Source organism: Simochromis diagramma, unplaced genomic scaffold (assembly GCF_900408965.1).
Source record: "Simochromis diagramma unplaced genomic scaffold, fSimDia1.1 OVJJ01000304.1, whole genome shotgun sequence".
Lineage (NCBI taxonomy): Eukaryota > Metazoa > Chordata > Actinopteri > Cichliformes > Cichlidae > Simochromis > Simochromis diagramma.
In genome coordinates, this window is record NW_024387030.1 from 11,152,344 (window position 1) to 11,224,432 (window position 72,089).

Genomic DNA, 72,089 nt, shown 5'->3' on the forward strand with positions numbered 1-72,089 from the left:
ATAAATTGCACATAAATAATATATTCATTTTAAGGGTCTGAGCTGGTGGTTCAGCATAATATCTTCAAAGACTGTCCATTACGCTGGGCGATCCATCCAATCATTGTCAGACTGATCTAGAGACAAAGTGAAGCTACCACAAATATGTACTTGTATAGCCAGCAGTCTGTCCACCTTGTGCTGTTCGTCATGGTAGGGAGCTCAGGGATTCTCTAAAAGTTTGCAAATCAGTCATGAAAATCAGGCCTGTATTTGTGTTCATCAATAAATTACAAAATAAACAGAATATAAAACTGTAGAGTCACATAATTTCACATCTATCAACAAGGAAATCCCTCATTGTTGAATTTTTTACACTTTTTAATTTTATTCACTCAGTTAACATGAAGCAAAGATGCTGATGCTGCTTATTTGTTAAGGAAAACGTTTTTGGTATAAACTGAATGTATACCAATTTAGTAAATTTCATTTAACCAGATTCCATTAAATGTAACGTTTTACATTGTACTCGTAGCAAAGTTATAACCAAATTAGTTCAAGTCATTATTTTGGGCAGAATTTCTTTTGAGTGTGCATAAAAAGTTGTTTTTTTTTTTAGTCATCTTTTTATTTTATCTTTTTACTGTTTCGTCATGGTCAAATCACATGTCAGATCTGTTTTTCATTTGTTTGTTTCTAAAACATGAATGGGGAAATACATGCACGACTACTATAGCTATTATGCCTTGGTGGAAATGAAGCACGTGTAATCCATCACAAAAACCTGAATTAATATTAGGACTTGAAATGCAGTTTCCTTTTCAAAATCCTCACTTCTTCTTCAAACACGTCTACCTTTACTCGCATGCGCGTGCACAGAGCTCCCACCACCAGCACACACATTTAATGCACATTTGCATACATGGACAAAGCTTTTCTGAGTCTTTCTAAGTACTTTACTGTTCCACAGAAACTTTACAGTACATAGGAGAAGCAGCGTACAGTGTGACACAGAGATGAAGATAACATACATTTCATGGTTTTTCTTTTTTGGCTCGATTGAATTCAGTCGCTCAGAGTTTGCTCCTTCCAAACAGTCACTCTGGTCCTTATCTGTGTAGAAGCTTTTCTTGCTCCAAGAAATAACAATGATGTCTCTCTCATATTAAATAGATTTCCCAAAGCTTCTTTTTTAGTTCGTCTTAGGTGTGGGAATTCTGGCACATCGCAATGTCTGGAAAGGTGGGGGTGGGGGGGTCTTTTGTAGGATGCATGCACAAGTCTTTATAATTGAAATACTGTAGGTATCTAAAGGTCTATGCACAGATATTTAATGTATTTTAAAAAAATCACATTTATCAAGATGGTACATTTTTTGCACAGTAGTTCCACTCTGACTATTATCTATTTTCTTGTTTTTGTTTTGCCTTTTTCGCTCCATTTCTTTTCACTGGATATGCCAGTTTTAATCCACGCTTGTCTTTTTTTCAGGAGCACCGTCTGAATTTGATGAGCTTTTGGAAAGCCTGCTTGAATTCGTCGTTGAAGACGGTGTAGATGACAGGGTTGATGAGGGAGTTCAGGTATCCCAGCCATGTAAAGATGTCAAACAGCACTGGATCAAACCAGCACTCTTTGCATATCGCCATGACAAGCGTGCCAACAAAGAAGGGAAGCCAACAGACAATGAACGCGCCCAGGATGATGCCCAGTGTCTTGGTTGCTTTCCTCTCCCGTGCTGCACACAGACGTTTCCTCTCCAGCACGTTGTCTGCCAGCTTGACTTTCACGCTGTTCATGAACAGAGGCGACCCTCCCCCTCCTCCTCCCACACCTCCCGCATTGCCAGAGTGTAGGTGTGCTTCGTGGTGGGAGGAGGAATTAAGAGAACAGAGAGAGGACCCTGCAGAGGTCTGGATTAGCTGCGCTGTGGTGAAACGCTTCCCAGACGACGACGGTGTCTTAAAAATGCGAGAGCGGGCTGCGACGTAAATCCGACCGTAGAGGATGATGAGAAGCACTGTGGGAACGTAGAAGGCGCCGAAGGTGGAGTATAGGGTGTAAGAGATCTGATCTGTATTCACCATACACTCTGTAAGCTCCTCATGGGCTTTGGCCTGCCGCCAGAAAAGTGGAGGCATGGAAATCGATATAGATATCACCCACACCACCCCAACCATGATCCCTGCACGGCGCATGGTGCGGCGCTTTGAGTACTCCAGCGCGTGCGTGATAGCCCAATAGCGATCCAGCGCAATTACACACAGGTGCAAGATGGAGGCGGTGCAGAATGTGATATCAGATGACAGCCAGATGTCACAAACAATCTGCCCCAGCGACCAGGTCTTGCTGACAGTGTACACGATGCTAATTGGCATGACTAAAATGGAAACCAACAGGTCTGTGACGGCGAGGGAGCCAATTAGGAAGTTGGCAGGTGTGTGGAGCTTCCTGGTCAGAAAGATGGTGGCGATGACAAAGGCATTTGAAAGGACAGTAGCCAAGGTGACAATGGCTAACAGAGCAGACAGAGAGACCTGGAAACCGAGGAGTGTGGCCTCGCTCCAGGGTGGTGCTGTAGTGGTGTTAGGAATCTCTGTGAAGTTTCTAATGAAGTAGTCCAGTGAGCTGTTGTCCAGCTCCATCGCGCCTCCACTCTGTTAAACCTGCTTTGAATCCAGTCTCATATCTATAATCTACAACTGTACACGGATCAGTTCAGGCGTAACACTGAAAAAGGCCATGATGGTGTGGCACTGATGGTTTTGACCAGAAGTCCGTCTTTTAATGTTCTTTTTTTCTAACTTTTTTGAAACCGCATTTGTAAACGGATCTCTCCTTAATTCATCAACCCTTTTATTCAAAAGAATTATTTCATATTAACCGTTAGCAAACAACTCATTCCACAGTTTTGGTTTAGAACTAATGATACTGATGATTAGTTGGCATGAATCAGAGACGAATTTGACCATTTCTCCACTTCAGTATTGATTCACTTAACTGGTGTAGCTGCAGGAGGGCAAAATCCTAATTTGTATTCATCTCCCGTCAGAAAGGCACGTCTTGTCTCTCTCGTTTCCCCACGCTCTTATCTCATCTCCAACCAGCAGCCAGCCAGCAACCACACCTTCAGACCAAGCTTTTCCTATCTATCAAATGCTTTAATGGGCTCCTCCTTTTCAATAAAGCAAACCAGGGAACTGTGCGTAAGAAGATGATGACAACAGATACAAAGGTTTGCTTGCTCTCTCTCTCCCCCTTATCTTTTCTGAAGTCCACAAGGAAGCTTAGTCAGGTTCTGACTGTAACTTGGCTTTGTTCCCTATTTCTAATGATGTTGGGAAGCCAAAGCACTACAGTTACAGGATCAGCATCAAACCAAGGAAAAACTTATAAATGTAGCTCATGGGTAATTCTTCAACATCCATATCTCTCTTCTCACAGCATCGCCTGTCAGACAGATGTTCACTTGTAGAGTCCGTAAAGATTGCGAGGTTTTGTCAGATTTTCATCCAGCTTCTTCCGAGGCATTTTCTTCCTAGGTGAGACAAATGAGAGAAAAATGATTAGAAATGTTGTATTTTGCAGTGCATCATCCTGTGCACCATATTATTTATATGAACAGAGACATACACAGACAAACCACCTGGAATCACCGCATGTGAATAAACTGCAAACTCAACTGTGATTTCTGAAAGGAGTATCGTGACTTGATCCATGGATTAACACCCACACTCCTGTTGTGTAGTTGTAAGACTAAATTGTCAACAACTACATAAAAACGATATTCTATCTTCAATAATTGCAGCACAAATGAATATTTCATGGAAAAAATGAAAAAAGTTTCTTCAAAAGTCAATACTTTTTAAAGTATTTACGTTTTTATTCACATTACTCTGAAGGGAGATGGGAAATTGGAGTGTAGCGGTACAAAGGGAAATATTTCTTCCAGGCAACAGTAATAGAACATTATCACACGATGGAAGCTGACTCAATTTCAAATACAACAAAAGAGATAGGAACTGAAATGTGGAAAAGTGGCGTTATGTCCCAGAAGGAACGAAAACTTCAAATGTCTGCTAATCACAACCCTCCAGCTTTCCATCCATGTATTACGTTTGCTTTCATTTATTATTGAAGAGCAACAGCATGATTTACTTACCACTTATAGCGTATGTGGCAAATTGTCATGTAAATCTTTATTCTTGTCAGGTACTGTGAAAAAGCCACATTGTAAAATCTCAGCTGAGTTTTGTGTGGGAAGTGGGTTTTATTCATTTAAACATGAAATGATTAGGGAGAGGAGTTAGTAGCAGAACAAAGTCTGCAAAGTTGTTAATTATTTTTAGGGATTTTGTTGATTTCATTTTTCACACATCAACCAGCTTTGAAGTGATTTCGAAGCGTTAAGGAATGTGGTGGCTGGAAAACAAACAACTGCGTTTGCCACGCTAATTACAAATGTTTGCCTTTTCACATTTAACACATCCTTCAGCTTGCACATTATTGCTGTCAAGACCGATTTCCAAGTGTATGTTTGTTCCTGATACAACTCCACAAATTACCTCCATTAAGTGAAGTGTTGATTGGCAGCTGGGCTCTTGAGAGGGATTATTGTGCTTGGGCTGTGACAATAAATTGGCATATTAAGTAGCAAAGGAAACATTCTTGGTGTCTCGGTGCCAGTCTCACCAGTCTTGATGCATTCATTTGCAAACTCTCAAGCGGCCATGACCATTTTTATAATTCATCCTCAGTACAATTTATAAAGGTTTGTTTTTGCAGTGTTTGCTCCCATATGTGCTGTTTTCTTAAGAACCATCAGGTAAAACAAAAACTGTTCACTCATTAAATTAGATGAACACGAATTTCAGGACAATCAAACCAGTTGTTATTGAGACATTTACCTAAAAACAACCATCATCTGAGGACCACGAATGACCAAATTTATTGGCAGTGCATCTAATATTTATTAAGGTGTTCCAAACAAGACTAGAATGGTGTATCTAACAACCAGCGCTGACTTCCACAGAGCTCCACAGGCAGCATGACTCAAAGTGAATCATATCCAAACACTGAGACAATAAAGGTCAGCTGACTCTAATCTGAAGTTCCTGTGTTGTGTCTTTCTACCTCTGATGGGAAAATAGGAAAATACATTACTAATCAGTTTCTCTTTCCTGTAACTGATGGTGTCTCTTTAACAACATTTCAACGAATGCCGCAGCACAACAGTAAATGTGTCACAATTAGCTATGTGGAATGGCGTACTTGCGGATTTACTGCTGTAATAGCTGGTTAGACCCCTATGAAAAAATAAAAAAAAGTTCAAACAACCTAAAACATCTAAACAACACAAGGAACAACAATCAAGGTGCTGTGTATTGTATGATAAAGACAATATTAGAAAGAAAACCCCAACAATCACACAATCCCCTACAACAAACACTTGGCAACAGTGGGAAGGAAAAACTCCCATTAAACAGGAAGAAAACTCTGAAGCAAGCTCAGGGAGGGGGATCCATCTGTAGTGATTGGTTGGGGATGAGGACTACTATTTTGATGGCAAATAACCATCAGCTGGCAGCCTTGTCTCAGCATCTAATCGTAGTATAGTTCGGTAACAGTTCCAAAATGAAAGTTGAATCGACATCATGGATATTCTCTTAGCGTTGATGCGAGGCGACATTGCCGTGATGTCTTCTTAGCAAGAGTAAGTTTAATAAACGAATTGTTTTCTACTGTATATTTACTGTACAAAACCATAGATATATTAATGTATTAAAAGTTTTGTTTTAAAAAATAAAAATAATACTAGTCAGAGTACGTGGAAAAGATGTGTGAACATGTTAACAACTGTTAATAACCATGTACTAACCACATTAGTTGCCACTGTTTTTTTTTTTAATTAAGGAGGAGACAGCTTTGATATTCATTGGTCTGTGGTTCATTTTTTGTCATTATAAGTGTCCTATGGACTGCTTAGCAAGTATAAGAGTTTTAATTCATCCATTCATTGATCAAACCCTTTAGTCCGTTTCAGGGCCCGGGTAGTCATCAGTCTCCTTGCCTGTAGTTACTTCATTCATCTCCTCCTGTGGGATCCTCCTTTCACTCCAAGGCAGCTAGTGTAAACTGAGATAATTTATTTAAGGTTCCCTCACATCATACAATACAAATTCTTCGTGCTTGCTTTGTTTTGCTCCAAGCCTGGACCATGACATTCGAATAGCTGAGAGGTCAGTCGACTACTGGCTTTCCTCCATCAAAGATGTGTACGCTTAAACAGCCAAGAAAAGGGCACAGAGTACTCACTGTACATACAAGCTTATTACTAAAACTGAGTCAGACACACAAGGAATGGTAACCGAGCCCTGCTAATCTTCACTGCAGCTTCATTTAAAATAATCCTTATTAAAAGGTACTGTGAAGGTAAGTAGGTCTGTGAAGGTTCTCAGTCATCCACGTCATCGTAGTCAAAGGAGCTTGCAAAGAAAAGCGTGAAAGTGAAGGTAAGTACTTACTGGTTTTGAACATTTTTGCCTTTCGTTTTTTAACCCCAGGGTGAGCATTGCTACAAGCATAAGCCAGCTGCTTAATAATTAGAAAACTAAAATAATAATTTTTACAAAAGCCTTGGCTATAAATCCAAGTGGGTTACATCAAATTTTTGTTTTGTTTTTTAGGTCTGATTCATGCATAATCCACAACTAAGCAGCCACTGTTAAAACCGTCATACTGAGTCGTTAGGATGGCTACTTCTGGCTTTACTGCATATGCATTCTGCCTATCATCATCACTCAGTGTGCACACAGCAGCGTAAACAGTAACACGGTGAAGAAGAAGAACAACAGTGACCATGGTTGACACAGAGACAGGAGTTAAGATTCATTCCCAGATGTGCATACAAACACAGCGCTGTCATCCTCGTGTATGAGAGTAGCTCAAGATATTGTTATTCATAGTACACATAAAATATCACCAAAAAACACGATGTGCACATGTGTCAGAGGTGCTGAGTGAAACATCACACAGCTCACACAGCATGACTACTTTGCAGTCATCCCAGTGCTTCATTGCATCAGCACAGAAGTGACTGATTCGTGCGGAGAGTGTCTGGTAATGACGCTTACTCCTAGTGTTGTAATACTGAATGCACCACAGAGTGAGGCTGCAATAAGACTGTTGTGGACAACGCTGAATTATTCATTCACTTATCCCTGATGCAAACTGCTATACTCTAATATGTTTCTAGTGAATGTCACCCCCACACCTACACACTCACAAACACATGTGCTAGTAGCATGTATGATAGATGATTAAACAGCTTATCTGTTTACACATCAGACAAGTGAAGGACAAAGCTTATCTCCTAAGGGCCTGGTTTACAGCACAATGACTTAATGAGATTCATAATGAATGGATAAGAGGGGAAGATTTTCAATCAAGACCAGACCTTGCCTAAAATTGGCTCTATACTGTTTGTGTGAAAGCGATTATGTCTACATCTGGCTTTGAAATTGAAGGTCTAATGCAGTAAGGCCTGATGCTGAGCCGGATTGTGCATTTATCATCCTTTAAAAAACTTAGTGGGAACAACATCTCAAGATTGCAATAATAAAAAGCAAAAAAAAAAAAAAGAAGTTAAAATTACTCATGTGGGTGTGACAAAAAGCAGAACTGAAGCACCCACAATACTGCATCTCTGCCCAGTTGGAGCCATTGCTCCACATGCCATTCACAAATCAGAAATTAATTTATTTCAGGCTTGGGTTAAGTCTAAGCAGATGCTGCAGCATGTGAGGCAGGCTGGTTGTTGCTCTGGGTGAAAGGGTAATACCCTCCAAATGCAGCCTGCATATGACGTATGGCCCAGTGTAGATAGGCAAATTGATTTAACCAAGAGGCAGAGCCATTGCTACCTTTGCTGTCAGCTAATGTCTAGTGTTTACTCAAGCATGCACTAAATGGTAGGTGAGCATGGATGTGCTATGTGCCTGAATGTGTGGTGGGCTTATGAGGGTTATGTCTTTCTCAATTTATGCCAACTGAGAAAGACATCTGGGAACCCAGTGATGGTGTAAAATGATACTTTCTGAGACAGTGTCTGCAGTATCTGTAGAGGTGCATCGCACATGAACTCTAGACAATGACCAAATTTGTACTTGTGTCTCTTTCGTCCTGCCTCCCTCTCTTAGCCCAGCAGATGATTGTCCCTCCTTTACCCTGAGGTTTCTTCCAGTCAAAAGGAAGTTTTTCCTGCCTACTGATACCAAGTGATTGCTCATAGAGGGTAGTCAGATTGTTCGGGTTTCTTTCTACTACTTGTCTTTACCTTACAATATAAAACACCTTGAGGTGAGTGTTGTGATTTGTTGCTATATAAATAAAACTGAATTGAATTGAACTGCACTTGTCCGAGCACATAGCTGGAAATAGTCGACCCAATGTCACCGCAAAGCATGTAACAGACCAGGTCCACCATTTCAATTTCAAGCTTTGCCTCTCCAAGTCGTGAAAAGGACAGGCATGCAGACGTATATGTACCAGCAGGGGCAGATGATATATTTAAGGCCAAGAAGTCGCTAGTGACAAAGAAGGGTATGAAGTCCATTCTAGGGTCCATCAATGCCAGAATCTATTAAGATAGGTGGCTAATACGTATTTACGCGCAAATGTGTTAGTAATGTCTGTTTAAATGCTTTCCCATGATTACTTTCATTTGGCTTGTCTGTTACATGTCTGCTGTGATACTGGGTTGAAAGAGACCTTTATTTGGGTTTAAGGAACAGGTTGGATCGTGCAGTGGGTGGAAGATTTGCTGTCCACTCTATTGTTGTGAATCCTCTGGACTTGCTCGTACTACATTAGACCAGAGACCAGAGCTTAAAGACCATTTACTATCAGTTCTGGCGTAGGTGGACATTTGGTTTCACAGATGCAGCGGTAAAGTTTATTGCTGCAGGACATGCATGGAAACTGTCCAGCAACCACAGTTATTCCCAGACCATTCAGATGAGAGATTGCCTAATTTGATTACAAATGTTGATATAATCACACCAGCTACTATGACCTGAAAACAGTAAGCATAGCTAAGCTACTGCTGCTGGCATGAGTAAAAACAAAAGTAACTTTGATTTTTGCATCACAAAAACACATTAAATCAGTATAACATTTCTTAAATAAGAAACCTTCTCAAGGGTAGAAATCATCTTACAGTGGGATTGCACCAGCCACAAATCCTGTCACAATGTTGACGATCTGACCCATGAGTAGTCGCTGAGTGTTACTACATTACTGTATCAGTACTCAGTACTAATGGATCAGACAACGCCATTCTGATCTCAGTTAAATTTTTTAAAGCTTTGTTATTCCTTAAAGTTCCTGGCACAATGACACGAACACAAAAACACACAGACCTAGAAGGTGTACACATAACAGCTATGCACTTGTTGTTAAAGATTTCATAACTTAGCATCAGTCAGTGTTTTCTTGTGCACAATAATGAAAGTCAAAAGTGAATAAATGCATGAATTAAGAACTTTCTTGATTCATTTAAATGCAAGAAATATACATTTTATGCTCCTCGATTTCACTCCTCAAACCTACGTGCCTGGCTTCAAACAATAATCATTGTTCATTTGATCTGAGTAGGTGAACTGCCTTTTAACTGTGTTCTAGCCAAGCGTGTGCTGCCAATGCATTTGGATGCTGTTTCCTATCATTATAGTCAGCACACAGGCAAAAATTATTTATGCATATCCAGTGATCTCCTATATGAGCAACCTCTTTGCAACAGGTGTAAGGAAAAACTGTCTTTTAGCAGCTTAGTGCAGAACGTAACAGAGTTATAGATCAATGGGACACGATATATATATATATATATATATATATATATATATATATATATATATGTAGAACCTGACCTGCATACATAAAAAAATACATATATATATATAAATATATATAATGTTTTATGTTTGCAGGTTCTTGGGTGTATAAAGAGTAGGTGTTTTTCTCAACCTGTGTGGGCTGCACATGTGGAGAAGCATACATATGTAGAGGCACAGACTCATGCAACATCTGCATCACCGAGCAACACACAGAAAAATGAAACATATATATATATATATATATATATATATATATATATATATATATATATATAGAGAGAGAGAGAGAGAGAGAGAGAGAGAGAGAGAGAGAGAGAGAGAGAGAGATAAAAACATAACCCACACAGTTCACTCCAAGGACCACACAGTCCTTGGAGTAACTGGCACTAGAGGAAACTGAAGGAGCTTCATGTTGATTTGTGGTGCCGGAAAATGACTAGAAAGTGTGGAAAGAAGAGGAGGTTAACCCGCGGTATGTTGATAGTTTTCTGTGTCTACTTCAGGACATATTACAGTAGCTGAGAAGGAAAGTGACAGATGGTAGAAAATTCATTCCTATAAATTAAAGGCATCCAAACGCTTAGTTTTAACAGGCTGCATAGCAGCTTCATAAAACTGGTTTAAAAAAGCAAATTCTGACTTTTGTACTCTCCTCATTTCTGCACAAAATAAACTTTATCAACACGCAGACAGTCTTCGCACCAGTAATATAATGTACGTGACCCTTTGAAAGTGGAACAGGACGAGTGTAAATCTGGGACACCTTAGATGCCCTTCATTGAAAGCTGGCCCAAAAAAAATAACACGGTGCAGAGATTATCAGAATGTAAATGTTATAGGATGCTGTAGGAGGAACACTGAGACTGAGAAAACTTTTGGTATATTCGAATTTTGTGAAGTGCACTGGTAGTACCTGTGCCTGGCTATAAAGACAAGCTAATGTCCTGTGAATATAAATAATTTACTATACTTTAATATATACTCCAGCCTTGCTAGTACCAGGGTGGATCCCCATTTGCTTTCAGAACTAACTGAATTTGTGGCACTGATTCAGTAGGGTGTCAGAAACATTCCTCAGAGAGTGTGGTATATATTTCCATGGTAGTGTCACACACTTGGTTTGTCGATTGCACATCAATGACATAACACTGATATAAAGCAGGATCACCAGCCTTAATAATGTGTTGGTCCCCCTTTTGCTGCCAAAACAGGCCTGACCCATGGGCTCCACTCAACCCCCGAAGGTATGCTGTCGTATTCGGCAGAAAGATGTTAGGAACAGATCCTTTAAGTCTTGTAAGTTGGGGAGTGGAGCCCCCATAGTCCACAGACTTGCTTGTTCAGCACATCCCATAGACGCTCAATTGGAATGAGATCTGGGGAATTTTGAGGTCAAGTCAACACCTCAAGTACATTATTGTCCTCTTCAAACCATTCTTGAACCATTTTTGCTTTGTGGCAGGGCTCATTATCCTGCTAAAAGAGGCTATCAGAGAATAATGTTTCCATGAAAGGGTGCACTTGGTCTGCAACAATGCTTAGAAAGGTTGCACGTGTCACAGTAACATCCACGTGGATGGCAGGATCCAAGGCTTCCCAGCAGAATATTGCCCAAAGTTTCACAATGCCTCTGCACGCTTGTCTTTTTCCCACAGTGCATCCTGGTGCCAAGACTTCCCCAGGTAAGCTACACACACACACATCCACATGTTGTAAAACATGCTTCATGAGATCAGGCCACCTTCTTCCATTGCTCCATGGTCCAGTTCTGGTGCTCACATGTCAATTGTTGGTGGTTTTGGTAGTGGACAGATGGGACTCTGACTGGTCTGCAGCAATGCAGCCTTATACACAACAAACTGCAATACTCTGTGCATTCTGACATCGTTCTATCAGAACCAGCAGTAACTTTTTGGGGAATTTGAACTACAAAAGCTTGTATCTTGGATCAGTAAGCCTTGGCCACCCATGACCCTGTCACTGGTTCCTCACCATTCCTCTTTTGGACCACTTTTGATAAGTACTGACTAATGCAGACCAAGAGCTATAGTTTTGGAGAAGCTCTGACCCAGTCATCCAACCATCACAATTTGGCCCTTGTCAAAAGGATAAAATGTTCACTTGCTCCCTAATGTATCCCACCCACTAACAGGTGCCAGGATGAAGAGATAATCAGTGTTATTCACTTTGCCTGTTACCTTGGGCATTTAAAAAAAATGAAATAAATAAAATTGTCTAGATAATCGTAACAACAGTATAATTTGCTGTGCGTGTGTGTGTGTGTGTGTGTGTGTGTGTGTGTGTGTGTGTGTGTGTGTGTGCGTTACAGACACACAGAGAGAGTGCAAGAGGAAGTACTAAAGCTGGATTTCATATCACCTGACGGTGACAAACAGGAGTGCTTTTATCTTTATCTTTTGTGTTAGACTGTGTATATGAGTCATAAAAGTAAAGAGGTAGTGATTCACCAGAGGTTAGGATCAACGATCCATCCAGGAGACAACAGCGGATGTTTGATACTGAAGAGGACAACATGAAAGCCTATAGTAGGTTTAGTCTTCCTATAGTGACAAAAAATGGATGAGGCAAAAAAAGCAAAGAGAGCCAAAGATAGACCATAACTCCAAATACTAAAGTATAACCTAATACTATGGGAAACATGACAGAGAATACAAATAGTAATGTACAGTACTTAGCAAGGGAAACAATGTTTACATTACACCTAATGTAAAAAAAAAGATTTATTTTCGTGTTACTTTATGTGACTCCTGATTTACTGAATTCAGACTTTGTGATGCTGCTTTGTTACAGACGTATTCATCCAAAAGCTGCAATCCCTTTCTTTCTTATTACACTATAGCTTGTCATTTTGTTTACTCTTCATTGTTTTTTAAGCCTCTCAACACATGCCTATAATGTACATAAAGTTTTTTTTAATGGTCAAGTTGTGGTGTGTTTAAAAATAGCAGAAAAATAAACTTTTTGACAGCAAAACAATGGTTTCGGAGTGCGCCTAAAAAGGAGCGGTAACGGTTAGTTGGTGAGTAAACCCAGACAGCTGTAGCTCTCACAGAGATGGCATATCGATTTTATTGTCAATTAAACTGGATGGATCCATAGAGCATTGCAGAACCCCAGAAAATATGTGTGTAAGCCTATTTGTAAATAAAAGGATCAGTATAGTCTGACATCTTGACTATCTAATTTAGAAGAAGTTTTGAGCAAAACTTGAGTAACATTTCCAACAGAAAGATGGTGTCAATTAACACATTTTCAGCTAAATCATTAAACTTAAAAAAAATCTGCAAAAACATTTCTTTAAATATCAAAATGACATTAACGCAATTAAATCTTCAGTCTTATTCCAGGTTTATTCTCCAAATGAAAAACTGTCTCAAACATGCAATCTTATGGAGTTGATTTTAGCCTCAGGAGTGCCACCTGTTCATGAGAAGGTGTGTTTGTGTGTTTTCATCATTATATTAATGCCGTATAAGATTATCCATTCTGCTGTGTTTGTGGTGAAATTTCAGTCACGTGTTAGCAAAAAATTAAAAAATGTGTCTGTGAAGGTTCTCAGACATCCAGGTCATCGTTGTCTAAGGAGCTTGAAAAGAAAAACGTCTGGACTTCTTTAAGTATTCTTGAAGACGTTTCACCTCTCATCCAAGAAGCTTCTTCAGCTCTAAGCACAATTGGTGGAGACTCCTAGATTTGAAGCCCTATGGAGTGTCTCTATCTACCTAATCACATGAGCCACGGTGTGAAAACGGGTGTGGGTCACAATCAGCCAAGGTTTTGGGTGAACCCACTGTGAAACCTAGCCCCACCCTATCATGTGATTTATTGAGGTCGAATGGCCCAGGAGTGGGCGTTAAGGCGTTTGTTTATATTATTTGTTTATATTTGGCTTTACCTCCCTGAACTTCTGCATTTCGCATATGCACACAAAAGGAAGAGCACTCCTCTTTGCCATTTCATCTGCACACAGAATATGATACCTAATGATTAAGTCTGCAGCTGCATGAAAGGAAGAGCTTGAATGGAAGGGGGTTGCAAAGCAGCTTGCAGATAACGAGCAACTGTGGGAAGGCTAAAGCATCTTTAAAAGGATACATTTGGATACGTTGAAGGCTATCAGCTGAGCTGGACTTTGTGGAATACGTGAATTAACATAAATGCTAATGTGACCCATTTTTTGTGTTACTTGGGAATTAAGACAGGAGTGGGAAATTAATTTGCCATTCCCAAGGTGCAACATTACAACTTGGATTGGGCCACATCAGTTGAACTCAGTTCTGCTTAATATGATTTTTTCTCTTCATAAGCTTAGTGGTGCAAGTGTCTCCAGAAGCACAATTCCCCTTTGGGGTTGCATCAGGAGGAGCATCTCTGTGTACAAGCTACCCACTGGGGTGATCACTTGTGGCAAGTGAGCAGCTGAAAGAAGTCAAAGGTAAGCTTCTTCCAGCTGATTTTGGACCGCTATGACATTTTGTTTGTATCTAAGTAAAAATTCAAAGTACAAGAAAGCTTGGAAATTCTCTTAAATTATGCATGTCACCTATATCTGTTTGGATCTATTCTATTAGATTGGTTTGGACCTATAAATAAATTTAAAGCATTCAGTCTGCCCTTGTTGTTGTATTTCTGCATTATTAACATGCAAAAATGAACTTTCCCTGTAGAAGCCAAAACACATAGAATTTCATTATTTGAGCTATTATAGTCATATTATGGCTTGAATATCATTAAAATATTTTTATTATAGCAAGTAACATGTAAAACTACTAATATTTAAACTTTTCTGGTCCTCCTCCTACCCTAAATTGTCTTTTTAAATTTCAAGCAAAAGGAAAATTTTAAGTGAACCTAAAAACTGTTTTTCCACAGTGTATTATGTTACGCTTGTTTGACATTTTTAACTTAGAAGCTTTCAGTCAGCAAATTACAGGCTCTGAGATAATGTGAGCTAACTATTTCCCTGAGCTGCCTTGAAGTAACGGAAATAGACATCTTTCAAGAAGTAGTCCATCTTGAAACACTGACCACTAATGGCCTGATAGGTTGCTGCTGTGAGAGCAGGGAGTGCAGCTTTCTGTGAAATCAAACATGACCCCTGCAGTCATTTTCATAGCAAGTGACAAATTCTCATGGTTTAAAATTACAGCTTTCATCTGGAGGGCCCTACCCTAGGAATCAGCTCTAATTATACCGACAGCCTGACTGCAGATTAGTTGAAGGAGGAGGGATACAGCAATGAAAAAAAATACAAGGCCGGGAAATAAGGAGAAGAAAGGGACTAAAAAGAAAGTGAGGAAAGCAAAAGAGTCAAGACCAGAAAATATTTGAAATCAAGGGCCTGGAAAGAGAGCCAGGAAAACAGACTGAAAACAGACATAAACTTTGGGTGACTGAGGTTAGAAATCATCATGAAAAAAAACAAAACTTGAACAACATTGCAAGGCCTGAAACAACGTGGTGGGTTGTCTCCGCTGCTGGAGAAATGATGTGGAAAACGATAAACAGAAAAAGAGGACAGACTGACAGAGGCGTGTCATTTCCTGAGTGAAAAAAATCTCACACTGATTGCGTTCCCTTTCAAATAATCTCGCCTGTAAATCCAGCAGGATTATCAGTGATACAGCATTAATGTTCTGGGTTGCTTTAATTCCAGTGTAAAGCGAAAACCCAGCAGCATGAAAACTAACAAGAGGATTTAATGAAAGAAGCGACCCGTACCATGAAATGAAGACTGACTTAGAATAACTTCTATCTGTAGAAGTGAAAATAGATTTTTTCAGCATAGTTTAACAAACTGCACTGTTACTTCTAACTTCCATTTGGCTGTTTTCATGTTTTGACACTTGAGGAACTGAAATAGAAAGCTAACACGGCATGTAAACTCAAAACAAGACTCATATTGGATCCTGGAGTTGATAAATCAAAGTAGTAAGGAAGAATATCTGAATAAATGTGGACACGTGTCTGTTAGGTCAGCCAATATGTGAAAAAGAAAGTTTTCACAGCTCTTTGTGCAGTAATTGGAAACACTAAGTGCACCACTCGTGCTTCGGAATTAGGAATTAAGAGGTTAAGTAGTAGCATTGTGCTGCTAGTAACATGCACTGTATTTTTTAATCATCAGCAAGTGTGACCACCTCTCTAAAGGCACAAGTTTTTTGCAGCTTGGTAGTTTGGACCATTCAGGTTTATGCCACAATCTTCACAGGAGTGGATATCAAAGCAAATTTATCCAAAGGTCAGACTGTGTAATACTCAGAGAAACTAAAAAAAAACAAAACAAGTGTTACGTTTGAGACTCTACAGGCCCCAGTTAGTATGTTAAATGTTAAAGGTCATGACACAGGCACAAATGGAAAAACACTAAAAAATGGCATGGCTTGTTTCCAAACGAAAGCCTCGCCTCTCTAAAAAGAACATGGCAGTATGGACAGGTTAGACTAAAGTGGAGATGTTTAGTCATAATATACTGCACCATGTTTAGCAAAAAATAAACACACCTTATACCGTATAACGATTCTCAAGCACGGCGGCAGAGGGGTGATGATTTGGGCTTGTTTTGCAGCCACAGGACCCAGATTCTTTGCAGTGCCTAAATCAAACAAGAACTCATCTGTACAGCAAAATATTCTAGAGTCAAATATGAGGAAATCTGTCCAACAGCTAAAGCTTAGCCAAAACTGGGTCACACAACAGGACAATGCCATGCACAAACAAAACAATTAAGGTGCTGCAATGTTCGAGTTAAAGTTCAGAGTTCAGGATAATTACGATGCTGTGATGGGATCTCAAGAGAGCTGTGCATAACTGAATGACTGCAAACCTCAATGAACTGAAGCAATTTCAAAAGACTGAGAAAGTCATACAGAAAAAGTTATTGGTGCTAAAGGTGGTTCTGCAAGCTACTGATTAATGAGATGTACTTAGCTTATGACAGGACTGTATAGAGTCCTATGAAAACTTTTTTTTTCTCACAAAATATTTGGGTGAGCGGTCCTGATATATTCGAATATCGAAAACTGCATATTTTCATAAATGACATCCTCAACGGACCACTGTCTTCTGGACTGCTGACAGCGTGTTCACAACTGTTTTCATTATAGGCCATCAGCAGTCCATTTCAGCCTGAAACTGTCTGAGTGCAGTTCATTCAACCTTTTGCTGCACGCTGCGATCAGTGACTTGTTCACTTCTTCTGGACTTAATGAGCGGAAGCACGAACAGAAGTGTAATGTATGTAACCTTCATTGTGTGACCGCCATTTTTGTTTAACTAAACTCAGTATAAGAATGTGAAGCTGTTTCGGTGCTCATGCAATAACATGCAACACTAGCTCTGCACTTCAGCCTCACTTTTTTTTAAACTATTACTGCAGTAGTATTAATAAAGGTATTATAAGAGTAAGGGTCTTTTAATGATGGCATAAGAGTCCTAGGACCTTGTTTTTTTCCAAGAGTTCTTACAATTCAAGGTTTCTAATAAGGTCTTAAATAATCAGGCCCCATCTTAATGACCTTGTAGTACCATATCACCCTATTAGAGCACTTCGCTCTCGCACTGCAGACCTACTTGTTGTTCCTAGAGTATTTAAAAGTAGAATGGGAGGCAGAGCCTTCAGCTTTCAGGCCCCTCTTCTGTGGAACCAGCTTCCAGTTTGGATTCGGGAGACAGACACTATCTCTACTTTCAAGATTAGGCTTAAAACTTTCCTCTTTGGTAAAGCATACAGTTAGGGCTGGACCAGGTGACCCTGAATCCTCCCTTAGTTATGCTGCAATAGACGTAGGCTGCCGGGGATTCCCATGATGCATTGAGTTTTTCCTTTCCAGTCACCTTTCTCACTCACTATGTGTTAATAGACCTCTCTGCATTGAGTCATATCTGTTATTAATCTCTGTCTCTCTTCCACAGCATGTCTTTATCCTGTCTTCCTTCTCTCACCCCAACCGGTGGCAGCAGATGGCCCCGCCCCTCCCTGAGCCTGGTTCTGCCGGAGGTTTCTTCCTGTTAAAAGGGAGTTTTTCCTTCCCACTGTCGCCAAAGTGCTTGCTCATGAGGGGTCATATGATTGTTGGGTTTTTCTCTGTATCTATGAAGCGCCTTGAGGCGACTTTTGTTGTGATTTGGCGCTATATAAATAAAATTGAATTTAATTGAATTGAATTAATACTATATACCTTCCAGGCAAATCACAGAACTCAAATATGAAATGATTCAATTCTACTCTTTAGCTTGAATGGCGACTGTGAGCTGGCACGTTTTATCTAACAAAGTCTGCTCATTTTTCTTCTTAGAGATCAACACCTGATTTTGACTTGTGGGTCTGTTTCTTTAAACTTTTCACAGCTTTTAAAAACATAGTTTGTAGTTAAAATACTGCAGCAGCTCACTCACCACCTTACATTGTTGTCTTGTTTACTGCAAAACAATCAGACAATGTGATCTCTCAAACCAATCAGCTGCTTTGCTAAATCAGGCAGTTTGTCTGAGTAATTTTTTCCATCAGATAAAAATGTTTCCTATAACACCTCTATGACACTTAGATTACTGTGCTTACAACATGCTGACTCACTTTGCATATTTATGTATCTGATGACAGTTCCTACAGCTTTCCCACCTGATCTGTTCTCTGTTTTGTGTTACTAATAAAATATAATTAAACTAGTAGTTTAATTATATGTAATATTTCACTTTTGAGCGGTTCGCTGGTAATTCAGCAATAATATATAGCTGATATTAAATATCTGCTAAATATAGCCTATATTTGTGCATGTGCGTGTGCATGCGTGTGTTTTTTAATAACATTTCCACCCTAATGTAATGGAGCCCTCTTTGACAAGCAGCACTCCCTGTTTCTGTCATCAAGACTGCTCTGATGGCCTTTCCACCAATCACAGCTGAAATTTAATTTTATTATTACGAGATTTAATGCCTCACTAAAATCTTTCCCCATAAGTTTTGTTTGTCTCAAGTCTTATACCTGTCATATTACTCACATATTTTATCTAGCCTTGTGTTATTTATTTTTCTTGTTGTTTTCTTTTTTTAACAGGCACCATGATGGTGTGGTGGTTAGTAGTGTCACCCAGTACCAAACTGCGTACCAGTTTGAATCCAGTCCGGGGCCTTCTGTGTAGTGCTTACATGTTCTCCCACTGTCTGAGTGGGCTCTCTCTGGGTAATCTAACCCCAATGCATGTGGGGTTAGATTGGGTGTAGGTGTAAATGTGATTATGAAAGGTTGTCTGTCTCTGTGTTAACCATGTAACAAATTGGTGACACGTGTAGTACGTATCCAGTCTCTCACGCTATGACAGGTGTCATAGTGTCACCCCACAGCCCTGAGTCAGTTAATGTGTTCTGTAAAACACCTTTGTAACTATTTTTTGAAAAGTGCTATACAATTAAAGCTTTATCATTGTGTCACTATAGTTTTTATTTCTGCTATTGTCGGCTTTTGATAATCAAAGACAATAAAGCACTGTGCAGCCTTGTGATTGACAAGTTGCTACATTCGCAGTAAGGTACACCGCTCTCCTTTTATATACAGTCGATGGACTCACACAGTGACAAATTCATTATGCTTAGAGCATTAATGCATTGGTCTGTAAGTTATGCTCCACTGAGACCTGCTATCAGACTGACTGATAGTGTCTCACAGAGCTTGGGAAATACACTCTATCTGCCAGTAGTTAGCTCTCCTTTATGTCAGAAGTTGAGCTACTTAATGACTAAGGCATGAGGGCTCATCCTGAGATGAGATGGATGAGTGATAGCACAGACAGTCAGTAGCAGTCATTACATTGGCACTGACAGTTCTTTGGTAGAGAAGCAATAATCAAATGAACATAGCTTCCCCTGACATTTGCAGGAGTTTTAGCAAAAATATGTTCTCAGGATGGAGTGCTTTAGAGCCAAATGGTGAACTCTTCTTCACAGACACTGCTTGCTGCACCATCTGCTTAGCTGTAATGCTGCTAGTCAGCCAGCACTTGTGCTGCACAGTACAGTGGACTGCAGAACAAACTATGTAAGGATGACACTATGCTTCCAGTGTTTTTGTGTCTTGGAAAAGTACATGTTGGGACAATAAAGTTTGCATTATATTACATACTAAAAGTGTGAACCATAGCTCTATAGTTCTCAAATGTTCAGCTCTGGGAAGCAGCTGAAGTAGTTACCTTCAGGTGTTTACTCACATGCACTGGAAGACTCAGTCATTTACTTCATTACTGTGCTTTGCTGTCCATAACTTTTGGTAATCCCTGTGCCAGAAAGAAGAAGCTGAGAGAAATAAGCTGTTGGCGTCTCACTGGGTTCCTCTCTACTGACTTTCATTTCATTATATAATCCTAGATTTTACAGTTAAACATTTAATAAGGCTTGTCTCTCTTAGTTACCATTACTACACCTTTACATTCTTTCACAGCAAATATAAAGTTAACACTGAAAGTGGTGGACCATTCACCTCGTGATCTCAGAGGTAGACAAAGACAGAGTTCTCATTTGTATCCAGTGGCCATATCAAATGACATGTACTGGTTTCATCAGCTCTAGCTTTAGCTATAGTGATGCTCCAAGAGCTTGATAAAAATGTGCATGGATGATTTTTAAGCTAACACATAATTATACAGTAACACGGATGGCTGCATATGAGATGTTTTGCTAAAGTTTAAAGCTGCATGTTAAATGCCAAAGCAGATGCCCATCCCGCTCTTCTATCCTGTGTTATACATGAAAAGACAATATTCATCAAAATGCCACTATAAGCTAAAAAAAGGGGCATATTTACTTCCCACAATAAATATTCAACCTGAAACTGACACACAAAACAAACAACGTTCACTTAAGTCCTCATACCTCACAATATATTATAGCTCAATATTTTATAGGTGAAAAATTAATGTGACTCCAACAAGTGAGGCATAAAGCAGCCAGTGATTCTTGAATTTCTATATTCTCTAAATGTAAGAGGAGACTAAACATCTGCACTCGTGCAACATGAACTGATAAACCAGAATTTTATGTAATGCCTAAAAAACTGCAAATGAGTTGTCTGTGCCCGTCTGTGCTCGTCTCCTGCCTGAAATAATAGGAGAAAAATCTTTTATCACAATACGGTAAAGCTACTCATTTAAAAATATAATAATCTTCAATTTTTTCTGTTTTTCTATTCAGTGTTATTAAGCAATGCCTGGTTATAAATAGATGGTGGATTCAGTTCTTCATCTTCAGTCACACCCTGATAGTTAAGGTGTATGTGCATCGATGAGTCTGTGTGTGTCTCCTGGTGTGTGTGTGTGTGTGTGTGTGTGTGTGTGTGTGTGTGTGTGTGTGTGTGTGTGTGTGTGTGTGTGTGTCACATTTCTGCTGGACTGTGAAGGGTTGGGGGAGAAAATGGTGTGAGGGTGAACGTGAGAGTGGAAACTCCACATGTGTGAGAGTGTCTCTCTGTGGTGAAATGGGGCTACATTCTGTGCTGAAAGACACATTTCATCAGAACGCTGTGGTGGTGAATCTCTTTCATTTTTCTTATCATCTCTCACATCAGTGTTCTAATAAGGGGGGGGGGGGGGGGGGACTGCAACAGAGCACACAGGTCTATTTTTCCAACTTGAAATTGACTAGTTGACTTTGCTGCTCACTAATCCACCTTAACAGTTGTTAAGGCGGAAATTCATTTAAATGTCTTGCTCAAACCTTCTACAGATACCAAAGTACAACATGTTTTCAAATGTGTCCCCCCACTGCAGCTTATGCTCTGTAATACATGAGATCTGTAGGTTTGAGCCTCGTACTTAAGAAGCTTTAAAGAGCGTTCTAAATAAATAAATAACTGAAGTCAGATCCAGCAAATAAATGCTACCATTGTTTAAAAAGAATAACTTTGCAACATCAATGATATTTATTAGGGAGCTAAAAGGTCTTTGGGGTTTTCTTGATTTCCCTGAACAAAACTATGTTTTTTGCCTTTAAACGCTGCAACAACCTTCAGCTGAGACCGACAAGATCGGGCTTACTCACCCTGTGAATTCGTTTTTGGCACACTGGAGCTTCATGCAGGTTCATGCAGGTTTTCTACATGTGCGTTTTGTTTTTTGTTCTTTTCTCATCTCACATCTCTTACGTCTTATCGCTCATGTTAAGATCGCATTGGTTTCTCAAAGGGACTTCTATATTTAGTCTATAGCATATTGTTGCCTTATTGTAGCCTACTTTAAATTTCTTCATTTCCTACCGTGTCGCTTACAATAATCCTAAAGGGACGTAAACTGCGCCAGTGACCTTATCACACTTCATCGTATCTTTTGTATATATTATTTTAGAATTCTCCGCTGAGCTGTTTAATTTTTATTGCGTACCCCCTTTTACTTGTGTCTTTGTGTTAGTTCTTTTTGTACTTAGAAACATAAACTTTACTAGATGTCTTTGAATCATCGGCTCTGCGCACTCAGATCCATGCGTATTGGTAACAAACAGTCACCGGTCTACCAGAGGTTATTAAAGAAAGAAAGAAAGAAAGAAAGAAAGAAAGAAAGAAAGAAAGAAAGAAAGAAAGAAAGAAAGAAAGAAAGAAAGAAAGAAAGACAATAAAACGTACCGTGGATGTTCTTCGTCTGTTGATATTCAGTCTTTCTTTTTTGAAGCAAAGAATAAAAGCTATCCCGGAATGTCTTTGGAGGCGTCCTTTATTTACGCACATCCAGTACAAACAGTCGGAACTCAGACTGGTTATACTAAAAGTGCATCTGCTTCTGTAGATGTTGCTGCTGTGCGCGCTGAGCTTCCTTCAACTCTTATCTGAAAGGCAGATCCTTCGTGTGGGTATAAACACAGTTAAGGCGGTCGTGTGGTCAGCGTTCAAATCTGATATTTGACACTTTCTCACACTTTCAACGACTTCTTCACAGTCACTGGCAAAGCTGCTCTCTTTTTTTTATTACCAGAGTTAAATCCCCACTATGTCTGAAAAGTGTGAAAACTGCTGTACCGGCGAACCTTCGTTGTATGCGCAAGGATGCAGATCGTTGTGGGGTGTCTCCAGTAATTATTAATCCCCCGGTGGAAGACACGGGGACTTCCTGGAGCTGATGCGAACGATTCTCCACCGGGAAGATTAGAGAAACGTCAACAAGTTGCATTCAAACCTGCGTTTTAAGAAGGTTTAGTTGAGACTGGCTGCATGGCTGCACTGAGAGCGAATTTACCCGCTGCAAGCACAGGCGCGTTTCCAACTAATTCATTAGACAGTCCGCCCCGTTAGTGTTACAGCATTGGCTAGAGGTGCTCCAGACCGGGTGTAGGGTCCAAGACGGCATCACAGAGTAAACAATATTACCTTGGAGAAAATAAAGAGAAAATTAAGGAAATAACGCGGTTTTCTCCACATATGGGCTAAATTAAAGACTCACATTTCCACCAAGCTCTTTAAGGACTAAAATTGTAAGAGCATTCTTATATGCTGGCATTCCAGTTGCATGTATTGCCTTATTAATCAAAATTGGATGCTTTTTAAAGCTCTGTGCAAGACTGATGCAGCATGCGTTGGCCTCCCGATTTACAATGAAAATGTAACCCTCGCTGTAAGTTTGAATTCACTTTTTGCGTGCATTGTCATATAACATCATATAAAATAATTTTGTTGTACTGTACTGTACCTGAACAAAACTATTTTGCTATTAAACTTTGCTATTTACAAAAAACCCACCAAGTATATTTGAGGTTCATTTAAAATTGAAGAAAAGCACATTCTTAAGAGCCTTGGGTGTTCTTGAAAGAGTGATACACTTTGTTTAAATCATCTTGTGAAAATGCATATGCTTTCAGTTTGTTTCTTTCTAGATTAACTCAGAGGTGTCAAATCAAAGCTATTGCAATTTGTTGCTTCTTACTCTTTACATTCTTGTACCATACACACAAACTGGAAGATGGTCCAGCTTTACGAGCCACTAAGATTTTTATCAGAACCAATAGTTGTCAGGCTCGAAGTATGCATAGCCTTGCTGCCTCTAGGTGAGTGCATGGTGTAGATTACGCTACAATCTAGTTGGGGGGGACTGTGGCTTAAGTGGTAGAGCCTTGGGAAAGATATTGAACCCTGAGGTGACCTTAAGGCATCCATCGGAGTGTGAGTGTGTTTGCAAAAGTTAGAAAAGTAAATAAAAGCACTGCATGAATATGTGTGACTGGGGAGAGCACTTTGAGTGCTCAGCTGAGTAGAAAAGCATTATTTAGGTACCAGTCTATTTACTACTTACCTTCAAATGGAACTCAAAGTTCATGATTGTTACATGGAAAACGATTCTCATTTTGGAAACACACCAGAATCAGAAGACTTTTTTTTTCTCTTTGACAACTTTTGCACAAAGTTGATCGCATTTAGAGGCACCACACCTGAGCACATAAAAGCTTATATTCTTGACAGTTTTTGTTTTTCTCAGCTCGTAGCTTTCTTTGTTTCTATCTTCTATGTTTGCATATAACATACAGTACCTTATTTCAGTAGAGCTAAATTCCCAATAAAACTCATCTCATTGGCATATTTTCCTGTCTTGGTTGTCAGAAAATACGGGCATCCAACATCACCATTAACTACAAGATAACCTGTTCTGACTTACATGACAGTTTTTCGCGTCGCTCCTTTGCACTGCTAAAACCCCAGTTTTATTATTGCAACCTCTTCTGACAAAATCACGATAAAACAAAGGCTGTGATGTCAACGGCTGTATTTATATTGAAAATGATCAGTCGCTGAGGAAGATGGAAATGACAGGATGATTTATTTGTGCCTGATCAGCTGCGATGCAGTCAACTAAATGTGTTGTGCCTTTCCAATTGGTTACTTCTCTCTGTCATTCACCAAGCTCTTCCAGAAAGGAGTGTGGGCTGGAGCATCTCACTGGGAATGAAAACAGACACTGAGACAGTCTATTTGGAAGCATGCTAAAAGCAAGAGGTATATAAAAGAGACAGAATTGGCTTCTGCGTCTGAAAAGTGAAGCCAATACCTTAAACCTGTATTCTTTCTCATACGCAGCCGGAGGTCCAATCCCCTGGTTTGAATTCAATGTGATTGCATAGAAGTCTGTTAGAAGAACACTGATCTATTTTTAACTGGCTTTATTAGCACAGGAAGCAGTTTACCAATCATGCTATCATTAAAAGTGCTCATTTCATGTGTCACTGAGTTTAACATGATCTTTTTTTGTAAATTATTTCTTGTAGAGTAAAACAGGACATAAAGGGAGTATAGTTGAGGGCATGAGTAATTCTAAATCACTCTCACATCATCACTCGCTTACACTTTACACCACAAACAAATACTATATTACTGTCATTTTAAAGGATGTTAAAAATCTGATGGTGAAAACTGGTACAAGCATGAGGTCTTATATATTTACATATGGTACTGTTTTTGCTTTGTTTTCCACATGGGGCATGAACAGATTACCTGAGCAGCGTGTGATTTCTATCAAAATAAAACTTTAAACTGGTGTGGACAGCTGCAGCATGCAGTTCAGATACCCTCTTGAGCGTGGCTGTGCAGTGATGAGTTTGCAGAAACTTGGTCCGCTGTTTACCAGTTTGCAGTGAACTTCCAAAAGTGGAGATATGCTGAAAGCGTTATTCATCATATAGCCACATCTCATCCATTTTTATATTGGCGTTGCCAACTCCTGGGAACTTTAGTGGAATTCAGCACAGATGTCAGTAATGAGAAATAAGCAACTGCCGTAAGGAAATTATTTGGACCTCGAGGGAAACTTCTGCTTGGATTGATTCAGAGACTGTAGAGAAAACGAGCAGCCATAGAGGCCACATACATTAAGAGTAGGTTGCGTGACTTGGACTTTGACAGCTTAGCTGAAATTGAAGAGTGCCCCCAAGGAGCAATGCTAGGTGGTCACATTATTTTTAAACAAAGGTGTGATACAGGCTGCTATTGAGAATATAGTAAAAGTATCTGCCTGTTAGCAACTGGTTTCTCTTTAAATTTGCATCTTGCTTAAACACGTCATGTTAGAGTTGTGGTTTCTTCTGACATCAAGGATTTAGCCTCAAAGGAATTACATGACAAATTGTAGGAACGACATAATTTTACATGAGCCAAACTAATTCACCCAAAGAACAGCCTTGTTAGTTCATTAAGTACTTTGAGTGCGCTGCTGTTTCTCTCCCATCTTCTGTATGTTTTATCGTTAATTGAATCAATACCAGCTCTTTGAAAGCAAATTAGCAGACTCTTCATCTACATTAAATGTTAAGGAAGAAATGAAGCATATCACTTGAGCTTGTAGGCTCACATTTGTACATAAAGGATTTATGTGATGTTTTACACAGAACAAAAAGCTGCTCAGCTTTAAAAATGAATTTTAATTTTTACTTTGATTTTATCATCTCTCTGAAACACAGAGCAATGAAAACTGATGGTGTGTTTTGGTGTGAGTGGAATACTTCTCCATAACTGGAGAGTATTAGTGGTCTTAAACTGTTGTTATAGCAAAGATGAGGTACATAGTTGTTGGTGCAAAATCCTTGAGGCGCGACTTGGTTTTTTTATATTTTTCTAGGCAAATGGGTAATAGATGCAGTTACATATTGGACCATGTGCAACTAAACATGGAAAAACACTATATAAGGCAAATAAGAGAGCTTGAAAATCAATATTTGGTACCACCTGTATTCTTTAGAAAGGCCTGAACTCTCTTAGTCAAGCTTATTTTTAATTTATTTAAGTAGCCTTCAGTAATACATCTTCAGACTTCCTGAAGGACAAAGCTCCTCTTTGGATGCTGGCTGCCTTTTATTCTGTTCTCTGTCTGGATAATCCCATACTGCAGTAATAATGTTGTGGAGCCGAAACCATGACCGATAGAGTCCCATTGTGTGTTTTTTTTCTATCGAGGTTTACGTTTAATTCAGTGACAGTGTGTTTGAGATCATTGCCATGCTGATATGTGAAGATGGGGCCAATCACATACTTTACAGGTGGCATTGCACAGTCACTTAAATCTGGCTCTACTTTTCTGTTTATAAAATTCAATTTTGAGAAGATCCCCAACACCTCAAGCTCAAATGCAGCCCCAAGGTATGACAGAGCCTTCAGAGATGGCTTTTTCACCTTTCTCAAGACCTCCTCTGTACAGTGTAAATGATTTGAAGCAAACATTTGTCACTTCATAAGATCTGTTGGTCCTTTTTTTAGTACAGTTCTTAGGTAATTTGGCATACCCCAGTCTTTTCTCCCTGTTCCTGCATGAAGAATGGCTTCTTAACACTGAGACCATCCTACCACCTGTCCACCATGATATGAACAGTAGATCGAGCAACTGAAGGTCCAAATTCATCTCTCTGAGCTTTGCTAGATTTTTTTCCCCCTTTCCAAATGACTCGACTTTCAGGTACTGCTCATCTGCTGTAGAGAGTTTTTGTAGGCCTAACCCTTCATTTTTCCTCCATGAATCCAGTTTCCTCATTTTTTTCAACATTGAACACCATGCTCAGATGGGCTAAGTTTTCAGCTAACAACACTTTGTTAATCACTTTGCTGGTGCAAAAATCCTATTTGCAGGTCAGTGTTAAGTGGCTTAATAAACAAAAAAACATTCCTCTGAAAATGGTCCGGTACAAGGAAAGGACTGAAAATGAGGTCATACTAACAATGTATTTTTTTGTCGGTTGTTTGTTTTTTGAATATGTTAAATACACTTTTAATATCATATGCACTAAGTATAAAAAGACATCCAAATTACAAATATAGGTACTACATACAAGTAGGCTACATTTTAATTATAATTTCTGTGTCTCTTTAATATTCAAGTAGCACCATGTGGTAACAGTAAGCGTGTAATAAATCCTGTCATATCTTTATGGAGTGATATATTAGCGCACATTAGCCCTCTGGAGATCCACCAAGAAGGAACCAGAAATCTTTATTGCATCTCCAATTTAAACACATAAAAGATTAAAAGTGCCGCCCCTCCCTTTTGGCAAAGTGCAGAACAAAAATATCATTGTATTATTATCGCACTCACAAAGCAAAAACACATCCCTCGTGGTAAAAGACTATTGCAAACAGGAACTGGTGTTTAAACAAAATGCTTGTTTTATATGCAGGCAGGATTTCCAGAGATAAATTCAATATTTTGAAGTGAGTCACTTTTGTTTCACGATAGGCGTTTAAAATATGAGAGAAAGATTTCAGCATTCATTATCCAGCTGTGTCCCCAGAGGATCTCTCCTGTTCATTTTAGGAACTCAATTAGTTTTCCACTTGCACTTTCTTAAGGCCAAAAGGCCAACTTCTCACTTTGACAGGTTGATTGCCATGACATTCCCGAGCACATTAATGCTACAAAGATTGATTTTAGTGACCTCAAGGTCATTTACCACAGTAACCCTCTCAGACAAACTTTCAGTCCCAATAGAGTGATGTTGTTTTTAATGCATATTCCCTTTGCATTACACTGTAGGCTCCGGGAGCTTGTAGCTATACACTCTTAAAAATTGGTGCTTTAAATCTATTTTTGTAACTGGAAGAAAAGGACATGATCTGAACACAATATTGACATGCGGTCAATTTAAGTACAGTATAATTATATCTTTATCCATCCATCCATCCATGCAGCCATCTTCTTCCGCTTATCTGGGGCTGGGTCGCAGGGGCAGCAGCCTAAGCAGAAAAGCCCAGACCTCCCTCTCCCCAGCTACCTCCTCCAGCTATTCCCGGGGAACATCAAGGCGTTCCCAGGCCAGTCGACAGATATAAGCTCTCCAGCGTGTCCTGGGGCCTCCTTCTGGTGGGACATACCCAGACCACCTCACCCAGGAGGCGCCCAGGAGGCATCCTTTTCAGATGCCCGAACCACCTCAACTGGCTCCTTTCGATGTGGAGGAGCAGCGGCTCTACTCTGAGCCCCTCCCGGATGGCCGAACTTCTCACCCTATTCTCTAAGGGAGAGGCCAGCCACCCTTCGGAGGAAGCCCATTTCTGCTGCTTGTATACGTGATCTCGTTCTTTTGGTCACTTCCCACAGCTCGTGACCATAGGTAAGGGTAGGGATGTAGATCAACCGGTAAATAGAGAGCTTTGCTTTTACACTCAGCTCTCTCTTCACCATGAAGGACCAGTACAGCATCTGCATCACTGCAGCCACAGCACCAATCTCCCACTCCTTTCTCCCATCACTCGTGAACAAGAGTGAAATAAAATACACTGAAATTCGAATCAGGGAAAGTAAATCATTAAGGATCAGGCAGCAAGTTATTGCAAACAGGGATATAAAATTCCAAAGTGTTCAGATGTGAACTTAAAAAATCAGAACAGGGTTCGGATTTTGCAAAAAAAAAAAACATCATCAGAAATGCACCAGAACAAAAAAAGGAGCTGACATAAAGCAAGGATGAGGTGGTCCTGATGTTTCTAAACAAGAAAAGGAAGAAACTGAGATTCCTGGTTCCTCAAATCTCAAGAGAAAGAATCAGCTGGGAGAATTTCATGCTTTGATCCAGGAGTTGGAGCTGGATCACGGCAGCTTTTGTACATATTTCAGGATGTCAGAGGGGCATTTGAGCTGTGGTTGGCAGAGTTGGGACCACATCTGAGGAGGCAGAGGAAGTAATTTAGAAAGCCAATTGATCCAGAGCAGCATAGTGTCTAAAGTAAAATAGTGTTGCTTTACTCGAGCTTAAATGGAGCTTGATCCAAAAAATGACAAATCGACCTGTGTGAAAGGCAGCAATAAGAATAGGTGAGTCACAGAAATATTTTTAATACACAAAAGGTGTATAAAGGACTTTAGTCGAGATTGTCACCAATCTCTGTAACACCACCAGTCTCGATATACATTGGAGGTGTTATGGTCACCTGAATTACCTCTCTTTCAGCACTGATTTTGGTCTTTTTAATCTTCCCAGGAAAATATCTAGTTATTTAGCTGCACAATTCCCCTCTGCCAGCCAGTATCAATAAGTTGTTGATACTGGCTGTTAGCCAAAAACAACACAAAAGGAGCATTAAGAGTGAACCGTAATGATAGTGGGCCAGACAGACAATCAATTGGATGAAATTTACTAAGTTCTGTAATGCCAAGGGGAGCTGCAGAGTCAGGTTACGCTTCGCTGTAGATTTATCAGTATCGACAACTAAAGCCATATTTATTTGGAAAATTGGAAACTTTTTAAGAAAAAATTCTCACTTAGAAAACAACAAAAAACACTATACTGTATATCTGTGACGTCTATAAAGATTTATGCTTTTGGATGAGGTGCCAGAGGCAAGGCAGGGAAGTCAGAGAGTATGAGAGACAGTCTAACATATTTCTCGTGTGTTTCTCATGAGATTTACTGACAATAAATAAGTATAAATAAAACATTTGAAATACTCCTACCAACAAAAGACAAAATTCTTACTGAGTCCACAAATTCTGCAAACTCAAGACAACAGCGTGTTCTTTGAAGCAGCTACAACAGCAGATATCAGACTGACAGAAGAGTGTCAGCTGCAGGGTTTGGTATTATTCACTGAGAGCGTCAACAGGCTCATTCATTTTCAGAAAGATGTTTGCACTATCTTCTTCACAGAATACTAATGTCGCCATCTTTTTTTGATAACTTTGAGGCCTGCATTTCTTCACAGTGCAAGAACTTTTCAAAACTGATCAGTCATGGACTTCACAGAAAGGCCTTTGTTGCTTGCAATTGTGCTGCTGCTGATAACAAGCTCATTGTTGGATTATAGAACAAGAACATATCAAATATATAAAAATGTAGCACGTAAAATGTTCAATTCCCTTAAATTTTATTTGTACAGCCCTATATTCCATAAAGAGGTTCAAAGGGCTTCACGGGCATAAAAACATAATAGGAAACAAAGACACTTACAAGTTAAAGCAGAAAAACAAGCAGCCCATCAGAAATAATTAAATACATACACACCCACACAGTCAAAAAAGCAGTATTACTAAGTAACAGAAGTAACTGAAGTAGAAGACCAGTGTAGTAATGATGTACATGGTCTGTATCTTCCAAAATACTAAATGTGCCTGAACTCAGCAGGTAGGACTGAAATTCTTGAAACTATCTGTAGAGTTTGCCTCCCTAGTATTTTGACGAGAGCTATTACAGAATTTGGCGGTATAAACTGGGAAGGCTGCTTCCTCCATTTTCCTCCGTGAGGAGATGATTAGCATATTTTCTAATCACCTCGCTTTTCCATGATGTAGCCCCCTGAAACCTGGCGACCACGCACCAGGGCAATGCCAGCAGATACAGCCATGCCAGAATGTGCAGCAAGCCTAACCAAATACCCTTATTTGCTTTTATCAGTTGTATGAGCTCCATTGGTCCAGGTAGGCTTCACCAGAGCAGACTGCTTTGTGTGTGTGCATGGAAGGTAAAACAGACTGTAACAGCATCTACCCAGCCAAGCCAAATTGGGTTTGTGATGAGGTAAACCAAAGGGACCTCCATGATAAAACAATACTCTACCCATAACACTGGAGGATAATACTATGGTTACAATATAGTTCTTAACTTGTCCAAACATTCATCTGCAGAAGTATGTGTGAAAATGCAACTGTCCAAGGCATTCAAATCACGGCTTAAATTATTTTAAATTTTAATTTGCCTGCTCGCGTTTACAAATTCAGTGTGATGTTCTGACGGCCGGCGTGTGACAACACAGCTGGTAATTGTCCAGTAAATTCACAGCCACCGAATTAATGTCCGGGTGTCTGCATGATCTTCACAGGCGCACCTTCCCCTAAACCAAAACGTGCATTTTCTGTGGTAAGACTGCATTTTAAGAAGACTGTTACCTGTTATGTGTTACATGTGAGAAAATGTAAATTCACAGAGTGTTGATTTAAAGTAATTTGAAGACATTTTTAACCCTTTAAAGCCAAGTTTATCAGTTTATCATATTTGATATGGGTTTTTGAGAGTTTTTGAGACTTCTACATAATCAGTGTGATGAAATAAACTGAATAATACATTTTTTTTAAGAAATAAATTAATAAAGAATGCGTGATTTAGCAAATATGATATAAATTTAAAATCATATATGCAAATTATTTGTCAGTAGGCTCACTAAGTTAGACATTTCTGGCAGTTCAGTTTCATGGTTAATTTTTATATGTTGTGGGCTTATATTAACTATTCCTTGAAACGTTTAGTCATCAAACCGGTAAAGTTAAATGACTGAAAACATATATGAGATCACCAACAATTATTCGTGTTCCAAAGTATTGACATCAACAGTGACACCTTGAGGCAACTGTTGTGATTTGGTGTATATAACTTAAACAAAATTGAATTGATTTGCACTGAACAGTCAGACTTTGTTCGACTATTCAAGATCTCATTTAGAGAAGATGTAATGTAAGCATGTATGCACAAAGTTAATCCTCTGAGTTGTATCATTCAGAAACAATAAAGAGCCCATATGGCTAATATTGGGCTGCCTTTATGGATTCCACAAGACCTCTGATGTTGTCTTAAGATTTTTCAATTTGGAGCTTAAGTCAACACCTTGAACTCTTTGCCGTGTTGTCAAACCAATCCTAAACCATATTTGCAGTGTTGCAGGGTGCAACAGCCACATAAAATAGGGCATTAGGGGTATCGGGGGACACCATCACCATGGGGGTGTTAAGGTCTGAGCAACGTCAGGTAGTTGATATAAGTCAAAGTAATATACACATGAGTTTTAGGAACTGTGGTTTGCCAGCACTCAGAGCATCTTACTATTTCTGCCACTTTGCTTTCTTCCATTTTATTATTTAACCTCAAGACCGTGCTCCACAGAGCAGTTTGGGCCAGTTTTTGCTCTCCATGTCCTTTAGTAAGTTTTGGGCACACATGAATACGTCAGTGGTTCACTGGTTACCCCTCTTTAGATTCCTACATACAGTCAGAGTCAGACATTTACATATATTCATCATGGGCTTGAATCTCATGGTCATTTGAAGCTTTTAATGGTTTGTCTGAATTGTTATTTTTGTTTCCAGAGTGGATCGATTGTATGTCATATATCGTTAATGCCTTTAAAAACCAAGAATTGTGTACATACGTTTGAAATAATTTTCGATTTTCTCTATCTTTATATGCTCTAATATAAACATACACCTCTAACAGATGTGTCTTGCATAATTATTGCTGGATATTTGACCACTCTTCTTGGAGGATGTGTTAAGATTCATTTATATTGGTTGTTTCCTGGCACAGACCTGGCTGTCAAGCATAGTCCACAAAATGTCAGTAGGGTTGAGGTCGCTTCTTTGGAAAGGCAAATCCAGAAGATTAATGTCTGCTTTACCTGTTCCAAAACCAGTCTTGATATAAATTTGGGATCATTGTCTTGTTTGAACAGACAATAGTTGTCACCTTGTCAACTGACAAGCTGTTGAGTTGAGTTCAAGTTGAAGAACTCGGAGGTAGTACTCCTTCTTCATTATTCCATCCACTTTCCACAGTGTACCAGTACCACTGACAGCAAAACAGCCCCACAACACGATACTGCCACCACCATGCTTGACAGCTGGTACTGTGTTGTTAGGTTTGAAAATCTCACCTTAACTCCTCCGAACATACATCGTGTCACTGTGGCCAAATAGTTCAGTCTTTCTCTTGTATGACCACAACACTTTTCTCCAGAAAGCATTCAGCTTGTCCATGAGAGCAGCAGCAAATTTCAGAAAATTTTTCAAACTCCAAAATCAAGTTTAATGGACTAGCCAGCAGTATGGCAAGGTTGAGCCTTAGTGGCTCCTGGGTGGTAATGAACTCAAAGAATGCCAAGAAGAGTGGTCAAATATCCATCCAAAAGCTCGTTGATGGACATTTAACCAAATATTAGTGGGGATGTATTTATATAGACAGCCTGTATGTATATGTTTTGGCCCTTTTGACCATAAAAAAATCTAAATAAATTCAAATTTGTGCACCCAATTATTGTTTTTGAAAGTCATTCTATCCTGAAAAAAGAAAAGAGAAATCAAAAGCTCCAAGTTACCATAACATTCACGCTCATCATGACTTTATGTAAACTTTTGACCACAACTGTAAGACCTGTTTTTGAAATGCTGTGCCCCAGTCTTGTAGCCATTAAAGTTTGGCCCCTTGTCAAAGTCATTTAGATCCTAAGCCGTGCCCATTTCTCTGCCCCCAGTGATATACAAGACCTGACTGTTTGCTCGCTACCCAATATATCCCATCTCTTGACAGGTGCCATTGTAATGAGATAATTAAGGTTATTCACTGCAGCTGTCAGTGGTTTTAATGTTGTAGCTGATCAATGTAGAAGGCACTTTTCCCCTCACTTGTAACATATGAAGTAATATAATCAGTAATCAGTAATATTTTAAACAGACGGTCTTTTTTAAGCCCTTCAACCATGCTGCAACATGAAAAGACTGGCATATGATAAATGAAGAAGCAATTCATTTGTATATAAAGTATTGTTTTCCTTTCTTGTTCTTGTTCCTTCCTTTATTTTCAGCAGCCTGTCTTCTCGCTGTGCGAGCCGAATTCATTTGTCAGCAAGCAGCTCACTCTGTTAAGAATGCGTATGGTTAGCTGGGGATGACAGGACCTTGTTTCACAGTTGAATAAGCCTCTCAGCATGGGATCCAACCCTTTGATTAAAAAGTAAAAGGAAAGTGAAAATATTACATATGACAAATAGCTGTGCTCAGAGGGAGTTAATAGCATCTGAGGTGAAGCAGTGCCAAGAAGCCTGTGAGGGACAACGTAAACATGTTGGATGGCCAGCAGGAAAACAATAAACAGAAATAACTGAACTCAAGCATTCACATGCTTACACGCATGAACACATGCACAGACACTCTTATTACAGTGTGCATGAGATTAATGTAAATCTTACAGCCTTTGTTTCTCCTCTTGTTATGTATGATAAGATGATCTATTTTAGGCTTGTACAAATATTTTCTTCCTCCTACAATTTGATTTGCACTCCAATGCTTCTTGAAAACATTCCCAGTTACAAAAGATTTCTTCGTGTAGCGATCAGCTTAAATCTCCACTGTGTCATTAACTTGGTATTTTCCTTCACGGAGATGCTCCTTCTCTTCCTACATCTTTCATGAGGAGGTCTGGTATTGTTTGAGTATATAAAGTTGTCTGAAAAGAACATCAACTTTAAACATACTCAGTGATTTGAATAAAAGACCCGAGTTTTGGAGTAAAGGGAAATGTAAGTTTAAGGAATTTAGTTGCACATAAAGACAAAATAAATACCTTGCCTTATGTTCACTGAGCACAACATGACTCCTGACCCTAACTGATATGAAACGTCTGATCACTGAGATCAGACTCCATGAGTTCAGCATGAAAAAGACCCTAGCTGACAAAGAAGGGGTGGAAATTCAGATTTAGAAGCATAGTTTCCGATTTAACAGACAACTGACACAAAATCTGGGACATCTCACGACGAAAGAGCATGTCAGTGTTTCTTTGCTCTCGCTTAACTTGTTTGACAACTTCTATGATGTGTTCTGTGACAGAGACCATTACAGCAGGAGGACAGACTGCTTTTCCATGGACAACTGTAAACAGTCCTGTGTAAGAGGAATGAAAATGTATCATTTCATTGAGTCTGTGACCATAAGTTTGATTTTAGAAGCAGTAAGTGCAGCTGCAGATACAATGTCTGCTATTTATCTACATGCTGACCTTGTTTCTATAGCTATAGATACCTGCTAACATTAAAGTCAATCACTGAAGTCCTCTTAATCATATTTAATCATTGTTCAGGTTTTAAAAGGTAGCTATAGATCAGGGTCTAACACATACATTCATTCCATTTCCAATGATGAGAATTTGACAGTATACATGCTTGAGCTGATGCAGTAATCCTCTCAAAGTCTGAAGTATTATGCAATTTGTTCTCCCTGCAGCCTACTATGTTTATGACTCTACTCATGTATATAATTTGTTTCAAAAGTCTGAGATCACATTTCAGAACTTCATCCAAACTACTTCATCACAGATACAGACTTCAGAATTTTTGTCCAGGGTGTCTTTAAGGAGTTTCAGCAGATGAGTAGTTGACTCTAAATCACTTTTTCGGGGGGGAAAGTACTAGTTTAACCTTTCTGAAGATGACTTGCCTACACCTTCGCTCACTGGCTCCACTGTGGCCAACAAAGAATGACAAAGACATTCTTCATTCACTGGTTTGTTGGGGGATTATTGCTACAGCAGGATAATGATCCGAAACACACCTCAAAGCTTTACAAGAACTATTTAAGACCAAAGAATTTTTTACTCTCATGGTTTTGTTTCACAACTGCTGCAATGAAAATTTAATGAAGGACACAAGAAAGACAAAGTCAGTCTTTCCTAAGATCCCAAGAATCTTTTTGAACATTGTACGATTATGCTAGAATAACACAGATTTTGCACAAATTTCTTGGTATTTTACAATTCGTATGCAATACCTGCACATTTTTTGCTAGGATAGATGGAAATCAGTCCAGTAATTTATTATGCAAATATAAATGATGTAAATACAGTATACATGACAACTCTAACTTGCTTAAAAGTAAGAATTTGATATGACCAACTTTATTCTTCAATACTGATGTCGGCTGCCTTTTGGTCCATTTTCAGTCAAGATGATGCCACACTCTTTCAGTAATGTGTGGTGTTGAATATTGGAGCTGACTCTACTTTTCTGTATTCATATTTCCATTTTTTAAAGATTCCCAACACCACTGGCTGAAATGCAGCAGCAAACCATGACAGAGCCTCCACCGTGTTTTACAGATGGCTGTAGACACTCACTGCTGTACCCGTGTCCTGACCTCCACTGTACATACTGACAGTGGTTTGAACCAAAAATGTCAAGTTTTGAGACCATTTCTTGTGTAATTTGGCATACTTCAGCATTTTCACCCAGTTTTTCTCCTTTAAGAATGGCTTCTTGGCCACCCTTACATTTCTGATGAGTCTTCAGTGAATAGTAAAACTGAACTGGCCTTGATCAGTCTTTCAGGTCCTGTGTCAGGTCTTAAGGGCACAACTTTCAGACACTGTTGTTTTGCTCTAGATTAGATAGTGTTTTTTAGGCCTGACACTTCTTTTATTTTCCACTTGTCCAGTATCCTCTACATTTTTTAGGGACTGCACATCATGCTGAGAAAAACCAAGAGTTTGGCTAATAGTTGTTCATACTGTCAAAATTTAGACCTCACTGTATGTTCTAATACCACTAATTGTTTTGATTCTTATTTAATTTCAAATTATTCATGTGTAATTTTTTTTGCCAGCTTATTAATAATGTCATATTACTAGAACTAAATGAGGCATGATATTGCTTTATAAAGTATTAATTTTTTAATTCGTTTTTAAATTCATTTCTTAAAAAAACTTTTTTATTGAAATATAGTCTCCCAATGTAGAAGGTCCAAAGTTATTATTAATGCTACCTACCCTGGTCAAGAATAAAATTAATAGTGGTTAGCAGCCACCGCTGTGACTAATAGCTCCTAAATCTTAAAAGCAGCTGTTTTAATGCTCAATAAAAATGAGGTAAATTAGGTTTTTATCAAAGGTTGAGATGCCTCATAGAAAATGTAAATATGCATCCATTCATCAGTTTTCTGAGCAGCTTATCACATTCAAGGTCACAAAGACGTAAGCTTATCTTATCAAGAAGGTGACTTAATTTAAGCTATTAATGATGCAATTATAGCTTTAAAAATGTAATTAAAGCTGTAAATAGGGAAAGAAAATCTTGCACAAGATTAATGATTAAACCACTTAAGTAGTAGTCATCATTTAAATGCTGAATATTTGCCTTTAATGCAGGCGGCAAATTAGAGTTTCTAAGTACACTGAAGTACTGAAAGCTGATGCATTTTATTGGAAGAGAACACATTTCACCTTTCGCAGAAAGAAAAAATTGACTCTGCACCTTCTGGACTCTGCCTGAGAAAACATATTTGCATTCCATATCTCTACACATGGCACCTCTATTTCTGTTTTTGGTGGCGGGGCTTTTCCTCTGAGCACTTCTGTTGTGCTGACACAGCCCTGCGACTTGCTCCACTTGTCTGTATAATAGGGGTGTCAGCCCCCGGCAGCATGCAGCTAAAGTCTATTATAGACTATTGTTCCGATGCAATTTTCTTAATCTGCAAGTGCCTCTTAGCATTTAGCCAGAATACGATGACGCACGTGCACGAGCCCACAAGCACGCTGGCTATGACGGATGGAAAGACAGACCAGCCGGGGAAACGGAGAATGACATATAGACAAGATGGAAAGAAAGAAGAAAGGCATGTCGCTTTGGGAATGAGTCTAAAAAGAAAGCAAATTATTACATTTATTTATCAATAACAAAACATATTGCTGTGAGATCAAGCATCAGTTACCTAACATGACCTGATACTGTAAGAGAAAAACAAGAAACGACTGTAGAAAAATATCAAGCAGATTTATTTCACTAAATCTGCTTCTGCATCCATTCCTTTTCATTATGTGGCCGATGCTGCTTTTCAGTCTTCCCAACCTTCCCTTCCCTAAATCAGGAAATCACAACTCCACAACTACCTCTCTTGTTTTGGATCCCTCTCCTTTGTGTGATGTTTAGGTGTTTAGGGGGAATACAAGTAAGAGCCGGGCTCTGAGCCCTGTCCCAGAAGTAGCAATTTACTATTGGTACAAACCCAGCAAGAGACATTAAAATTCTGACTGCTGAAAACTTACCAGGAATGTGGAAATCAAGAAAGTCAGATGGAAAAATCCTTCCAGCTACACCTGTCAAACCTGTTTTTCTTGCCATAAAGTTGCCAATGATAGAGTGAAAACGTTTAAGGAACCCTTTAAAAGGTCTACAAACAAGCGACATGTTCAGGTGGTTTTGACTGTTTTCTTCAGCCTGTCTGTTCTGCTCTGCGGTGCGGACATCTACATTTTTCATTCTTTTGACATAAAGAAACATGAAAGAAAAAACTGAACTTTACCACCCAGTCAGGCTCTACATTTCAAGGACAAGCTAACATGGGCAAAGGGACAGCTTAGTAATAACACATTATATTGCCCGTCAGTCATTGGTTTGCTTTTCACTGCTTTTGAAGGGAAGGGACAAACAAGTTGTTTCTGACATCTCTTCATCATATTTTATAGAATAGGTTATGAGGAAAAAAGCACAGTATGTCAATGAATCTGTTTAATAAATCTATTTCAAAGCTGATGATATCAAACAAATTCACATCAGATTTGAGAACTGACTATAAATTACGGAAACCATCAATTCATAATGAAGAAAACTGACATGGAAACCCAAACTGTACACATTACACATGATGCAGAAATAAAATATAAAAGGAGTGCACTGGTTTTACTCACATCATCGTGTGATTTTACTTATGAATGACTGTGTACAATAGGATAGGATGTGTAAACATCCTGAAGTACTCATCTGGACACCGGTGCGGTAATTTATTTTATAGCAAGAGTGAGTTAATTAATAAAATATTGCTAAATGACTTCAGATTAGTTCTAAATCCAACAGAGAGATCTAAGTGTGCAAGTTTCTTTGCTTTAAAAAAAGGACAATGAGTGAAATGTCAAAACCCAAAAGAAATCATGAACCTACAAAAGTCAAAACTCTGATTTCAAGAACACGACAGGTTTAATTTTCACGGTGTGGGTTTTATTTTACCCCCAAAATATAACGATGGATCCATCCATCCTCTTCCACTTATCCAGTTCAGGGTCACAGAAGAAGGGCTCCACTATCATATCGTCATAAGTTGAGTAAGCTTACCCAGCTGTGATAGACAGGCTACACTTGGAGAAGCCACCAGAATGTCGCAGGGCCAAAGATAAAAATGATATCAAAAATCCATTGTGAAAATTAGCATTTATAAGACGTGAAAGTCCATGAAAGGGGTTATGTTGTTGTTGTTCCCCATGTGGTCGTAGCTGATGGTTCAATACTATGGTTGACTTTAACCTCATCCTCCAGTTTGAGGACAGATTATAAATATCAGAACATACAGTAACTTATTTAAATCAAAGGAGCAGCCAAACATAGATTCTGTAAACAATGTAAGCTAGTGAATGCTAAGCTCAAAAATTAACCACAGGTGAGGGTTAGCTTGGAGAGATGGGGTTTCCATGGTCATGTCCCAATTATGTAATCCTTCTTCGTGAAGCAGCTTTTTCTGACTACTTTTTTATTTGGTAATCTTGGTTTATTAAACAGCCCTCCATCACTGAGTGCATTTACATGAGTCACATGTTCTTTTTGATCATCTGTCATATGGTGTTAACAACAACCTGCCCTGTATCCTTGACAGTCTGTGTCACTTTTATATTACATTTATTCCAGATGGAACTACTTTTAGATTTACAGCAGTCTGGAAAATGTTGTTTTTCAGTCAGCTGTGATAAAGTGTAATGACTTCATCCTCTTTCTGATCTGTGCTAGACTTTCATGTTATATAAGTATTTGTTAAGTTTGGTCCACAGGTATTTGGACAATGTCTCTCAACACCACTGCAGCGCACCTTAAAAGGCACAGTTAAGATGTGACTGAAGTGTAGACTTTTATCTTTAATTCAAAGCATTTACTTAATTTCTCATCAACAAAAGTAACTCTTACTCTACTCGATACATTACTTTCATGTTCTGTAAAATGACCTGAAATGCATTGTCTCATAATTACCACATAACAACATAAACCATACAGTCCCCCACACCAATACAAACTTAAAAAACTCAGAGTCAGAGCATAAATTAAGCCAATGTTCTTGAAAATCCCAAACCTTAGCAGTCATTGTCAATCATTGTAATTTGGAAGAAGTTTGTTTTGCTACATTTGCTGAAAATAGCAGTGTTTGGAACATACTGAGCATATGGACAGTGAAGAAATGCGTTGTGCTCAACGAAAGGTTTAAGAAGTTTCTTTGGACATTCTGCAGTCATTCTGGAGCTGACATTAATTGAAGCTGACGTCAGCTGCTGCTACCTGAAAAAGAGGATTCTCCCAACTTTTAAACAATAAATCATTAATCACTCTGCTGAGACGAGTCAGCAAAGTCAAAAACTGTTAAATCAACTGTTTTAGACAGAAACCTTCAGGGAAATCTATGAAAAAATCCTTCCCTTTGGCTTATACTGACTGTTCTGATTGCAACTGTCTTTATGCAAGACACTATGTGTGTCTTGCTACAGTAATCGCCCACTTCCTTCATTCCTATTACTGTGTGATGTTTACACTGTGTGATAATCCGGACAAGCTGATTACTTGAAGCAGTACAACCAAGATGCACCTCAAGAGTTAAGTCATTCAAGAATTTTACCCTCAACACCAGACTCAGGGTAAAGAACCCCTATTCATGAATGCACACTGCTGTAAACACTCCAACACTAGATTAATACACAGTTTTCTGCCTGGATTCACTGTTAAACCAACAACTGAGGCTTTGACTTCAGTCAACTGTAACTGTTTCTGGGTCTTGATAATGCTGTGTCACAGATCTGGGTTCTTTGATGTGCTGTGGACTCTACATGCTATGCTCGGGTGAAATACAAATCAAAATCTGTAGGTGCCTGTGTAAGTTTAGCTTATAATAATAGGTTCAATTAATATGCAACGGCAATGTTCTGATTATTGGTTAACAATGGCCAAGTACTGGATATAAAACAATGAAACAATTTAAAATCATAATTTGGCTGAGAGATGAACCACATTTTTAAGAGATAGATAAAAACCAGAACAAAGGCAAATAACAAATATACAATAATAAGTCTCTGTCTTTTCCACTCATTCTGAACTCTCTTCCAGCCTCTCTGTTCTTTATTTTCTCATCTTCCTTCTTTCATACTGCAGTCCCCAGATTTACAGTCCTCCTTATTTCTCAAAATCATGGGAAGCCAAAGATTTGAGTGAGGTTCCCCACAGGAGTGACTCCTCCTGATCAGCTGCTCCATATATTACCTTATGCCAGCCTGCTGGCAGCACAGTGCCATCCTCCCTCTGGCCTACACACTGATCTTTAATTACTCCAGCCATTTGTTATCTGAACTTAAAAAAAGAATTACCAGACCACAGACTTCATAAAACCTTTGATCTCCCACTTCTCCCAGTATTAATGCAGTGTATAGAAGTGGATTTGAACACTAATCCCGCTGTATTTACTAGCTGAATGGTACTTTAGGTAACAGAACGGTCATGTTTACCCTATTAGACCCATTTCACTTCATCAGCCTCCACCTACATGAATTCAGGAGGCAGATTGCCAATATTAGCCTTGTAAACTCTATTAACCATCAGCAGGTGAACTTTATGACCAACGCAGCCGCATTAACAAAGGCAACGAGTTTATAATATTGAATCTGCATAATCAAGATTCCTGTTGAAGCAAGCTTAATGACAGCACACATGTGTGTGAAATGTGTATGTGACTAAAGGTCAGCATCTGTTCCACATTGCAAAAGCAATCAAATGAAGCAATATGAGATGGGGAATTAGTGGAACGTACATTTTGCTCCTCACCACCTAATTTGCTCATCTCTGAGACAGACATCCTGGAGAAGACGTGCTGAGTAGGTGGTTGATATGTACAACCCTAATTTCCCACTGCATTAAAATTTGATGAGTACGTGAATAATTTTCTCTTGAAAGGTATACAAGAGTTCCTCACCATGCTACTGTCATAATGATAATAAAAACTAATAAAACTTAGCAAAACAAAAACTAAATCTAGCATCTTAGCATCCATCAGATACTGGCCTCACTTACTGACTTCTAATGTTCATCTAATGTTTATCTTATGTAACTTTACTTCCTCTGGCTCATTATCTAGTTTTCAGTTTTAACCCCTTTCCTCCACCCCTCTCACTTATATTATCTCAGTCTTCCTCTGTTGTGTGGTGATTTCGGATATTTTGGATTTCCATGCTTTGGTCTTTGTTTGCTCCCTGGACTTATTAACAGTAAATGCTGACTTTATCTCTTTGGTCTCCTTCGCCTTTCTTTTGGGTCTCTAAACAAAAAGTCCACCCAGCAGAATCACAATAGATAATTAACAGGTTTTTACACCTGACTGGGTAAACACGTTTTGCGGGATGTCTTTTCCCAAATTTAAAGGAGTATTAACATGGTAGCTAGTTTGAGAACCTAATCTTATATTAAATGGCCTGTATTTGGGTAGTGCTTTACTAGTCCCTAATGACCCCATTACACAAACAATTCACAAAAATGTGTTCATAAAACTATTTTCATTTCATTTTTCACCACCTTAGCAGATGCCGACATGCCATAATTTACATGTGCTGCATTAGCCTAATGCATGCAGATTACACTGCAACCTGATTACATTGTGGCAAACCAAAGGCTTTATTCCCCTCTTTTGTCCTATCTGGCATTTTTTCAGATTACTGCAAACAGTATAGGTTGTTTACATGTGCCAACAGTTAAACAGAAGGTTTGAATGTCTTCAATCTGCATATAAATATGCCACTGAATAACTGCCTTGAAATTAGCTGCAGCAAAATGGGACAGCCATTTACACTGTGTTACATTTTTGTGGGGTTTGTCTGCATTGATCATAGGATGGCTATACCTCGCTTTGTGAGTGTAAACCACTGTAACACTGGGTAACTGGGAATGGAAAACATTTTTAAGTTATAAACATGGCCAGTTTTTTCCCTGCAGGAAGACGAGGTTATAAAGCTTTGAGCATATTCACTCAGCTTCGGTAGTAACTTATAAATAAAACACCAATTGCTTCTGGTGGGCATTTTATGTGTTTTTTGTTTTTAAGTGACAGTGCTCTAACTAGAGAGCAAACAAGTGAGTGCAATTTCTAAACAATTTAGCAAAGTGAAATTGCTTTCAGGACCATTTAGTTGGTAATCCTCAGAGAATCACAGCAACAAAGCTGTTTTCCACTGCCTGATTCGTTTGCTTCCTTTTAACTATGCTAGTTTAATCAGGCACAAGTAAGTTGGGCGAACCAGCATACTGTCACCAAACTAATGGCTCATGTTCCCAGTGATGATAATGACATTTTGCTTAATCTGTATTCAGTATCACCATGCTGCTTTAGTGTTACATATCTATTTAGTCCTGCATGAAATTAACTGATTATCTGATCCACAGCGGTAATGGGAACTGCTTTATACTTGCTGATGAAAGCCAAGATTCAGAATTGTTTGGTTTCCCTTTAACAAAGTAAGGCTAAAATTCAAACTCGTTTATGTTCGTGAGCCTTTTCTTTTTACAAAGCCACTGTGATCTGTGTGAGTCAAGGTGATAAAAATAAGGTTACCATACAATACAAAAGACATAAGCGATCAAAGAGGGGTTTTTTTTAAAGTTCCATTCAAATGAAGTACCGACACAAGTTCTGAGAAGAAAGCGTCAGCTTTAAAAAGACATTTCTATTACACAAAGTTTGATGGTGCTTTCTTTCAGCCTTTCAAGGAAAAGTTTGAGCTTCAACTTTAATCTAAGATCACACACAAGAGAAGAGACGCAGACATAGACTCCTGCTAAAGTACTGAAGACTGTCTTTGTAATAGTTTGTGCTATAGTAGGTCAACACGACCTTATTTTCCTGGTTGGTAAATACTGTATATCTGCAATTTTTCTACTGACAAAGAGTTTATTTCTGAAATGCATCTAATGGGCAGATATAACAATGTGCTGTGACTTTAAGGCTGCTTGTAGGTTCCTGCATTAAACATCAACATAAGTTGCTTAAGGATAATTTCATATGCAGTCCTGTTAAAACCTAAGCAGCAAGAATGTACGGTTGCTAATTCCATAGGAACTAACAGGATAAGTACTGGGTGCTAAAATCAAAAGTGCTAGATTAACTGATCAAGTGTGACTTCAAGTCTGGTTCAGTTGTGTGTTAACATAATATCACAGTCTTTACAGGAGTTGACATCCCAGCAAATTCATGCAATGCTCAGAGAAACTGCAAAAAGGCCAAGAGCTGCATTTCAGACTCTTGACAGTAAAATTTAAAAAAAGATTGAACAAGTATGGCTCATTTTGATGGGTCGCCAGGAGAAAGCAAAACTTCTCTTTAAAATGAAAATGGTTCGCAAAGTTCTGAACAAATCACAGGACTTCTGGAACAATCTGCTTTGGACAGAAAAGTTCAATGTGGAGATGTTTGGCAATAATACATAACACCAGCTGGTGGAGTGGTGATGACTTGTGCTTGTTTTTACAGCCACAGGACCCGGGCACCTTGCAGTCTCTGAGTCAACCATGAACTCATCGGTGCAGAAAACTATCAGAGCTATAATGTGAGGGGGTCTCCCTGACAGCTATAGGTTTGTACAGGAGCCAATCTGAATGGCTGAAAAGAGGAAAAAATCGAGGGACTAGTCAAAGTCCAGATCTTAACCTGACTGAAATGCTGTAGCAGAAACTTGATTGTGCTGTGCATAAATAAATGTCCGTAAATCTCAATGAACTGAAGCAATGTTGAAAAAAACAGTGGGCCAGAATACCTCCACAACAAAGTGAGACACTGAGAAAATCATGCATGCATTCCAGTGGTGTAGTAATTAACAGGTACAGGTTGGCTGGAATCAAATTGCTGGTTTAGTTCCAGCTAGAGCACCCTGCAGGTTTTAGATGTGTCCTCGAACCAACACAGCTGATTTAAATGGCTAAATTAGCTCCTCAACATGTCCTGAAGTTCTCCAGAGGCCTGGTAACGAACTAATCATGTGATTCAGGTGTGTTGACCCAAGGTGAGATCTAAAACCTGCAGGGACACCGGCCCTCGTGGACTGAGATTGGCCACCCCTGAGCTAGAGTCACAAATCCCCTGTGACAATGGAGTAACTGTATATAAAAACTCCCATAAATATTTAACAGTGACAATAACAGAGTCTCGCATGCACATAGTTACCTAAACACAGAGGAAAATTAGTGTTAAGGCGAGATAGTGAATTGTTGATTTTAGAAAGCTATAGAAAGCTATAGAAAGTAAAAACATATATAATGGTTTGTTGGGCAATTTGTGTCTCAGAGCATTAAACCTGATACATTTCAGGCTCTTGAAACACTTAAATCTATCTGAAACACAGCTGAATTAAAGAAGTGGATCAGAAGTGGAAAGTGTAAGGCACAGTAGGTCTTACAAGGTCAACAGCTCATCTATTTGAGGCATTGTTAATAGGTCAAGATCAATGACTGTCTTTTACAGTCACTGGTCAAGATATACAACAAATTGCCTGTGGGATTCAGTGGTAACTCAGAGGTATATCCGGCTTGCAGTATTGCTTTATGTGTAACAGAGAATGTAAAATGAGAGCTTGGAGCAATTAATCATTTTTTATGGCATTGCATGGATAGGAGTCTGGCCTCAAAGTACAACAAAGTAAGAGCATCCAGAGTAAATGAGCAGAACTGGAGTGAGTATGCACATGAAAGGAAAACAGAGAGTCTCACCATTATGCCCCAGGCATTAGAAGGGAAAGGGATGACATTTTGCTATGTGGTCCTCATGCACATAAGGGTGGTGATAAGCAGACTCTGTAAGCCCTAAAATCACATACACAGGGTTCCCATGACTTCAAAGAAAACATACTAACTTATTTTATTTTATTTACTTTTTTTGAAACAATGTGTGAATGGATTGAAATGTAACTAATGTTTACTCTTGGTTCCAAATGTCTTACCTTAGTGCCTGTTTCACTCCATTACAGTGTCAGCAGAGAACAACACTAATATCCTAGGAGAGCATTAATCATTAATGACAAGAAATAACCAGGCAGCCAGCACAACATAAACTCCACACAAGAAACTCAAGAAAGAAAAATGAGGTGCCTTCAGATCGTTCTTTGCTAGTGACAGCATTAGCAAGCTATGGCTAGCAACCTAGCTATAAATTGGCAGGGTTTTGGATGTCCGTATAAAGCCTCACGTTTACTGTCTGATTACAAAACTTATGTCTCATGTACTAGAGCAAATGCCCCTGTGCATTCATGGATATAGAAGATATAACACACTATTTAGCCAAAAAGCAGTGCAAAACAGGGGCAGTTAGCCTCCTAGCTTCTAACTTGGCCAAAAAGTTGGTTGAAATTTGTTTATGACATTCAAAACAGGTTTTTGTCTTCAAATGGATAGATACAGTATAGCGTCTGCATTTAACAATGCATGACAGTCTTATGTCTCATTTGATGCTACTTAGCACAAAGTATGAGAACATTTGTCGGAACAACACAGAAGACTTTTGGTAACCAATCAGCATCATAAAATGTTATAATTTAGCCTAATGATCACTTTATTTCGTAAAAATTGAAGTGACTGGACTGTGTGAACAGTTTTATATCCTTTCACTTAACATGCACTGTTGCTTTCCATATTCTTAAATAGCTTTGCTATAAGCTGTCTCCAAATAGCTCATGTTCACTGTTTTATCACATTTCATCAGTTTTAGCTGGTTAGCAGACAATCCAATCCAACTTTATTTATATAGCACTTTAAAAACAACAAAGTTGACCAAAGTGCTTTCCAATAATAAAACAGAGATAGCAGTTAAAAACCATACATTAAGCATACAATGAAATTAATATAAATAAAATAAATACATAAATGAAAAAGAAGATAAATAAATCAGTGTATATATTAAATATTAAAACATGAGTAAAATAAACAATAAGATATACAATGAATAAGATTAACAAAATAAAAGGATTAAGAGTGACCATCAGATAAAAATATAAACACCTGATAAAGTAGTGGATTTGTGGTTGTTCCTGCTTGTATTCAGGTTTGCTGTCATGACACACACACACACACACACACACACACACACACGTCACAGCTGGTAAAATTTGCACAACACCTTTTCATTATGTGTTGTAAGAACAGCAGATAACAGAAGGCAATTAATTTGGCATATAATTAATTAATATGTGACAAACAGAGACCTCATATTCCTAATACTTGTATTTATACCATTTAGTGACGAGTACAGAGGGGAATTATTGGAAGCATTCGTCTGTTTGAATACATCCATTATTTACCCAGAAATAAAAAGCAAAAACAACAAAAATGAAACATGGTTTCAGTTTTCACACTCTAAATTTAAGTTAGAGGTTTATCCAGAGAGACTCATGGTGAAAGCCTTTTGGCACATACTCTACTAAAACTCTTTACATGTGCACTCTGACCTTAGCAACCCTGAAGACACACACACACACACACTTTTTTTTCACTCAAGTATATTGTTGCTCTACAAAGACAAAGAGCTGTCAGGACCACATGACACGAGGTTAAGCCAGTTCATTCATTTCACTGAGTTACATTGATTTCCAAATAAACACAGTAGGTACATATCATGACCTGTGTTGTAAATCATGTTGTGTTATTGATCAGAGTATGATTACTTTTACAGTAGTACAGTAGTACTTTTACACATTTATGAACACAAAAGTTTTGCTTTGACTTAAAAATGTTTAACAGAGTTTAGAGGAGCGGGGCAGCAACAATCACAGACTGAAGTAAAACAATACTCAGCAATGTAGCTGTATTTTTGAGCATTGATTTAATGTGGGGCGATCGTGGCTCAAGAGTTGGGTGTTCGTCTTGTAATCGGAAGGTTGCCGGTTCGAGCCCCGGCTCGGATAGTCTTGGTCGTTGTGTCCTTGGGCAAGACACTTCACCTACCACCTACTGGTGTTGGCCAGAGGGGCCGATGGCGCAATATGGCAGCCTCGCTTCTGTCAGTCTGCCCCAGGGCAGCTGTGGCTACAACTGTAGCTTGCCTTCACCAGTGTATGAATGTGAGAGTGAATGAATTGTAAAGTGCTTTGAGGGGTCCTGAAAAGCGCTATATAAATGCAATCCATTATTATGTGGTTTAATCTGGATTTTCTTTACTTTTTTAAAGGATTACAGAGCACTTCTTATGGTAAAGGCTAAAACCCAGGAGGCATTAATAACATATATCCACCATTTCAAAGGGGTAAAAAATATACAATCAAATAAATACACACCCATCACTCAGTAATAAGGTAATACTGTGCAAATATGCATGTCACCTCCACACCAGAAGGATGTCTGGTAGCATATTCACTTGCGTTATTAGCTAAGGACTTAGAGAGTTATGGGATCATTGTCACCATTCAATGTGGATTTAAAAAAATAAGAATATGGAAATGATTACAGATTAAAGAGATTTGCATTTCCTGTGTGACTGACTCCATACCTGAATTTCTAGTTCACCGTGAGGTCAATACCTTTATTATATTATTATAACATGTCACTAAAGGTTGGCACTAGAATCCAAAAGTAGCACAAACTTGGGGAAGAGCATACTTTATGATCGACGATTTACTGTAAGTGTGCAACATCCCCAGTTTTTCAGTGAGTTCCAAGAAACCATCTGTGTTCTTTTCACTGATGGAGGATAAGGTTATTGACGATTTAGTCCAATCTAGGTTTGTTTGTTTTTTCAAACACTTCTACACGTGCGTTGTTTAGTCCGTTTGAATCGAACTCTGGTTTGTTTTCCCCTTTGATGCTGTTGGTTTGTGAAGATGTGAAAACACCAAGATCACAGACACTTTTTAGACAAGTTAGTCTCACTGTGGTTTCAATCCATTTCAGTTCTGTTTGTTTATGTTGTGAATGTGATCCGAGCTTCTATCAACTTCAGAATTTGATTAAAATTTGTCTAAAAGAGCTTTTTAACTTAGAGTTTTTTCTGGGATTTTATTAACACCTCTCCTCCATTTCACATCTCTGCCTGCAGAGCTGTGTAATGATCTTCGCCAGTCCAAACCCTGGTTCGGTCTGTCAACCACAGTTAATAGTGGCTGTAACCTCATGTAGTAATTCTTATCTCCGGTACCCCGCTGATGCTGCAGGGAGCAAAGCATCGTCATAGGCCGTGAAACCCACGGAGCTGTGAAAAGAGAGCCCGCTGTCGGTGGCCTCATACACTTGAACGGTGAAAGATGTAGTGAGTATGAACATGCACGTGATGAAAAAATGTGTTCAGACATGCATGTTGGAGGGGAGTGAGTTGACAGATTCCCTCCAGAGTGTTAGACAGTGAAAATAATATCTCATCCCTGGGAGATTAAAGAAAAACTGGCGAAACACAATCAGAAGCTTTCTGACAGGATAAAGGAGGGGAAAGAGAGTAAAGACAGAACCACTGATCCCTTTCATATATGAAATTCAAAACAGCTTTTTTCAGGAGGAAAAAGGTATGATGCAACGAGAGTGCACATCATTGCTGGTGAGGTGCTGACTACAACAGGTTGTTGCCTGGTAAAAATAATGAAGGTGAGGCTTTGAGATTATGTGATGTGACAGAATGCCAGTTTCTTCAAATTTATTCAAATGTACTTTATGAGATTAGTGTATGTCAGAGCTCAGTGTGTTTTATCTACTTGTTTTTTTATCTTAACAGAAAAATGTAACCAATACTGATGCACAAGCAAATGTAGGTTGAAATGCAGGCTTTCAGCAGTCAGGGAGCACAGAACGGGCAAGACTGAGGCAGGAGGTGAGCCATGGACAGATGTGAGTTCAAACAGGAAGAATGCGGTGTAATGTGATATAATGGCATGGAATGGCTGTGAAAAATAGGGGATAGTTATATTGGCAGGTGTGTTGTAAGTGTGTTTTTGTGTTCAGGGTTCACACTTTAAAAGTGTCAAAATAAAAGCAAAGAATGTAAAAAGCACACTTTACTGTGAATGTCTGAATGTGCCATGTATACTATTCTCCCACAATCCTAATTGCATGTTACAGATGCTGCATGCATGTTTGGTAGAACGCTACATGCAATAAGAGCCTTTTAAAGAAGTGATCAATCTATCAATCAATATAGATAGATAGATGAAAGCTATCTAAGATAAGGGCATTGTGAGCTGTCATTGTAATATCAGGTACACTGATGGATTGAAACAGCTTCTGCTTGAACATAAAGTCCCTGTGGTTGAGCATCTGAAGAGGTCTTCAAAGGAAATTTGCACACTATGAACTTTACTGCAACAACAGCTGGACATGTGGTTTTATGCCATTCAGGGTTAGATGCTAGGTCTTCACAGTCCACTCTATCTTGTGGGGGAGTGGAAAGGCAAAGCTAAGCAAGGTGTTAAGAAGCACTGCCAGAAGGGCATTTAACCACCTGGATATAAGCTGAAACCTGATAAAACCTCAGCTGGGAAACCTGGGGGAGAATTTTCTGAAGAGGAAAAACCAACAGGAACACAAATGATGATGTGTTCAAGGCAGTCTCTTCTCTTCTCTTCTCTTCTCTTCTCTTCCGATATATAAATGCACCAAAGATTTCGTCATTAACATATTAATGCGCTGCCCTGACATAAGATGAAACAATCAGATGAGCTTCTTTTTGTTTTGTTCTGTCTGTTCAGTATGCAGATCACTTTTACATATGCAAGTACATGGATGAGTGTACATACATACTGCATATCTGCAGTTTCTGATTCATCAGTGTCCATGTACGTAGTGGAAGTATGTGGGCAAGGCTGCCCTCTGCTTCGCACTCATCAGTTTGCCCTACTTTCTGTCGAATCTATATAAGCCGGAATGAAACTACATTATACAATGATGTGGAAATCCGTGGAACTGTATAGGGTCCTTTCTTTTCTTTTTTCCCCACAACTCTCGAGGTATTGTGTTATGATATAGAGCAAAAGTGGAAATGAGACAGCGCCTTCTCTTTACCCTAGATCCCAAAGTCCCAGGCTTGTCAGGAGAATGAGACGGGGACAAACACCAAGTTCACCTCTACATCCTTCTCACTGCAGCCTTTCCTACTACACACTCAGCCTTAGCAATAAAACATGATTATAGATGCTACATTACATCTTCAAGTGTCACATTGAACCCATTGAACCCCACATTGAACCCCAAACTAAAACTCACTCAAGAGTGGAAATTATGTTATAAATTATTCCGGCCGTTTGTTTGTTTATTTTTTTGTTTATATTTTATATTAGATATGGTTGTATTTGTATGTCTACTTTTAAAGAGATAGTTCCTACATGAATTCTGACCATTCAAAACTGAGTAATGGCTACAGCCAGGCTTCCCTACTGGGCACTCTATACAATCAACATAGTCCTAAAATTGGTTTTATATCCAGTAACTATTTTTAACAAGCTGTTTCTCTACAACATACTTTTAGTGTACTTCTATGTAAATGGCCCGCATTTGTATAGCGCTTTACTCAGTCCCTAAGGACCCCAAAGCGCTTCACACTACATTCAGTCATTCACACACACATTCACAAGCTACGTTGTAGCCACAGCTGCCCTGGGGCGCACTGACAGAGGCGAGGCTGCCAGACACTGATGCCACCGGGCCCTCTGACCACCACCAGTAGGCAAACATGGGGTTAGTTTCTTGCCCAAGGATATTTGGCATGCAGTCAGGAGGCAACCTGGGATCGAACCATCGATCTTCTGATTAGTGGCTGACCTGCTCTGCCACCTGTAGCTACAGGTGGCAGAGCAGTCATCACTGCACTGTGGCAGTCATCACTGCATAAACAAATGAGAGGACTGAGTGACCACTGACTGGCCTTGGGGTGGGTGTAGCAGGTCTTTTACTAATCAAAAGGTTGGTGATTTGACCCCCGGTTGCTCCAGTCTTCATGCCAAATTTTCTTGGGTGAGATATGAACCCCAAGTTGCTCTCCACTGCATCCATGCATTATGAATGTGTGTTAATGTAGGCTAGAAAGCACTTACAAAAAGCATAGAAAAAAGGGTTTTATGAATGGGAGAAGGAGGCAAGTTGTAGAAAGTACTTTGAGTGCTCAGGTAGAGTAAAAAAGCGCTATATAAGAATCCGTCGGTTTAACACTGCTACAGCGATTTGCCTTGAAAAAAACCTCCCGCTATAAAAATCACCTGCCTCTGCCACTGCCATTAAAATACCACTTTTTTTCTTTCTATTACAAATAACTGTTACAGTGAGTGGCCATCAAATCACTTAATTTTGTAAAGTTCACAAGCTTTCAACCTAATCACACCTCTCCCTAAAAATCTTCTTAAGACACTGAAGTGTTACCTGATTCAGCCTGTTGAAAAAGCAGCGATTTCTGCTACCACACATCATGTCAACATTTCAAACAATCAAACATAAACAGGTTTAATATTTAACTGATTTCATTCAGTTTTCAAAAAAGTGTGATAATACTGGATAACTTGCAATGATAACTCGTTTTTTAATGAAAAAGACATTAAGACATCTATCTAACAGCTATGAATAGTATTGTGAAATAAACAAGACTGGATGTTGTGTCCTTCAGCATTGTTTTGACTCCACATTAAACATAGGCGATATCTGCCCAAAGCTCCTGCATGTAGGTAGAAGCAGAAAAGAGTGAAAGAAGACTGAAGCTCAAATAATATAGTACATAATTCATGTAGTGTCTGTACCCTCTAACACTGTACGGTTTAATAATGCATATGCTTTATCCACGCTTGTACTCTATGCCTCCACCATAAAAAAAAAAAAGAATACTTACAGTATGAGCCCCTCAGAGCTACCCAGTCATACAAGATTTAGATGTGGGCCCATTGTACATTGAGAATAAGAACGCGGATTTTTTTTTGTTTTTGCAGTTTCATAACCTTTCCACCACATGAGCACGCACAAAATTTATCAGAATCTGAGTAAATACCCACAAAATATCCACAGTTTTGGTCAAGACTGAAATTGAAAATGCAATAATCTGGGTAATTTCATTTAATTTTTATTTGGTGAAAATTTTAGTCTTTTATTTTCATTTTTTGATGACTTAATTTTAAAATTAAATTAAATAAAAAATTCTAGCAAGCTGGCAGATTTTCTAGTGTAGCTGAAAACTCTTAGTGTTGTTTAAATTTAATTTGCTCTTTCGTTCACAATGCTGCCACTAAGAATCAGGTGACCCGGAGCTGAGGGGTTAGAGTGCCAGTGACTATCAGGAGTGAGTGGTTCAATTCCCTTTCCCATTTCCCAACTTCCTCAACTGATGAGGTCCATTCTTTTTCTTAACTGCTTATCAAAGTTAGGGTTGCAGGAAGGCTGGGGAATATGCCAGCTGAATTTGGTCGAAGAGCAGCATGCCACCCTGGACAAGTCACCGGCACTTCACAGAGCCTGACAGCCAATAAAAGGAAAACAATAATCTTTAAGGGCTCTAAAACGAGGAGGACATTTACTGCTGACTTTCAAGAGAGCAGTAGAAAAAAAGAGCAGACAATCAGTCAAAGACTTTTCTCTCAGCTCACAGAGATTTCCTTTTATTTAGAAGAAATGCAGAGTTTGTGGGGTTGAATAGCAGAATGTGAAGCCACAGAGCTTATCTTCACGGTTATCCAGAGGAGTCTCAACTCAGGCATGGATTATGTAATATGAAAGCTGAAAAATGTCCTTGGTCTATCGCATACTGTCATCATTATGGAGTTCATACCACCAGGTCACACATGCATGAACCTGGAGGGTCTGTTACTCACATCTGCCTTTCATTTAATTAGGCATCAAGACAAGAATCACTTTGATGTACTGCAGCACAAAATAACTGATGTGATGTGGCTTTAGTCAGCTAAGGGCTTGATTTTCAGGCTGTCTGATATTCAGCTGTTGGTGGTGGCAATTAAAATGGGATATTATTCATTGTATAAAGTAATATCACCTCTGGAGTTCATTTAGCTCAGGGCAATCCAGTCGTCATTGGTAATGGACGAATATCATTTAGTAAGAGTGGAGGAGCTGTGTTTTCTCTCTGCCTGACAGCTGCTTCTCTGGAGGAGAGCAGAGCTTTTGTGAGCTTGCTGTATTAAAAGTACTGCAGCGTTGTGCATTTTATTTATCATTATTATTATTAAGAAGAGGAAGAAGAATCATTTAATAACTTTTAAGGCGGCAGATTCCTGTAATGTCACAACACAGGGGACATTTCATATACACAAGTCTGTACTTGCATTTTTTGCTAGTTCATTCTTCGCAAGTTTACATTAGAGTTCATGTGTGTATTGTTTTTATTCTTTTCAAACCATATAAATGTGCTTAAGACTGAGACCTACAAGAAAAATGACACACTTATAATCTTAAAAAAACTTGTATATATTCAAAATTCTTTGAAATAGTGTCTCTATAAACTTAGTTAGAGTCTCCAGAGATGATCTTGCACTGAGTGATATATTGCTATTATAGGGCGACCTGCTCAGTTTGAAGTGTAAGTTTAAGTTGTATCTGAACACCGCTGCACAGTCTCTGAACTCTCTAATCCAACAATGTGATGACAGATAGACTTTTCTGCTGGATTCATGTCCTCTTGACTGTGGAAGGCAGATAACTTGGTACCAGCATGACTGAACATTTAAACATAGATGGTGGATTAAACTGTAGCGAGCCACAGCATCTTTCAGCTCAGTTTTTGATTTTATAGCTTATCTTTTTCTATTCACTTCTACAACATTCAGCTTATGTGTTGTAGGACTGGTGCTTACAAATTTCTCCCCACCAAAAAATGTGAACACTTTTGATTATTAAGCCTGTTCTTCTGCATTATTTCACCCTTGGTTCATCAGACATTCTCAGCTAGATCTTTCTGCCTGCTGCAGTGGTGGAGATACTAAGGCCCTTCTTAAAGTTTGCTAGTTGGGTTTTTGCTCTGAATTAATTTAACTCTCTTAGCTTGACCACCTCATCGCCTAGTTTTCGGTCTGCCTCTCTGCAGGCTCTGCTTGGCTCACTCTTATTGGCTGTCCTTATCAGCCTGCTTGCTCCATCCCTGAAGACCTATCTCATTCTCATACATGAGTATTTTCCAATAAAATGTCTTCTAATCATTGTTAGTCCATGTGTTCAGCCTTTTTAGGTCCAAAACACACTGGCTCTCCCAGTAGTTTACGGTAAAGTGTCTACTAGCCACAAGTGCTTGTTAAGCACAAAATATATATCTTAAATATAGTCTTGCTTGTTTGCTCTATTGGTCAAATTGTGTTTTTGTTGGCAATTGTGAAGGCTTGCGAAGACCAGCTGGTGGTACAGCCAGATATAAGTATAAATGTTCCATTTATACTTATATCTATTCCTGTGTCTATCGTACAGCTTTAGGCTCCTCTTTAAGCAACTGAAGGTACTGCACTAAAATTAGTCCTTTTAAAGGTCATAAGGAAGATTAACTTTTACATCAATGCTAGTGAAAAGTCTTAAAACCACCAATAATGCTAGTGCCTATGAGCTGAGATGAAAAGGGGCTAAAAAGCTAAATCACACTAGACACGTGTAAAGAATCATAATCGGAATATTTTATTAATCCCAGGGGAAATTGTGTGGTCACAGTTGCTCCAAGATAATTTTGTTTAACTAAACTAAAGAAAATAATACAGTTTATTACAAAGTTATAAAATCTAACAAAATAGCTCTAATTATAAATGTGCAAGTATACAAAATTAAATATATATAGTTAAATATTTATAGACATTGATGTGTCTTTTATTATATTCACTTTGTAATTTTGTCTCTAGAGGATGCAGTACTGAGGGTGTGCAGCTACTGCAGTGTGTACTTGTGCTTTAGATGGAGGAGTTGTACAGTGCAGTGGTGTTTTTAATCCAGTCCAGTGTATTGTCAATGTGTGCTCCCAGGTATTTATAGTCCTCCACATGGTTCACATTGACCCACTGGAGTGAAGCACTTGTTTCCTGGTCCTCCTAAAGTCAACAATGATTTCCTTGGTCTTTGTCATGCTGAGCTGCAGATGATTCTGTGCACACCATATGAAAAAGGAGTCCACCACAGCCCGGTACTCTGTCTCATCACCCTCACTGATTCATCCACTGCAGAATCATCAGAAAACTTCTGAACATGGCGGGTCTCTGTGCAGTGGCTGAAGTCTGTGGTGTAGAGTGTGAATAGCAAAGGGGAGAGAACGGTTCCAAGTTGCTGATCGCCTTGTTAGACACAAGTATCAGCGTTGAAGACGGACATATTGTGTTCACTCTGTAAGGTAATTGTAAGTAATTTACATTCCAGGTTACGAGAGGTATCCACCTGCATCGCTGTCAGCTTTTCACCCAAGACAGTCGGGCTGATGGTATTGAATGCACTAGAAAAGTCAAAAAAGCATGACCTTCACAGTGTTCACCGGCTGATAAAGGGATTATATAGTAAGGGTTAGCATGTTTTTTTAAACCACATACTGTCAGACATTGTGTTACAAAGGGAAGACAAGCCCATCAAGAAAATATCTAATTGCCCCAAATTACCGTGGTGACTTTTAAACTGTGCTGTCAGTGCTGTAATGGAGGTATTGTTGCCTGAGAGTCAGGTGCGGAAATGGTTGTTCGATCCTGGAATCTTAAATCACATCAGAGGACACTTAAATTAAGAAGAATACTTGAGTATTCAGGGCAGGAGGTGACAGCCGAGGTGGATTAGCTTCAAACATGACACCTGAAGTAATTTGCACTTGAAAATTGGTAAAAGGAACTGACTTATACCAAGATTTTCTTATTTTCAGGGATTAGTAACTTTTATCTTGCATAGATGTCATTGTGTTTATCACAGTGACATTTCTCTTATAAATAAGTAAAAATATAATAATAATAAAAATTAAATAGATTTAAAAAATTAACTACTGAATAAATAAGTAAGCAATAGTCACAGTCACGGTGTTCAAATTTACATGGGTTCAGTGTTTTGAAAATATGTGATTAATAAAATTAAATAAAAGGAGATTAAATATTTTCGAATGTAGTGATTAGTTGGTTAAATCAGAACATGAGACAATTTTACCAGCAATTTAATACTTGGAGGTGAGCGGGCTATATTATGGAGTTTCTTAACCTCCTAATCTTCTGAGGTTGTTTACTATTTACCACTATTTACAGCCTTAAGCTGAAACCTTCTTACCTCCTCATTCTAGTGTAGGAGAATCAGGTGTCATGGGCAGTATTACACACTGTTCTCTGAACACACAACCCTGTACTTTCATCTAACTACAACAGACACACCCAATCAAATGAATGGATCCTGTTGAGGAATGATGCTTACATTGATCAGTGTGCAATAAAGTCATAAACTATCTGTATTTGTATCACACAGCTCAATTCGCCAAGAGCTGATGACAGGCTCTTACATGAGTTCAGGGTTAGCCTTGTGATCTTGAAAGGAGTCTCCAATACTGCTTAGTATTGACATTTCTCAGTGGCATCCAGCAGGGACTTGTACCTTGTACAATAGAAACAATATCGACCCCTTCATAAAGAAGATAAGGCCGAGACCAAGGTCACAAGGCTTACTTTGTACATGTGAATTCTACCAAAAGCTGAGATTTTCAAAAAGAGTCGAAAAGGACATTTAAGATGTCAGCTTTGCATCCTTGCTCTGATTCTAGCTGGGAATAATATCAAACTACATTTTTTGATGTCACTAGTAAGGGAAATGATACAACTTGGGTTAAAAGAAATGACAGTGGATATAGATGACATGCTTGATGTGTACTTTCCCTTCCTGACAACACTAATGATGAGACTCTTGCCTCTTTTCCACTAGTATTTATTCAATTTAATCTTGGCTCGACTATACTCTCAACAGTTTGGGTCATTTTCCATTACAACTGAGTATCACCTCAATGTGTGTGGGGTCTTCATAGCAACACGGCTGAAAGTCCTGTGAAGTAATTTGTATGCGACACAAACACAACACAACAATGGAGGCTGTGGAGGCGATTGAATACCTGCAGGTCAGTCTATGGCTTTTTGTCAGTTTAAAGGACCACAGTGTTTGTTTTTGTGCAGCCATTTCCCTCTTTGCAGGGTATCAAAAATGCCGCTTTTAATGTTTGTGATGGAGTTGATCTCGTGACTTATCAAGCGACTGGTTAACTGGTGGATTATAACCAGTATGCTGAGTGGTTAATGAACTGACCATCACAAGCATCTGTTTTTACAGATCCATTCCAGTTTGTCACAACTGGTTTGAAAATACAAAGGTGATCAAAGCAGAAAACGCTCAGCTTGAGGCTACATAACAGGACACTACGGGTGGGTGAAGTTACAGTGACTATGTACATATTTTTTTTACTATAGTCTGAAGCTAAACTTTGAGTAATAGCCAATAAGGTCTATGACCAGTTAAATGAGAAAGTGATATGCACCATAATGGCAAGTTTCCATTTAGGGTTCTTTTAATACAAAAATCAAATATGCAAGTGTGACCGGTAATAAATCTGGGGACACAAAAAACTGAGCTCTATTTCTGTATAAATTATCCTTGTACTACAGTCTGCAATATATATTAAAACAACATGCAAGTTGTAAATTGAACCCACTACTAAGTCTTTACAATGGCAAAAATTACAGAACCCATTTTGTTCTATAGGACTAGCAGACTTCCAACAATTTGTTTCAAATGCTTGTATTAAAGAGGGCAACACAAAATATCATTAGTGAATGTAATATAAATCCCAAAGTAATAGCAGTGACATTTCAAAGTTTAGCTCTAAGACCACTGGACTTAACAGAATCTCCTGAGAGGTGTGATTTGAGTTGAATATTAACTAATGACTCCGGGACTTTCATCACCACCCTTCTGCGGAGAGACTAAAATTGCAGATTTCCAGACCTGAGGGAAAACTACAGAAGATTAAAGAGATATGTAATTTGTTCAGAAAGGTCCATAACTTTAAAAAAAATATGCAATTGGTCTAGATTATCCTCACCAGTTGCAGTGTATAGCTTTAAGTGCTTCCCTGAGAAATGTGAATTGAGAGATGTCATGTCACCAATGTTTATTCTGAAGAACTCATTAGACTGGGTCACTAGGCTAGATTAGCCTGTTGGAGTTATTTAGGTTAGAAAAGCCATCTTATAGGTGCTCCTTTTGGGGTTGTCACAGCAGATCATCTGCCTTTATCTCACCCTCACATCCTCCTCTGTCACACGAGCTCTGTGCAACATTTATAAATCTTATCCGTGGTCTTCCATTTTTCCCTCCTCCCTGGCCGCTTCATCTTCGACATCCTTTGTCCAGTGTATCCACTATCTTTCATCTCCACATGACTAAACCATCTCAGCCTTGTCTCTCCAACTTTGTCTCCAAACTGCTCAACCTTAGCCGTCCCACTGATGTTCTCGTTTCTAATTCTCTCCATCCTGGTGCCAAAGTGATCTTCAGATCTCCCACCGCTAATTCACCCTACTGTCTTTTTGTCACTGCCATTTTCACCAAATCATTCATCATAGTAGGTCTCATTACCGACTTGTAAACCTTTTATTTCACTCATGCTGCTGTCCTTCACTCACAAATCACCCAACACTCATCTCCACTCACTCCACCTGCCTGCACACTTTTCTTAGCCTCTGTTGTACACTGTCTGTGCACCATAGTGCTCTTTCTCAGCATGAAGCCATACTGCTGCTCGCTGATTGTCATCTCTTTTATTAACCTAGCTTTAGCAACTCTTTCTTCTGCTCATCAGCTTCATCCCTGTGTAGTTAGTACAACTCTGCACTTCAACCTTGTTGTTGAAAATCAGAACTCTTTCTCTATTCCTAAGGCATCCTCTCTTCTGGTTAAAAACTCTACTGTCCTCTTTCCTAGAGATCTCCATGCCTCCACGGGTATGTCATCTGGACCAGTCAATTTCCACTTTTTATATTCTTTATAGGTGCCCTCACTTCCTCCTTACTAATACTACACTTTATTATTCACTAACTTTCCTCCATCCATCCCTTTCTCTCTTGCTCTCTGTCTCTCTCTCATTTTATTCATTAACTAACTTCTCAAAGTGCTCCTTCTATCATCTTTTGTACTTTTCCAGCTCTATCCTTAATCACCCTAACCTGCTGCACATGCTTTCCAGCTCAGTTGAAAAAGGCATCTCTGAGTGAGTTTTGCTAATTGAACAACGTTATAGAAACTGGTAGGGCTTGTGTTGTTGGTGGTATTTATAACAGGAAGCACAAAATGTACACCACTTCAACTTCACACCAGTAACAACAGCATCACAACGTAAAACCCCCTTTACCCTTGACCCATTGCCAAACCAGTAGTTAAATGTTAATGGATATCAGAGAAACAACAGAATAAGACAGTGATTGCTTGCTGCAGCATAAAAATGGACAAATCATTCTATTGGAAACAGGAAATGTGAACAACAGCAAAAAGTTTATTCATTATTAAATCCTTTTTTTCTCCAATCCTGCACTTTCTGAGTAAATAAACTTGAACAATAAGAAAGCAGTCTTGTGCAGACAGCTAGATGAATAAAAAAGAGATGGGCAACTAAAAAAGTAGCACTTAAAGTACCTTTGAGTAGACTTAACTTCATTGTATGAGGATTCTTGTCACAGGTTTCACTTCCCATTTAAAGAATTCAATAGTTACTCCTTTGCAGTCTTGGTTTTCTATTTGCTGCAAACGTTTCTCTGCCCTCGTGCAGTTTATTATGGTTGTAGTTTTTCTTAAAGTTAAAGATGTCTTTAACAGTGTGCTGCAAAACAGTATCCAGGTAAGAGCCGCTGGGATGAAGCACATCTTAAAGACAGAGATACTGTAACAATGAAGCTCCAACTTTCAAAGGAACAACTAAAAAGGGTTCAGGCTGTAGTGCAAATGATAAAATTGATGTTGAGACAGCGATAACCCTGGAGACTAAGAAGTTATTGAATTTGGAGCAGCAAGATGTCAGACCTTGTGAGCAAGAGCACTCTGTTTGAAGGTAAAATCCTCCGTTCACTATCGCATTCAGGTTTGTTGTTGGCTTTTCTTCTAGTATGAGGGAACAGAGACCGATCACCAATTTTTATGCAGGTTATAGTTCTGTTTATTACAACATGCAGCATGTCCATACACAGAGCAGCGGTACTTACCATATACCATATCAGCTGCATAGTCAGCAGTTTTGGATTGCTTTGTGACTCTAAATCACATTTGCTTTAGAAACATTTCATACATATTTTGTTTTTTCACAGTTAGAAACAATTCACAGGGGTTTGAAAAGCATAATAGAGCAATTTAAATATATTCATAAGATGTAACCTCTTTCAGCAATGCTTATCTAATTTCATTATGCTAAACTGTTTTACTGTTGCCAGCTACACCTCTGGGGCTCAGTCACATCCACATTCTGCTGATAATACCAAGGGCTTGCATTATTATTCCTGCTCCTCCTGCATTGTGCTAGCAGTAATACGAGCTTGGTTTCATATCCTGTCACTGAGGGCGGCAGCTGACTTCACTGGCTTGCTTGCAGCCCCTATTCTCCGTCAACTTCCAAAGACGATGCTGAGCATGTGGGCTGGGAGCCTTATTCCACCTCCAGCAACCTGCCAACAGTAAAATCAACCTCCTTGTATTTTCTGGTTTGGAAGGAAACCTTGGCCATTGGCTGCAGCTGAGGAGTTCTCTCTCACTCTTGCTCTACTTGTGTCCTAAGGGGACAGATGGGCTCAGAAGAGTAGAAAATAGAGACTAAGGGAAGAGTTGATATCAAGGAAATAAATGTCAGTGTTATACTGAGCTGAATATTTAATGCAAAACACTTGGTTAAGAAATTAGTGTTTGCATGCTTTTGATTATTGAAATTGAAAACATAAAGTCACTAGGTATCTAATTAGCTTTTGAAACGGTCTGACTAATTAGGTTTGCTGGTCTGTCAGTTTCCCCTTAGGCCACCTCCTGTTGCACTGACGCTCCTTTGGTTCATGTTAGACTTCATCTTCTACATTGTAGCCTTCTATTTATTTTTAAAGTTTCAGCTACGATACAGTATTTATCTATAAAACTGATTTATTTATTTTTTTATGAGAGCTGGATACTTTGCAACATTCTTAGTCCAAACAGCTTTAAAAGAAAAATGTAAACACCCAAAAAAATTCAGTGTGGACGTCAACATTGGGATCATAACTCCTTCATAGCGAATAAATATAGTAGAGCTGTACATTTCAGATTTTCATAAATACTTGATGTAATGGAGAATATCACTGATGAAGTTGACCTCCATGACAATGAATGGGAGAATGATAAGGCGACTCTAGTCATCTCCAACCTCAAGAGGTCTGCAGGATAAGATCAGATCGATGATACCTAATGAATCCACATCCAATTACACAGCTCTATTTTATTCATTTATTGAACAGGAACCAGTTACACATCCAAAATATAAGTGTGTGGCTGTGGAGTGCAGTAAGAGGGTGTATGCCATGTGATGGAGTGATGGTGTGGTTTCTGTTAAAGAAGCTTCACTAACTCAGTAAATCTATGCCAACTGTCCCCTCAAGTAGCTCCGACAAAACTCTTTGCGCCAAAGCCTGTACCTGATTAACAGATGGAATCATGTCATCTGATTTGTGCAGAGAATGCTTTGAATCAATGGTGATTGGCCAACCAGCTGCTGTATGCTTATTTATTTTCTCTATAGATGTGGCTACATTATGACTACAGATAACTGGCTGGCCTTTCGTAGAGATGACCCCAACTTTGCGTAGCAAAGGTGCAATTCACTTAATTTGGTCAGCCAGTAGGCTGAAAAAAAATCGGTGGGAGTGCTGGAAGTCTGATGAGGCTCCTGGAGTTCAGAGTTGCCACCTTTAAAGTAGGTACCTTGATCAGATTATAATTCGAATGGCTTTCTGCATCTTGCGATGAAACAGTCCCATCAGGAATGAGTCATTGTCCATGCATGGACAATGACAGTGCTTGGGAATGACTGGCTGGCTGCACCACTGCTTCCAGAGGAGTGCTAGCTCCGCTTGCCTGTAGTCCTCTGTCATGGGTGTCAAATCAGCAGCTGCCCTATAGATGGCTAGAACGTAAGCTTTCAGTAAGTCCTGGAAGGAACTGAAAGCACCGGGATCAGGTAGCTGTGGATCGGGGATTATGGTGATCTGTCCACAGAAGATGACCTTGCATAGCACTGATGGATCACGATGGGATCCATCAAAGGGATCCACTTCCGAAAGTAACACATCCAGGAGCATAGAGCCCAACAAAGGACAAGGGAGGAGATGGCTAGTACCACTGTGTGCAAATGAGCTACTGAAGACGATGCAGTCCTTGCCATTGTGATGAACCAAGTGGTGCAGTATATATCAGGTGCTGACATTAGTCACCATGTCTGCTGTGGTCAGTTTGCTAACATAGCCTGCATCCACTTCTGAATTTCACAGATATACTTGTCTACTCTTACAAATCAAATCAGAATTTATTTATATAGCACATTTAAAACCCTGCCGAGTCCAACCAAGTTGTGCCTAAAGTGCAGCTGGTCCTCCTTGTGGACCCAGATATCCAGGCTCCACTGGAGTCAGGAACTGGGGGTAGTCAGAGCCAATCAGCAACAACAGGTTGAGCTTGACGGAAGGAAGGGGAAGACCTCACAGGTCTTGTAAATCCTCTTTTTTATGGATGCCTGGATGTTAAACACCTGGGAGAGCAGCCACACTTGCCATTTAATTGGAGCTGAAAGAATTCAGACCATTTCCAAATTTCAGTGGCGCCTCTAACTTTGCTTCATTTTGGATACAAAAGGAACACTCAGATCCAGAACTGGCTAATAATGTCAGAATAAACCACCAGATTACACGTTTCCAGGTAGCCCTCCACACTCTGTTTCCAAGTGGTAAAGCAACTCCATCTGGCATGCACACACCTGCAGTCAGAGTGAGAATTTATAAGTGACCTGCATTTAACTTTATGTGATTTCAAAATGTAAAACACCTTACAACCTTTATTATATTTACATACTGTGCGAGTAATACTGGATATTTATGACTACTCAGAGGAGGATGTGTGTTTAAGTTGCTGTGGTCACTGGAAACTATTGCTGGGTGCAAACAAACTAGCTAATTGAAGGGAAAGGAATGATTAGTGATAGTTGCAGGGGTGGAGGAAAGGTAAAGAGTGCTCCACAATGACAGCCATCAAAGTCTCTCCCACTGGCCTGACACTGCACTGCTAACAAACAGGGTGTCATTGTAATAATAGGTGCTGAGTGGATAACCTTTGATCCTGCTGAATTAGTGATAAGGCTCACTGAGTGAGCATATACCTGCCTGTGATGGAGGACTGTGCCTCCCACAGCCACTCACTCCAGTAACTGGATGCATCAGGAAGGGTGAGAACAGAAGGTGACAAATGTGTTGGGGGAAACTTTTTCAAACAGAAATAACACTAAAGATGACTTTTTTTACATAAATTAGGGGGACTCCTGCCATTATTCCACAGCACAGAGGCCAAAATTATGCACAAACCCAATTTACCAGTGGCGTGTACCGTACTGTCTGAGTTTTTTTTTAAAAAATGCCATCACATCATGGAAAGCAAGATGAAAGTTAAGTTAAATTATTGTTGGCTGAAATTACCTGCTGCACAAGACACTAAAACCGTAATCTGTTTTGTACGACATCAAATTCAAAGTTTCATTACCTTCTCAAGACGTTTGAAAGAAACAATTTGACAGAGAAATTAAACTAATTTAGCTGTCAGTGTGCCGCGGCACCCGTGGCACAAAGTCAAACCCTCAAGGCCGCCCAGCTCATGGCAAACTCTTGGAAGCGTGCTTATCCCCAATGTGAGGCGCATGACTCACTACTGATGTGTTGTGACATTTCAGCCCATTCTAGTGAGCCTCACTGTACAGGTATGGAGATAAAGAAAGTAAGGAGTGAAAGTTTGTACAGAGAAAAACTAACAAACACACAAAAAAATGATGAAGTAACAAAGGAATAGTGAAAAAAAGGAAGCAGAACTAAAGAGGGTGACAGATAAAAGAAAAAAGATGGAAAATGAAATAGGGCTGTGACCTTTTCACTCTTTCTCCATCTGTTAGTCAAATGTCAGCTGTGACAGGAGAGAGCAGTGTGTTATTAGCAGTGTGTATTAGCAGTGTGATAAACAATACGTTGAACCTTGAATCCCATTCTCCTTCTTCAGAGGCTTTTCTTCTAACTAAAATGACTAGAACATCCTGTATAATAATCATGACATATCATCACTTAAGTGTTGTTAGATCTGCAGGGCTGCAGCTCTGAATATTTTATGAATAGCCCCAAATCTCAAAAATGACAAAAAATCACTAAAGAATAGCCTATGGTCTGTCACGCCAGCTATGCATTAAAGCCCCCAAAATAATACATCTTTGATCAAAAGGAAAAACTTGGATGGGTGAAGGTGGATCATTAAAGCAGGAGATCTTACTGTAAGGACTTTGATTGTACTTCACAGAACTTGGCATGCATGCATTTTATGTGAGAGCACTAGTTGGAGGGTTTTTCATTGTTGGCATCTGGTGGGAAGGCTACTGACGGTGGAAGAAGAGCTATCTTCTGTTGCATTAGTAGCTGATGAGCCAGGATGAGAGAACTGTCACTGGCTCTGCTTCAAGCTGCTGGTGATGAAAAGGGCTCTACAGCTGATTAGCATACCTCAGTGGTTTTTAATATTGACGCACAAGGAAGCACGTTTATGAAAACCAGTGTATCCAGTGAATACCTTTACATATCACTGTAGTTTAAATATTAAAAAGCTGCATAGATTGTGATAAATGAGTGTCCAAAAGCATCTGTTTTGAATACCCTTTGAGCCTGACAGCACTCACTGTGATATTAATAAGAAAGCAGGATGGCATTGCTTCGCCTTTGTAGATTTCAACTCAGAAGTCTTCAAGTGATAATTAGTTTTTGTATCTCTTTTTTTGCTAACACCGTTCTTGAGGTTTGGATTCTTTTGCAAGAGCGTGTCTACATCTAGCATTCATTTATGTCATAGTAGTTATGTTATTTAGCTTTATATTACTGGGAGAAATCTGAGATTCTGTGCAAAAGCTAAGAAAGCGTGAGAGAACATACAAACTCCATGCAGATGGGTCCTGCTCACCCTTGAGTAGGACTTCTGTGAAACAGCAGTGATAGCCATTGAGTCACTGTGATGTATGAAGCAGATCCTTCTCTGCAACTGATGTGGCAGCTGAAATGAATGCCATACAGAGAGAAAAATTGAGGGACAAGACTTGGAGGACGAACGGGAGCACGAGAGCTGAAGAGATGAAGCCAGGAACATGAACACAGCAAATAACCAATAGCATAGAATGTGTGCGGTAAATACTGGCCAGTATCAGACATACTGTTATTATGATGTGTGACTGTCAGGCTATGTGAAAGAATAACTATTTAGTCTAAAAGTGTATTAATAGTTAACATAAAATACCATTGACTGGCTCCTTTATATCAAAAGAAGCTAGTTGAGGTGGTTCAAGCATCTGACTAGAATGCCTCCAGGGCGTCTCCTGGGTGAGGTGTTTTTGGGCATGTCCTACCGAGAGGAAGCCCCGGGGCAGACCCAGAAGAACACTGAAGGGATCGCTGGGATGGCTGTGGATCAGAAGTCAGAGCAGGTCATCCACTAATCAGAAGGTTGGTGGCACCAGGTGTCCCCTTGGATGAACTGGAAGAAGTGGGCTGACAGAGGGAGGTCTGGGCTTGTCTCTGCTTAGACCAGGGGTCTCGAACTCCAGTCCTCGAGGGCCGCTGTCCTGAAGCTTTTCCATGTTTCCCTGTTGCAACACGCCTGAATACAATCAGTAGGTCATTAGCAAGACTTTATAGACCTTAACTGCATGCTGTGGTGGTGATTCAGCCATTGGATTCATGTTACAGCAGCTCATGAGTGAATGAACATGGTGCAATAAAAGTACTTTTAGAAGTATATTTTTCCCAAACACTTACATTAACTTAAATTTACTTGAGTAGGGTTAGGGTTTGCCACTTCAGCGTGCAGTCAAGTTCTATACTCTTGCTAATTTTACTAATTTTACTCAGGCGTGTTGCAACAGGGACACATGGAAAAGCTTCAGGACAGCGGCCCTCGAGGACTGGAGTTCGAGACCCCTGGCTTAGACTGTTGCACCTGCAACCCAAATCTGGATAAGCGGCAAAAAATGGATGGAATTTGACTGCTATGCTCAGGCAATCTGGTTATGCTTGTTATTTTATTATCACATCAAAAATGTAAAGATTTTGCTAGACTTTAGTTGAAATGTCATCCACATCCTTAGTATGATCAGAGAACAAGAAGAAAGAGGTGGAACTTTTGCTCCTTAGCCTTCCTGTGGTGCCTTAGATTGAGTTCAAGACCCTGATGCTGTTCAAAACCACACCGCTGACAGCTGTCAATGCTCAGGCCATAGTCTTTCATCAGCCGTTTGTCAGAACCTTGGTCCTCTTAAACTGATACCAAATCCCCTGGTACATGATATCATGCAGACAAAACTCTCCTCTTCTCCTGATGAAGTATTCAGTGGACTGAGACCAAAGATTAATGAATGCCAGATCGTGCCAGAACACGATTTCAACTCTGCCCAAGTAGAATTGGCACTAACTGGCATTTTGTATAATTTGGCACTTTATCTGTTACTAATAAAATCTCTGAATTAATTTTCTAAAAATATATCTCTGCATTCCAATTTCTAAACTAAGAACTGGCTGGGGCTAATATTTTGTTTAGTCTATGTTCACACAGAATCTGAAGGTTTTATTTTCACATATAGTAGCTAATATTTAAGTACACTAAAAACTTTAAATAAACATGTGTTTTTTACAATCCACCTGAACAGAAATTGTCAAAATAAAGGTCAGCTCATGTAGTCGAAAACAGTATTTGGAAGTGCTAAAAAAGACTGTTTATATAGATTAGTAGCTGAAACTAGAGGCCTTTTCCTGATTTGTGTTTGGCATGAAAGAGCAGGTGTTGGAATACATTAAAATATTATTTATTAACATAACTGTTGCAGCAGTTTTTTGTGGACAGATTACCAATACTGTGCTTTATAAATTCAATTTACCACTGATTTAGCTTAAAAGCACATGACAGTTGCAGATGATGTGCAGTTTTCATGGTTCATATGCTGGTGAGTTTTTTCCTGGATGGTTTGAGGAAAAGTTACGTAACTGTGGGGGTTAAAAAACACCGAAACTCTGCCAATAGTTTGGCACACAACTTCTTCCTGTAGTCTGATCAACTCCATAATGGTTGCTTCTATTTATTGAAGTATTTACCACAACGTCTAGAGTTTGCAAACTCTGTATAACTTTCCCTCTGTATAACTGTGAATGTCTAAGCTTCTGTACTGAAATATATGAAAACAACAGTAAAAGATTACATAATCGTACACTCATCTCTTCAACCCAGCTGCCGGCGCCACAGCACTAGTTTACAAAAATCAAGAGTTGCACGACAGGCCGAAGCACCACAGTGGAGCATGCCAGAAGATGTGATATCAAACATGACAAGGAGACTGCAGCAAGAATAAAAAGGATACCTAATATGATTGGGAACTGAGTAGTTTATATCAACACAATGAGGTCAACACAATGTGGTGCTTGTATTTTCTAAGCTCTATACAACTCATTCACACCAGCACTTTTTTTCTATGTTTAAGTGTTTTCCAGCTACCATTCAAACACCAGTGAATGCATTGGAGAGCAACTTGGGGTTAGTATCATTCCCAGGGATATTTGGCACGTAGACTGGAGCAGCCAGGGATCAAATCACAAACCTTCCAGCTCGATTATCTGCTATGCCTCCTGAGCTACAGCCATCCCAATGTGAAGAGAGAAATTGTCCCATTGGGGATGGAAGCTGTTGTTGGATGTGTGTTACTGGAAAAACTAAGGTTTGTGGCATTCAAAACACAGGTAATTTCTGCAGTCATGTGGTTTCTATTTATATTTTTCCCCACTGTATATTTTGTTTGATGTCTGAATTTTAATTACTTTTATGCTGTAATTTCAAACGATTTTCATCCCAGATTTATTTTTTTAATTCTGTTTGTCCTAATGCCATAATTCAACCACGTCCTTATTAATTTCATGTCTCCCTTGCTCTATTACATTTTCCATTGATTGCAAGATCAGAAAGAATAAACTTAGGAGGCATGTGATGATTAATTTGCCCATCCCTGCTGTTAGCTACATGCCGGGCCAACAGTGCATTACCAGGGAATTACAGAATACTGTAATTACTCATTTATATTCACATTTATAGATTTAAGAACCATATCTCCTTTTGAGCTGACATCTTTGATACTCTTAAGTATCGATTTGGTAGCTGGGTTTTTGTGTAAATTATATTTCCACAACTTTTGCATAAATAAGATGTAATAGTGGCCCCAGTCTTGCACACTTTCTTCATTTAGATTGAGTACATACATAGGTAGGTAATGAAATGCAAGCACTTTGAAAAAGCTCAGCTATCCAGAGGACAGAGCTCCAGGGAAAAGACTTGGCAGACCCTCCATGTGGTATGATGCAATGGGCCAGCACTACATGACATCAAGAAAAAAGGCAACTTTAGATCAGTTTGAGAATGCCAGATATGAAGAAAATGTAATATTTTTAGGGCAAACATCCATTCATCTTCTTTCACTTTTTGCAATGCAGTTATTTATAAGAATTGCATGCTTGCCCATATTAAGCACACTGCACACTGTAAAATTTGTACTCCCAGAAGCATCTCTTTGTAATCCAAACCTTCAGTAAATGTAAGCCATGCATACAGACTACCTCCTAACTTATTTTCAACCTAGCCCTGAACTTAAAGAAGAAGAAAACAACTTTACTGCCTCCTGTAAATTGAACAGGATACAGAAGCAGTGTCTAGGTGAGGGTTAATACAGTGTGGTGACAATCTGTCTTGCATTCGCTCCAGTCATCAGACTGCAGCTGACACCCATGTGCATATTGCCTTTGTCGTCATCCATCTTCAGAGCTGCAGAGCCCTTGAACTTAAAAGTCCCAGACACATACAACCAAACTTAAACGGCCAAGTGTTATCATGTAAACTTCATAGCAGAGATACTAAAGCTTTTAGGTAGTTTTGCTTTTTCTCATTACGTACTTAAAGTCGGCCGCTAAATATTAGCATTGTGTATAGTCTGATCCACTAAGTGTGCTTACATGTACATGAAAACACACTCAAGGGGTCACCTCATATAGTTTCCTGAATTCCACTGTTGGAGTGGAGTGGTTTAAATAAAACCTTGACTTTAGAACTGTCCATCTTGGCTGTGTAACAGTGGTCGGCTGATGTGGAAGGAGAAATGTTGCCCCAAAATTAAGGACTTCAAGTAGCTGGAGATCCAAATTCTAACTGAAGGCAGACATGGAAAACACACAATCAGTAAGTTGGAGTTTTCAGTCTATGTGGAGGAAGAAGCAAAATGCCAGTCTATTTACATTCCTACTGTCAATGTGGTCGTGAGCTCTAAGTTGTGACTGAAAAAACAAGGCTGTCTGTACATTCATCTGTACATGGTCTATAGGCTCACAGCCAGGGACACAGTGAGAAGTAGTTATAGTAGAGGGAGCCCAGAGTAGAATAGCTCCTGCTTCAAATTTTAAGGAATCCACTAAAATGGTTTAGACATCTGACCAGGATATCACCTCCTAGGAATTTATTTCAGGGAATCCAACTGGAAGGAGATCACAAGTCACACAAAGACTGCACCAGAGGGATTATGCATGCCCTCTGGCTTGGAAACACACTGGGATCCTGACCAGGGTTCAGAGATCTGGATTACTTTGTTTAGACTATTGCCTCTAAACCTGATTCTAGACAATGACAAAAGAGACAGAATCAAACTGGCAAACAGATCAGGCCTCTTAAAGTCCACCAGTGTGTGAATGTGAGAGTGAATGAATAGTGGAATTGTAAAGCGCTTTGAGGGTCTCGAAAAACACTATATAAATGCAATCCATGATTATTATTATTGTTATTATTAAAGTTGTGCCTTTGCTGTGACGTTAGCAGGCCTTTTTTTTTTTTTCTTTTGACTTTATTTGTTTTATTTGTCCTTCCATCCACCCATCAGTCCATGCATCCATCCATCTCAGACTTGCAGGGCAGTCTGGAGTCTATCTCTGCTGTCATAGGGTGAAAGCCTCGGTACCCTGGAAAGGTCACCAGTCGATCACAGTTGAACCAGAATATGCAGAGAATTAAATTGAAGATAAAAATATATGTAACTGCTTGCAGAAGCAGAACTATGCTCTACAGCACTAAAAGATGGTGCTTGTAAAGACACGTCTCTTTTTCACAACTATGATCAAAGCTATGGTAAATGGACTGGTTCTTATATAGCGCTTTTCTACTCTGTCTGAGCACTCAAAGCGCTTTATACAACTAATTCATTCACACAAGCA

General features: G+C 39.2%; 1 protein-coding gene across 1 annotated transcript; it reads right to left on the reverse strand.

Annotated features, from left to right (window-relative positions):
* Window positions 1-921: 921 nt before the first annotated feature.
* Window positions 922-23,520, reverse strand: htr1d (5-hydroxytryptamine (serotonin) receptor 1D, G protein-coupled). Its single transcript, XM_040042569.1, has 2 exons — window positions 22,498-23,520; window positions 922-3,517 (listed from the first exon to the last, which is right to left on the reverse strand). Exon 2 carries the CDS (start codon window positions 2,622-2,624, stop codon window positions 1,467-1,469), a length of 1,158 nt encoding a protein of 385 aa, XP_039898503.1. The 5' UTR covers window positions 2,625-3,517; window positions 22,498-23,520; the 3' UTR covers window positions 922-1,466.
* Between the last annotated feature and the right edge of the window lie 48,569 nt (window positions 23,521-72,089).

Coding starts and splice junctions, on each gene's coding strand:
- htr1d (XM_040042569.1), bottom strand. CDS start 2,624: ATGGAGCTGGACAACAGCTCACTGGACTACTTCATTAGAAACTTCACA.